The sequence below is a fragment of the Lepidochelys olivacea genome (assembly GCF_965140295.1).
Source record: "Lepidochelys olivacea isolate rLepOli2 genome assembly, chromosome: 12".
NCBI classification, from domain to species: domain Eukaryota; kingdom Metazoa; phylum Chordata; order Testudines; family Cheloniidae; genus Lepidochelys; species Lepidochelys olivacea.
The window spans coordinates 20,314,776-20,386,864 of NC_140422.1; the positions used below are offsets into that span (position 1 = coordinate 20,314,776).

Genomic DNA, 72,089 nt, shown 5'->3' on the forward strand with positions numbered 1-72,089 from the left:
TGTGCATTCGTATATAAGCACTTGAGATAACCTGTTGATCGCCCCTCATTCCCAGTATGAGGCAGGAGCCGTCCCCTCACAGACATTCCTGCCTGTGCTTCCTCCCGGTATCCCGCTTTCCCACTTACCTCAGGGCTTTGGTCTCCTTCCCCCGGTGAACCTAGTTTAAAGCCCTCCTCACTAGGTTAGCCAGCCTGCTGGCAAAGATGCTCTTCCCTCTCTTCGTAAGATGGAGCCCGTCTCTGCCCAGCACTCCTCCTTCATGGAACACCATCCCATGGTCAAAGAATCCAAAGCCTTCTCTCCGACACCACCTGCGTAGCCATTCGTTGACTTCGACGATTCGACGGTCCCTACCCAGGCCTTTTCCTTCCACGGGAAGGATGGACGAGAACACCACTTGCGCCTCCAACTCCTTTATCCTTCTTCCCAGAGCCACGTAGTCCGCAGTGATCCGCTCAAGGTCATTCTTGGCAGTATCATTGGTGCCCACATGGAGAAGCAGGAAGGAGTAGTGATCCGAGGGCTTGATGAGTCTCGGCAGTCTCTCCGTCACATCGCGAATCTTAGCCCCTGGCAAGCAGCAGACTTCTCGGTTTTCCCGGTCAGGGCGGCAGATAGATGACTCAGTCCCCCGGAGGAGAGAGTCCCCAACCACCACCACCCGCCTTCTCCTCTTGGGAGTGGTGGTCGTGGAACCCCCAGCCTCAGGACATTGCATCTCATGCCTTCCAACCAGCGGAGTCTCCTTCTGCTTTCTTGCCCCAGACATATCATCTGGTCCACTCTCCGCAACGATACCTGTGGAGAGAACATGAAAGCGGTTAGTTACCTGTGTCTGTGTTACTGGAACCCAGACATTCCGCTTTCCTCTTCTGGAGGTCACATGTTGCCAAGCTTCTTCACTGGCCTCTTGGCTCCTCTGTGCAACCTGCTCTATATCTTTAGAGCTTTGTGCCCCTAGAAGCATATCCTGAGTTTTGTCCAGAAAATCCTCAGTTTCTCGTATGCAACGCAGGGTTGTTGTCTGTTGCTCCAGACCTTCAATCTTCTCTTCCAATATGGAGACCAGCTTGCACTTTGTACAGACAAAGTCGCTTCTGTCCTGTGGAAGAAAGACAAACATGGCACATCCAGTGCAGGTCACAACAGCTGAACCCCCCCACTTCCATATCCCCTTCCTACTATGAGCTTCCTCAGAGCAGTTTGCAAGACGTAAGCCTCACTGGGCTCACTCCAGGCGAACTCCCAGGCAAACTCCTGCTGTGAGCTGCTCTGCTGTCCCCCGCCGCTCAGCTGGTTCGCGAAGCTCTGGCTATTTTTAAACAGCGAGGCTTCCCTGACACAAACAAACGGACACCCTAATGCCCGCCCCCTGCAGGCTAGCAGCCAATCAGACACTCACTCAGGCTCTCACACTGCCCTCCCAGCAAAAACACACTCTGATACTTCCTCAGCAAGCAAACACACACACACAAGGATACTTACCAGTCCCAGGCAAACTCCTGCTGTGAGCTGCTCTGCTGTCCCCCGCTGCTCAGCTGGTTCGCCGCTGCTCAGCTGGTTCGCGAAGCTCTGGCTATTTATTAATTTGAGGTTTGCTCAATCCTTTTTCCACTTTCCTCCAATCTTTCTGATTTTTTTTAAAATTATTTGCATATTATATGGAGGTCCCTCTGTTTTGAAACTCTGACAATTATTAGATCAAGGCAGGCTGAGAGGGAAGAGCATTTGAATACTAGTATTCTAGTATGGCAAACAAGAAGGCCTAGTCCGTGGCTGCTCCTGAGTGCCTTTTAAGGTTGTTCAAAGAATATTAAACAGAGGGGGGGAAAATGCTTTTAACACTCCTAAAAAGAATGCTCATATTAAGCTGTGTAGTGCAAAGGTTCTTTATCATTGCACCCTGCCTGTGTTGAGGAAATTAAGGGAATATCTTTTATAGAAACTGCAATTCTTGGGCAAAATGTGTTTCAAAAATTACTGTGCTGAAATAAAAAAAATTTCAAATGCAGGCTTATGTTGTAGTAAAAAGGAAGAAGGCATTAATTTGGTCAGGATTATAAAGGTAGCATGTCTGAAAACAGAAAATATCCTTGTAGGTAGAATTCTCAATGCATAAAATCTTTCCTTTCAGAATAAGTGTTATTTGGCTATGGGAACATAACAGAGAAAAGGGTTAAAACAACAAAAGCCTAAAAACATATTGGCTAAGCTAAACTTAGCCCTTCCTTGCCAGTTTGTCGGTCTGGAACGTAGGACATAGCACTGGCAGGGACTTCCTGGGTGCAGGAAACCCAGTCAGATAATCCCATTCATAAACTTTATCATGCTCCACTTTAAAACGAGTTAGGCGCTTTGTCCCCATTGCTCTTATTGGAAGACTGTTCCACAGCCTCAGTTCTCTGGTCATTAGAAGCCTAATTTCTAGCCTGAATTTATTCAGGGCCAGTTTTTACTCATTTCTTCTTCTGCCACATTGTCCTTTAGCTTAAATAGCTCTTCTGCCTCCCTAGTGCTTAACCCCTCATGTATTTATAGAGAGCAGTCATATCCACACTCAGCCTTCCTGGCTTGTTCAGCCTAGCAAAAGCTCTTCTAGTCTTCTCATAAAATAGGGTCTCCATTCCCCTGATCCATCATAGTAACCCTTCTCTGAACCTGTTCCAGTCTGACTGGGCTTTGGTGCCCCATTCCCCATCATTGGGCCTATGAGACAGGCTGCATCCTACAACTTCTGCCTCTTGGACAATCTGCTCCCACCCACCACTCTGAATCTGTTCCTCAGGTCATAGGCTTACTTATTTCAAAGTTCCTTTGTTTCAGAGTTCCTGTTTGCAGATATTGTTAGCCAGTACATATAGATTAGGCATAGGGCATACCATATTAATGTTGTATTATACCCAGCATGTGGGCAGTTATGTTAACTTTTCCACAGTTCTGCCACATTCCTCACTTATGTCGAGAGATTATATATCCCACAACCCTCTGCACAGCAAAACGTAGCTTTTGGCATTAACAAATATAAATTCTGACTAAAGAAAAGATACATTTGCTCTATGTCTAAGTACAGGTTCCTTCACAGTCAACTTATTTAAAATGTAGTAGCCAAAACAGATAAGAAAAGGTACAGAACAAGAAGTTAAGGAAATGGTAGGTTGCATCTTATAAAGTGCTTTCTAACTTATAAGCAACTGTGCTATAGAAGTGGGTTTGGGGGTGTATTTTGGGAAGCGCACTTGTGTGTGGCAAACTGACACACTGCTAGAAACAGGTTCCTGGAAGGATCAGTAGCATAATAACTCCTTCCTGTGCTATACTATTGATTTTCAGCAGTAAATTGGCTAGGTTTGGTTAATTGGTCTCTTGAACACGTTTCATAATGAACCACAAGTATAGTGAAACAACTAGATACATTTGTAGCAACACTCTCCTTAGGTTTCCAGCAGGGCTGCTGCATTGGTGAAAACTGATTTAAATGTTTCTTGAGAGGGGGTCAAAAGTAGTCTCCTAATAGTAGATTCACTGTATTGTTCACATGAGTGCTAGGCAATTGAATTCTAGTAATTGCTGGGTTCCTGAAGATCTGATCAGAGTCCAGCCACAATTTAAGCCGAGGATTCTATAGAGCCAGCCCCATCATAATACTCAAACAAGTAGAGAGATGCACAGCATTCATAAAATTATATTAATAGCTCCCACAGTCTTCACAAGCAGCTTTTTAACATTCACAACTAATGCATACCATAGGCTTCTTAAAAAATATACACAAGGTAATTGTTACTCCTCTGTCTGTGTTCTAAATTTGATTTGCGTACAAGCTGTAACCTATGAACTGTGTTTTCATGAAGCAAGACTACCTTGGGTTTTTACTAATAAACCACTTGAAGTTTAAACTGGTAATATCCTGATTTAAAAGTATCCCACAGCATAAATGTATTTATAAAATTAGTTAAGACTAATCGTGAAAATAAGTAAATAGTGTTTAAGCTGGTTTTGTTACTGGAAAACCAGACTGTGTTTGAAAGCTGGTCTGAAATATGCAAAGCTTAAGCTACTGTATATATAAAACTACTGCACTTTGAGTATCAATGGTAATTTTAATTCAGTATTTAATGCATGGGAGTGGAGCATGAATACCTACCAGGCCCTGTAAATTCTAATAGAACTGTTATCAAGAAGTTTGGACTACAGTGCTATCTGGTACTTTTTAATGAGCACAAAATTCACTTTAAGAATGTTGATTTAATATATTTATTCATAGTCTGCAGTAATATCATTGTAATAAATTGTACTTTCATGGACCGTTCTAGCCACCTTGACCCTACTTTATTTCCCTTTTCTCTCTCTGCCTTGGGTACAATTGACTAGTTTCAGAGAGGTGGGTTTGTTTTTTTTTGGTTTTTTTTTAAATGGCAGCTATCAGAAAAAATATTTTCTTTATACCCCAAATGATGAATTCTTCCCCTTTCCACCGCTTCTCTCCCCCCCCCCCCCCCACACACACAATAGAATACTCATAGTCCTCAACTTCTGCCAGTACCAATATAGCATCTAATGTAGATATTTCATCAGAAGGCAATAATCCCAGTTTTCCAATAAGGAACAGCCCTCAAACATTGGTGTATCTATCTAGTTTCTTATCTGATGCCCATCAGCATTGTCTCTTAGTCCTGTCTGTAAAGAATTAGCATAAGATGGGGCCTAATGAGATGACTTGATTTCTATTTCATGGCCCTGTGTGCTTCTTTTTAGGCAGGTAGTCAGATACTACAACAATAATTAGATACTTTTTCCACTTCTAAGGCCTGTACAATTGGAGTTATGTTATTAAGAGCCTCTGGCTTTGGAGGTAAAAGGTATGAAAAAATATCTATTTGTAAGCAATGTTTCTAAAAGTTTTGGTCAAAGTTTGTTGACATGCAGAAGTGGCATTGTTTAAAGCTTTGCTGGCCTTCAGTTTGGGAGGACCTTCAAAACTTGCTTGTGGTTTTGGTGGTATTACATTCCTGTCAATAAAAGTTTTTAGATTGTCTCAGTATCATGTTTGTGTCTTCTCTCCTGCATTTGTATATAATATGGCTAACAATGTATAACCCTTCTTTGCATTGCCCTGCCTTTATCTGAATATCCAGTATGTCCTAAAATAAATAAGATTTTAATGATAACTAATACCCTCTTTCATAGACGTAGAATAAAAATCTTTCATCCTACATTATTTGCAGTTTGCATTGCCTAATTGCTGTCTTTCATAGCCCTATGTCATTAAAACTTACACAATGTTAGGTAGCGTCCTTTTGTAAATAACCCTCAGATTACTAGCCTTTTATACCTGCACTGCTTTTTAAAAGGCTTCTACCATTCAAATCTTTTATAAATATTTGTTTTTGAGAGCAGTCCACGGCAACACTTGTAATGGAAAAGCCCAAGTCTACAATAATTTCCCATTTGAATGTAGTTGAATTTTCCGTGAGTTCACTTATAATTGTTGTCGTCCACTTGCAGCACAACTCAGGCCCCATTGTCACCTCTTCCCGCGACTCCTTTCTTCTTCCACTCGCTACTTGACCACCTAGACTCCAGTCTCTGCCTCTTCATATCTCTCTTCATATCATCCTTCTGTGAGGTAAGTTGGATTTTATTCTAGAGAGAGCTGGTGGTGACCCCTATACATAGGTTGCCTATCATTATCCTTTACAAAGATTCTTATGCCCCATCCCTACCCTTTTTCTTTCTTTTCTTTTTTTTTTTTAAGAAGCTTGTTGGCACCAGGCCTTTGAAATTTGTCAGGGAGAAAGTCGAAGGCTGGACCTTAGATGTCTTTCACTTGCAATTCCATTCACATTTAGCTGAGTTACAAACTGTTGAAAATCGCCGTTTCCCTTCTTTCACCTTTGTTCCTCAGGAAAATGGTGGCAGTATGTCAGTCATAACTAAAACAAATGTTCCCAGGAGCCGTGCCTGCTCCATTGCCGCAGCAGCGCACGCTGTACTGGGAACAGCTGGGAGTGGCTGCAGCAGATCTAGTGGAGGGGTCGAGGTGGGAGAGAGAACCGGAGTACATAGCCCCCATACGCAATCCACCTGCACTGAGGGCACCACAATGAGCAGAAAATCCTCTAAGGTGAAGGCTAGAGCTGTGCTGGGCATCATCCAGCCACCTCTCCAGACCCAGCACCTGGCCACAGCAGTTCATGGACTCACTGAATGCAACAGGAGCCCTTACCTCTTGGGATAGGAGTAAGGAGATTGAGCAGGCTCCTCCTGACCAAACCAGCTTCAGCCTCAATTATCCCCCTGATGCCCCCCTGGACTCAGTTACTGACAAGCACACCACCAGTGGCTCAATCATTTCTCAAGAGAATTAACTAGTTGTTTCGTTTCTTTTAAGGTGAGGCCATGTGGTATTAGCTTTCATCTCAATAAGTTAAAGTGCCACCATGGGGATGCCTCACCAGCAAGAGGGGAAATTTAAAGTGTGGTTTATGGGAAGAAAGGTACAGAAAAAAACAAGAATCACTTTAAAATAATGTCACTATTAGTGAGGTGTAAGTAATGGGAAAGATATTAAAACCAGAAAATGTTTTTAGAAAATAAAATACTGGAAGGTCTTTGATTTCATATAGAGCTGTGCCACAGGATGCGTGACTTGCTGTTAAAAGCCAACATGATAAAAAAGCAGGAAATGTCCTGTACTTCTCTCAAGGGTCTCTGGAAATGTAAATCATTTTGTTCCCTTCAAGATTGTAGAAAGAACAGTAAACAAAACTATATGAAAACATAAATCTCACACAAACTTTCAATGGCCTGATTTTAATGTAGCTCATATTCCTTGATGTAGTATATAATTAAGACATCTGTTAAATGTCTATAATATTAATTTAATGAGGGGAAGCTAATAGAACTTTATTGGCACAGTCCAGTTCATTAACATTAAGGGTCTCTAATGGATGTCTTAAATAGACATCATTAATGAGAATGCTGTACAAATTAGAATTAGGCCCAATCATGTTTCATTGTGCTGTGAAGGGCACATCCTCTATTGTATGTGCACACGCCACAGGAACAAAACACAATTTACTACCCGTAACACAGGCTCCATTTTGTTTCGAGCTATATTTCAGCACTCAAAAATGAAAAACACATAGCAGGCTCCTTTCGATAAATAATAGCCAGGTGTTTCATTATTTACAATGGTGTGTGCTGAAGAGATGTTCAAAGGACTCTTCAAGGTAATCACATGCTAGTAGCACATAAAGACAGATGACAAATGAAGCATAATAAGGGATCTGAGCAGCTAAAGCACTCAAGAAGCCTTTACTGCAGTTGGTAAATCACCTAAAGAGAGTCCTTTTTTAATGACTCTTTGAGGTGTTCCAAACAGCTTTCATAAATCACTTAAGCAACAACAAACTACTGTACAGTAGCAGCCATCCTTGTCTACCAATAAGCTCCTTGAACTGAACTCCTATCTGGGCTTCTATAGCAAAAGCAAAGTAAACGTCCCCCTACTGTTTGTGAAAGAGGAGACACTACGTACCATTGAAGAAAGACGTGATCACCCACTAATGCTTCTCTGCTGATTCATGACTACTCTCCTTCCCTTCATTAGGTGAGATATTTAAAACTTAATGGATTTAATACTATAATATAGGAAAATTAATCACAGCTGCCCTGGAGACACCTACCCTGTCATATGTGGAACGCAAACTTGCATGGGGCAGGAACACATTTTTCTTAAAGGTTTTTACACCTAGTCTCTCTTGAGGATGTGTTATCTGTCAGGCAATGAATGGGCTTGCTTAGCTGCAACCGATGGTTTTTTTCCAGATTGTTTATAAATTTCTACTTGCCCATTAATAATAATATATATACATTTCAAACCGGTTTCTTAATTATATACTCTGGAATCCCTTCAGCTACGGCTGTAACGTAACTACCTCTGAGGCAGAAGTTGGTAGCTGACCTGTGAACAACAGTTAAAGACAGTAAGGGAAGAAAAGAGCTATCTCTGTTTGAAATGCCAGGGTAATTTGAGGTAGGCCATACCCCAAATGAACCAGGTGGGACACAAGAGTTTTACTTGCTGGCACAAGATAGTTGATGACTAAAGTGGCTTTAAATTTCATCCAAAAGGAGACACCTCCAGCAACACTGTGCTTGTCCTGCTAGACTATTGGGACATTGATTTGGCAGGCAGAGTCACATACACTGAGTCATCAATGCTACTTTCTTCATCAACTCTTTTAGTAAGAGACTCACTGCGGGTGTTCTGCTGGGGCTTGAACAGTGGTTGTTGTAGTCATAAGACAGAAAATGACGGCACTAGGCCAGCTTCAGTGACATTGGAGGTCTTAAAATTGTGGGCCAATGGGCCTAACGTCTCTTGACCTGGGGAACTCAGTCTGGTTACATATAAGGGTATATACAACGGATTTTTTTAAAATTAAATTTCACTCCAATGTCAATCTGAGACATTTTGGTGCTCAGAAAGTCAGAAGAGCCGGCTGATTTCACACTGAAACATGTAGTGTATTTTTTGCATGTATTGTTGAGGAACATGTCTTTTTTGAAACAAAATTTCAGATTTGAAATGCTCTTATGTGCAAAGCTGGCATCATAAGGATGAAAATGGGAGGTTTGTTGAACCGGCCCATTCTTGCAAATTCAAAATAAGAAATTTGGATTTTGCTGCAAATATTTTATACAAACATGCAGGGAAATAGCAGATGAGATCTATGCTGTTTTCTAAAATATGCCACTCCTTGTTCTCACCTTTTGTCCCCGGAGATGTACAGCTCATATGACGCCTACCCATAATTCTTCTGCATTGCCCATTCACACTTTCATCTTGGTATAAAGTACTGGGTTACATAGAGAAGGAAGTTACGATGATGTGTTTATGGGTCTAAGTCAACCAACCTCACAGAAAGCTTGACAAAAGCATAAGCCAATCCTCCCGCCCAGCCCCAAACCCTTGGACATCTATCTTGATCAGACTTGTCTTTAAGAAGAAGGCTGCAGCATTGGAAAAGCTCATCCAATTTACATGCCTGTCACTGGGAACATTTTGTTCTCATGAGTTCTGGCCATCAGAGAATATTTGTGTCACAGCCTATAAGCAAGCTCTTCAATTACACTGGCTAAGAAAACGTTACACATGTTATAACTGCTAGTTGACTAGGTACTATATAGCCCTATATGTAGTCTGTTATTGCACATTGCTGGACAAAGTAGGAAGCCTACCATTTGCTTCCTATTGTAACAGGAGATCCTCTGTATAAAAGGAAGCAGACTGTTTTTAATTAGGTTTCTGTTGTGTTACAAAGGCAAAGGCGATGGTACATCCCGGGTTGGAGCAACAAAGAGTTAGGAATGGGGTGGCACATTAAAAAGGAGGTGTATGCACATGAGCTGGGCAAACCAGTTTTTGCCTAATGTCAAGCCCAGCTGACCGCTGTAGGTTGAAAAGTTTGACTTGTGCACACTACTGGGCTCAGCTGATTCAGCAAGGCTGAAAAAAAGGGTGTCATGGGGCAAAGAAAAAAGTGGAATAGAGTGATAAATAAAGAGTGAGGTGGTGGAGAGGAAGGCATAGCGAGGGCAAAGAGAGGGAAAAAACAGCAGAAGACCTAATATAGGACATCCACTTGTGTTAACCTAGATTTTGGGAGTTCATCTAGCTGTGAGCCACAGGCTTCTCTTTACTACAATGATATTGTCAAATCCCCATGTTGGTTTAAAGTACAGGAGAAGAGTTTTGTGGACACAAAGAAGTTTTGCAAACCTAACAAAAAGTTTTACCTGGGTTCACCCAGCCCTGGTATGTAGAAAAAGTCACTGCCTGCTCATCACAGCAAAGGTGTTGGGAGCATGATGGAAAAGCATCCTTGGCATATTAATGTGGTCTGGTAGCTGAAAACGTGGCATAGCTTAGCTTTTGTTCTGCCATTAGTGTCATTGCTCGGTCTCTCATGCAGAGAACCCCACAAGAAACGTCATATCTACCTGTGACAAAAACCCTGATTTGGGTAGAGACTTGCATCACATGTTTTTATTTGCATTTTTACTTCTCTTTTGTTTGTTTATATAAAAAACATAAAGCTAAACTTTAATCGTTGTAGGAATCACTACAAAATACTATAACATAGTCCTGGGGATGTGAATAAAATGAATAGCAGTGTTCACTTCCCACAGGAAATATGGTCTCTGAGTGCAATCGCTGACTGCTGCTAGACTAAGATATAACTCTTATAATAATCCAAGTAAAGGCAATACCTCATATGATGTGTGTGTTTGTGTCTGGGAAATATGCATTAGAGGAAGCTGTTAATACAGTTAACAATCAGTAGAAAGTATTTCTGTTCATAACTCCTCCCTTACATAGAGTATTTGCAATACGTGCAGCTTCCTAATCGCTCACATCTGGAGACGAGCTTTAGCAAATGCTGAAATCATAGAGCCTTAATACAAATGAGCTCACATATTTCTTCCCCTCTATTTTTAGTTTAACCAGTAACCTATAGCACAGGCAGCACTGAAGATGTGAGGCGAATGTCATTAAATCAGCTGCTCTGCATGTTCCTGTGGGCACTTGGGTCTGGAAGTAAAAGTAGGGAACACTTAGGTCCTAGCTACAGTAGGGGAAAAGGCCTTGCAGAAACATGATGGCTGAAATTCCTTGAGCTAGCAACATTCACACATCTTGCATAGCAGCTGTCCCAACTGTTTTACAAGTATTGGTTCCTTGATGTGGTTGGGACAAGCACTTTAACTCAGGTTCAACTAAATTAGTGCAACAAAGAACAATTCCACGCTACTGTAGCAATGACGCTAAAGCCCAGTAGACAGGCTAGTAGAAGTGGTTCAGTTAGCAACCAATACTGAGCTCAGAGAACACTACAGCTACAGGCAAGGCAGGCAACTGTCTAGGACAGCAGATCTGGCCCAGTCACTCCACTGTCATGAGTCTCCTTAGCCTTTTTTTCCTGCTTTCCACTCAGAGGCACCTACATACCATTGAGAAGCTGGCCCCAGGTTCCCTTATTCTACACTATATGCCCTGCCCTGAATTGCCAGGTCACCCCAGACACACTCGTTACCTTCTGGCATCACCATTCACCTCCAGCATCTGACAACTGGAGAAAAAAGACAGCCATCGCAAAGGTTGGAGGTAATGGGTTGACCGTGACTAGCTATACTGAAGCAAAATCTGCCTGTGCCTTGTCGCCATGAGGATTTTTCACTGCAAGAGCCCTATTGTGATGTAAAAGCCCCACCTAGCTTTTGGAGTGAAGCCAGAGCCAATGACACCCACGGTTATGCTTATCCCAGTTATCTTACCAGCTTGCTACCTGCAGCCATCTGTTTAACATTGGGAGAATGAAGGGCACTGAACAGCAATTATGATGAAACACACAACTCCAACCATATTTGTCAGCCCAAAAAAGCTGCCCCACACACTAGTCCAACACAGCATGCTGAGAACCTTTGTGCTGGGTTACATGGTATTACTATTTTAAAGGACTTACATAGAAACCACTGGTTTTATGGAACTTTGTGGAAGTTTTAGCCTCCCTATTTCATGGTGGGTAGCTACAATGACCCACCACCACACACAAAGGGTGACCAGATGTCCCAATTGTATAGCGACAATCCCAATATGCGGGGTGTGACGGTGCCCCCCCATAAGGCTTTATGGAAATATGCTTATGAATGTATATATGACATAACTAGAATATATTTTATGCTACATATGCCGTATAACGTATCTCTGTAAAGGTTATGATCTACTGAATCTATTAATCCTATTTGTATGCATATATCATTTTTGTATTCAAAGTTATGAATATTGGCTGTGTACTGGCTTGATTTTTAAGTAGCCTTTGTAAAGCATTTGGTCAGCTTCTTGAGAAAGGAATGTGCAAATTAAATGCCCAATCAAGAAGCACTTAAGGGACAATGGCTCTTGGAAGCCTCCATTCCACATAAGAAGTCTACATGAGGACATTCAAGGTAGCAGGTAAGCAATGGCTGCTGCCTGTAAAAACTGAGTCAAGCATGGACATGTGACTTGCCCGTGTGACTCCAAAACTCCATCTTGGAGCTGGACTTTGCATAGGAGAGAGGGGTCTCCACCCACAAGAGATAGTCTATTTAAGCCCATGGGAGACCCCTCTGTTTTGTCTTCAGCTGGCTAAAGAGAGAGCCTCTCCACCCCCAAGGATACCTGAAAGAAACTGGAACAAAGGACAGTAACTACAGGGGGTGTGAGTGATTGCTGGACTCAGACTAGAAGGAGACTAGTCTGTAAAATGAAGCTTATTGGATGAGGTTTTTCATCTGTATTCGGTTTTCTTAGACATAGACTTGCGTGTTCTATTTTATTTTGCTTGGTAACTCACTTTGTTCTGTCTGTTACTACTTGGAACCACTTAAATCCTACCTTCTGTATTTAATAAAATCACTTTTTACTTATTAACCCAGAATATGTATTAATACCTGGGGGGAGGGGACAAACAGCTGTGCATATCTGTCTATCAGTGTTCTAGAACAGTGTTTGTTATAGAACAATTTATGAGTTTACCCTGCAAGAGCTTTATACAGAGTAAAACAGATTTATTTGGGGTTTGGACCCCATTGGGAGTTGGGCATCTGAGTGTTAAAGATGGGAACACTTCTTAAGTTGCTTTTAGTTAAGTCTGCAGCTTTGGGGCACGTGGTTCAGGTCTGTGTTGGAGCAGATGGGCGTGTCTGGCTCAGCAAGACAGGGTGCTGGAGTCCCAAGCTGGCAGGGAAAGCAGGGGCAGTAGTAGTCTTGGCACATCAGTCGGCAGCCCCAAGGGGGTTTCTATGATCCAACCTATCAAACTGGGCAGCTGAACAAGCAAACAGTAGCTGGGGTCTATAGGTATTTCTAAATCACCTAGCGCTGAAGTGTCTGCATGCTGAGCATGGATTACAGAAAAGAATGGAGACCCAAGGCCCCTGTATCAAAGAAAAAATTAGTATTGGTGGTAAGTGCTCTCCCCTGAAAAGCCCTTTCATGAGCTGTCATTATATTAGTGTCTGGCTCTGGAGCTCCGTGGTATTTCACTTATGTAATGGTTGTAGGAACAGGTCCTTGATTGATCAGAGAGCTGTTCTGATTGGCCAACTGGGCCTTTCTAGTGTTGTCTCAGCTGTGCATCAACTCAACAGTACATAGGACATCATCATTAAGTTGGTCACAGAAGTCACAGATTCCGTGACTTTCCGGATCCTCCGGGACTTCTGCAGCAGTGCAGGGCCCGGGGGCAAACCGAGCAGCTTCGGCCGCCTCTGGGCCAACCGCACCGGCCACTGCTGGGGCAGTCTCAGGCCATTGCACCCCCCTCTCTGCCTCCTCAGCATCAGCAGGGATCCTGGACCACACAACACAGCCCAGACCCCACCACCTCAGCAGCAGTGGGGGGTACCAGGCAGCGTGCCGCTGCCTACCCCACTCCAGCAGCAGCCAGGGTTCCAGGCAGCACACTGCCCCTGCCCTCCCACCCCCCGAGCATCCGTGGTGCCCCCAGGCTGATCCCCCACACCGCACCTATGGCACCCCACTTGGCCCCCCCAGCACCCATGGTGCCCCCAGGTTCCCCTCCCCCAGAGTACCCCCCCTCCTGCTGTGGGGCAAGAGATACAGCTTGGGCAATGCCCTGTGCTCTCTTTCCATCTACTTTAAAAACAGCAGTAGACTCATCTGAACATATTCAGTAGAGGTGTGACGGGTTGGATCACAGAGACCCCCTTGGGGCTGCCAACTGATATGCGAAGGCTACTTCTGTCCCTGCTTTCCCTGCCAGCTTGGGACTCCAGAGCCCTGCCTGACTGTGCCAGACAAGCTTGCTGGCTACAAACACAGACCTAGGTCTGAACCAAACTGCAGGCTTAACTGAAAGCAGCGTAAGAAATGTTCCTGTCTTTAACACTCAGATGCCCAACTCCCAATGGGGTCCAAACCCCAAATAAATCCCTTTTACCCAGTATAAAGCTTACACGGGGTAAACTCATAAATTGTTCGCCCTCCATAACACTGATTGAGAGAGATGCACAGCTGTTTGCCCCCTACACCTCCAGGTATTAATACATACTCTGGGCTAAATAATAAGTAAAAAGTGATTTTATTAAATACAGAAGGTAGGATTTAAGTGGTTCCAAGTAGTAACAGACAGAACAAAGTGAATTACCAAGCAAAATAAAATAAAACACGCAAGTCTAAGCCTAGTACAGTGGGAAAACTGAATACAGATCAAATCTCACTGTCGGAGATGTTTCAATGTTTCTTTCACAGACTGGATGCCTTCCTAGTCTGGGCACAACCCTTTCCCTGGGGCCAGCCCTTGTTCTAGCTCAGGTGGTAGCTAGGGGATTTCTCATGACTGCAGCCCACTTTGTTCTGTTCCACTCCCTTATATAGCTTTGGCACAAGGCAGGAATCTTTTGTGTCTCTGGGTTCCCGCCCCACTTCTAAAAGCACCATGTTTAAGATGGATTTCAGTGACAGGTGACATGGTCACATGTCCTGTGAGACCCCCTGGCCAAAGTCATCATTCCTCCCAGCCTGACTCACAGGCAGGGCTGCAAGCGAACAGAGCCAGCCAAAGTCAAGTGTCCTGGCTGACAGGCGCCATCAAGATTCCAAACTACCATTAATGGTCCACACTTTGCAAAATTACAATAGGCCCTCAGAGTTATATTTCTAGTTTCCGATACAAGAATGATACATACATACAAATAGGATGACCACACTCAGTAGATTATAAGCTTGGTAATGATTCCTTACAAGAGACCTTTTGCTTGAACCATAGTCCAGTTACATTGTATTCACATTTATTACCATATTTTCATAAAATTATGTAGAATGTCGGGGGGGGGTCTTCTGTGCTTGATGAGATTAAGGCTATGTTTTAGTAACAGCATGGACAGATCATAGGCAGTAAACAAAAATTCACAGCCCCGTGACCTGTCCATAACTTGTACTATATATCCCTGACTAAATCTTGGGTGCCATGGGACAGGGAATGGCCTGGGACCCCAGATGCACGGGGGGGAGGGGGCGGCCCAAGACCCCTGTTGCTGCTGGAGAGTCTGGGGGGGGCCGTGGTGGCCTGAGTCCTCCCTGCTGCTGTTGAGAGGGTGGGGGGGGGCGTGGCAGCCTGAGGGACCCCCACCCCCCACAGCTACTGCGGAGCGGGAGAGCACAGCAGTCTGTGACTGCCCCAGCAGTGGCTGCTGAGGCTGGCCTGGGGACTACCCAAGCTGCTCAGGCCACCCCCCCCGTTCTGCCTCCCGGGCCAGCCACATCCACCTCTGCAGAAGTCACAGAGGTCCTGAAAAGTCACAGAATCCATGACTTCTCTGACTGACTCACAGCCTTACCAATTAATATAAATCTCATCATGTCTTTAGTGATGTAATGCACTCAGCCTTGTTTCCCTAAACTCTCAAAATGTGCTCCCAGCATCATTATATGCCGAATAAAGAATGACTTGAAGAACATTCTCAGTAGCAGGAATATGATTTTATTCATGCAGTCAGGCAGAAATCAATCGACACAGGAATACAAAGGAATTTCACCTTTTGCTTTGCCTCCTTGAGAGTCAGAAAGGCTGGCTGCTTTCCTTTCTTCTTTCTTCACCCTGTGATGTGCCTTCCTGGCCTAGTATTGCCTACAGTGAAAAAAAAAATTAAATCCCACTGACTATCACTCAGCACTACTTGGATAGTCAGCTTTAAGTCATTTTTACTCTGCATTTTGGTTGGGGTCTGTAGATATGGGGGAGGGGCTAACCGTAGGCATTAATGTCGGCTTTTAGAGTAACATTTTCTAAAGCACTTGATTGACTTAGCCCCCCATAGGTAACATTTTCTAAAGTGCCTATGGCCCAGATTTTTACAGCTATTTAGGCATTGATCTGCTCAGCCTTGCAACACCTAAGGTCTAGATCTTCAAAGGTATTTAGACACCTCACTCTCAGTGATTTCAATGTGAGCTTCAGTGTGAGCTAGAGACCTAAAACCCTCTGAGGAGCCAGGCTTATGTGCCTAAGCCACTTAACAGTTTTGAAAATTATACCCTTAGTACTTACTGCCCTCCCACGCCTTGACCTTCTGATCGCCACTCTCTAATCCTAGTGTGACTCAAACCTGGTAATGATCGCTGATCTCTGACCCCAGCCTGGCTCTGACCCTGCCTCTTCCCTCTGATTCCTGCCTGGTAACTGTCTCTGATGTCTCGGCTCTGGCCTCTTGCCTACTGAGCCTAGCGCTAGTGATTTCACTGATCCCAGCTCGCTGACTACTGCCTCATGGCCACCCTCGACTTGTGGACCCCAGCCCAGCCATGACCATTAGGCCAGATTGCCTATGCCCTGGTCTGTTACACTAGGTTTACTCCTCCAACTAGTGTCTATCTTACCTATGCTACATCACTTGACATTTTGGACTGTCTATGCCCGACTCCTACAATTCTTACCTCCATGCAATCCCATTGACCTCAGTGAAATTATTAGTCAAATGACAGTATTGCCAACCCCAAGCATTTAAAGTCAGCCCACCCTCCTGTTATACCAATAAAATAAAAACCAGCAGGATCTTATTAAAGGGGAAAAGGCAAAATACCACATTTATTGTGAATACAGAAAGAATCATAGTAAGCAGTTACTTATAGCTATAACATTCCATTCAATCTCATATTTATTCACACATTCATTCATTCATACACACACACACACACGTTCTGCAAGGTTGTCATCATAGTTACCAGCCTAGAAGTTGCTCGTGACAGAGTACTGGCCAGGTAGCCTGTACACGAGAGTGGAGCCGAGTCCGGGTCAGATGCACATCTGATGCTCCTGGAAGTTGGTTTGCAGAATCAGACCCCAAAGTTCTCACTTTCCAGAGTCCATTTTTATAGGAATTTCTTCCTATGCCAGTCTATGGGAATTGCTTCATCATGCTGTTGCTGAATCAATCAGCAGATGGCACATTCCTGATGGCTCCGTGCTGCTAGATGTTATCTTGTTCTTTGGTTCTCCCATTCTTGAGGCTGTTGGGTGGATTCCAGTCTGCCCTCTGGGGGTCTTCTGGTTATTTCCACTTGACGCCTTCCTTAGCCGATGGACATTGGATTCCTAGGCTGGCACCTCCCTGATCATTCAGTTATTATCCACACCAAGCATCCATCCACATACATCCTCTATCTCTATTTTAATCACAATTGTTAACAAAGGAAGATGAATACACCAAAAGGGCGGGGAATCTCTGGGTGCTGTTTCTGTTGTTACAGAGTATTGCTTTGAGTTTCTCTCTTTGTGAGTAGTTGTTATTACAAAGAATTGCTTTGAGAACAGACTCTGTCTTAGAATGTACTAACACAATTAGCAGCTTGCAAGTTTCACACATAGAGGGAGAGAAACAGCACCAAAAACCAAGAGACCTCTTAATTAGTAATACCCTGGAAATTAAACTACGGGGAATCAAACTCATTTGTGATTTTAATACAAAACTTCTTTAATATGATCCAACACTCCCCTGCCCCCCCCCCCAAGCCCCAAATAACTGGCTTTAAAAAATCATGAGAGTTTTAAGAAAACTAATAAAATGTGGGTTTGTTTTATTTGCCTGCTGCTGGAGCCTCTAAAAGACACTTGGGTCATGTTTCTGAGATTGTTTCCCCAACCGTGCGGTCTAAAAACATACTTTTTTTAAAACATGGAAGTGGAGATTTTCACAAGCTCTGTTCATTGCAGCAGCTGGGACTGTAAGACAGTCAGCAAGCACCAGGAAATGCTATAAGCAACACTTTGTGAGTAAAGAATACGCCTTTGAATTGCGTCTCCAGATCCAGGCCCAGGCCTTAAATCCTGCAACAGGATGCACGTGGGCAGACACCCTTATGGTTGGATGGATCCAACTGCAGGTTCAGGACCTTAGCCTGTGAGCTTCTTGGGGTAGGCATAATACTTTCTTTTAAGGTGTGTAAAATGCCAAGACCATTGACAATGTTCATTAAATAGCATTGTTCGTCGGGCGGGGGAGTGTCGGGGAAGGGATTACCGTGTCTTGGGTGTCAAAACTGCCACATAAATCTGTATGAATGGTGAGTTTCTTTCAGTAAGATTATCTGCAACATTCTCTGCTAAGTGAGTTCTGTGTCAAACGGATTATTTTAAAATTATGGGCTTGCAAACGTTCAGCTGGATAGTTCTTGGGTGGTTGAGGTGTCCATTGAAGAATTTAAATGATGTAATAGCTATTGAACACCCCATTATATGGCTGCTTAATTAATGTAAATGATAGTTATGCCTCACTCACAGAGGATTATTTTACACAGAGGAAAATCTACTCACTGCCACAGTAGCCATTTCAATAGGTTTTATAGGAGCAGTTGCATTATGGCTTCATTGAGTAAAAGGTAAGTAGCCATCCTAAATAATGAAGATGGAAGGTTTAATAGTGCCAATAAAGGATTCTACAGTTTTTTTATTTCAAAAATTAGAGTTTGATTGCAACACTATGATAATGAGCGGGGAAAGCAGCATTGGCACATGGAGTCCTTCTGGAGGCTGGGGAGCTCGGGAACGGATTTTCATTTATTCTGTATGGAAATGAAGAAGGAGAGGAAAAATAGAAAACCAAATTAAATTGTTCTTTATCGTGCACAATATTGGGCCCCATCCTGCCTTGCTGGGGAAAAACTCCCATTGAACTGAATGAGTAAGGAGTGCTGGATCTCACCCATTATATTCAGCCGCAAAAAAAATCACTTGTTGCTTTGAAGCTAGCGTGCACACACGCGCACCCCCACACACACTCTCTCTCTCTCTCAAGTTCTGGCCTAACCCCAATAAAGTGATGAAATTGAGAGTTAAGTCGGCCTTGCAATCATCTGTCCTCATTCTATTTTGTCTTGGTATTGCAGCTCATTAGTGCGACATTTTTTGCAAGGCTATAGTCAAGGGACTCGACATTTCTGTTCTAAAACCCTGTTTTCAGGTTTATCTATCACAGGTTATAGCAGCTATAAAAATTCAGATGAGATTAAAACGTGGCATATGAATGCTCAGCCCACGAGCTAACATTCTTAAAACAAATCCTTGCTTGAAAATATACAAGTTTACTTATTTTAGATACTTTTTTGATCTCTATTACTAAATAATAGTGTCTCTCTGTTTAGTGTCTTATGCAGCACCCACTACTGTAATAGTTGAGCACTTTATTTTTAAGGGTGGTATTTTTAGACCACTAGGGCTAGCTCAGGTATGAAAATTTCTTTGATATTTGCATCTCAAAACAGCAAATGTTCAATGAGGGTTTATTTTTAAAAGCGCGACCGTGCATGAGCAGCCAGTTTGGGGGCCACAGAGCACCACACGTACACCATTACCAAAGACACTTTGTGCTCATACATAGCTGCTCAGTGGAGCCGGAACATGCCAGAACAGTGTTCTGATCTGCTGGAGCAACGTCCATGAGACAATATGGTCAGTGGTTTGCAAATTAAAACCTCCTCAATTAAAATCTCCAGGTGATGTTTGATTTTATCGAACACACTCTAGCTCACGTGTGTAGAGTCCGCCCCCATCCCAAATGATTTTTGAGGGTTGGCGAAAGATGCCAGCTTATTTGAATTCTGGGCTAGGGTTGATGAAGCCCACAAGCACTAAAGACCTCCATAGGCCCAGAAATCAAGTAATTGCTTCCCACAACAAATGGCTAAATGGAGCTGGGGGAAAGGTTGGAGGTTGAAAATGAGGGACCTGGAAGGGGCCATTGAGCAGAGAATACCCAGCACTTTGCGAAGGAGTTCAGGGAGACATTGGACACCACCCAGAAGAACTCTGCCTGAATGTATTAAACAGAGTAGGGAGCGAAAGGTGCCAGAATGAAAGACCTAGAGACTGTCGTCCTCTGTTTATCCCCACAGAACAATAACAGCACAGGCAAACCAAGCTTCTGCCCCACTAATGAGCCTCAGCCTTGATTTAGAAGGGGTGCCACAAGTACTCCTTTTCTTTTTGCGAATACAGACTAACACGGCTGTTACTCTGAAACCTGTCACTAAAGGGTAAGAAGGTCATTCACTCTCCATTCTCATTCAGTCCATGGCCACTCTGCTGAGACTGTGAACAAAGGTACCACTTGGAGCCTGCTGTGAAGGAGATTTTTGTGATATGGATGCCTGGCCCCCTGGCAACTGAGCTGAACTAAACATACTTTTTTCACATTGGCCTCCAAACAGCCACCCTAATAGAAAAGCTCCGCATTTTAACAGCTCATTATCTTGGTCAATGGGCGGTTTGCCCAAGTAAGGACAGCAGTATTGGAGCCATAAAATTTATGTTCCTTCACCTCCTTTCGCATAGTTCTTTTACTTTTCTGTATATATCCCATATATCCTAGAATTAATAGGTCCCATATATCCTAAAACTAATCTCCAGCGAAAACACAGACAAGATGTCTTTTAAAAAAAACCCAGTAAGTAAAGCAGACGCTCTACATTTTTCATCACATAGTTTGCAGTGTGATATTTCTTGTTGGTAATCACTTGCAAATAGGATTAGAACCACATATTTTCCACAATATTGTGTATAAAATACAGCTAGTTTTGTTTCCACTGTTATAATTGTACTAAAGGCCAATTGTTTATGATCTTAGGGATCCTACTGAAAACCTAGAGCTTTGATTAGAGATGATAAACGTAATGCTCCACTTAATGAAATGAGGAGGCTACTGCATCAGAGACAGATTTAAGCTCTTCATGCGTGTGTGATAGAATTTCCTTACTCTTAATGTAAAATAAATGACTAAGGTGAACAAAATTATCAAGCATATTGATTAATCGCTACTAACAAGAGTGATACACACTGGATTGACATTTATTATCTGGTGAAGGGAAACAGTGCTCAAATATTTTGTAAGGGAATACCGCTATTTATTTTTTCTTTGGGGTCTGGCAGCTGCATTGCTGCCAGTCTGCCTCACAGAGTCATCCACATCTTCCACTACTACAATTTCCCACTGATGTTCTTGTGATGACATAATAAATTTGTAAGTCTCTAAGGTGCCTCAAGTACTCCTGTTTTTTTTGCAGATATAGACTAACATGGCTGCTACTCTGAAACCTGATACAATAAACTGAAGACACCTAGAAAAGGACATGAGGGGCGGAGCAGGACCAAGGTATTTGAGAAGTCTGTGGCTACATTACAGACACAATATGAGCCCCTGAACTGGGATTAGGTTTGGAGGTAGTACTCTATTGAAGGTGGCCAAAGAAATGATTTTGTAGACTATTGGGGTTTTTTTTTCAGCTATCTAGTGGGTCCAGCGCTTTATGCTTGTCTTCCCAAAGCCATTTTTCCCTACATGCAGCAGACTGGGCTGCAGCATCAAGAAACCCAAATATCAAAACTTGGGTCTTGGTTTTGCATAGCGGAAATGGGAAGCTAGTGGAGCTGTGTAATAATGATGTACATGACATCGGAATCAGCCAGCTTCCTGGGCCAACATTTTCAAACTCAAGTGACTAATGTTAGGTGCCCAACTTTAGGTACCCAAATTTGAAATTTTCAGCCCTAGTCTTTTAAACTAAGGTATTAGGACAGACTCAGTCAGCAATAAGCCCCTCATCCTGCACTGGTTCATCTTGTGTTGCCATTTGTACATGTGCAAAGAGTATGTATAACACTATCATTCTGATTTGCACTCACCTTGCAGTTGTGTAAATGATGACACAAGCTGCAAGGCTGTGAATATCTGTGTATAATCATCTCACACTAACAGTTTTATAACCATGTTTTCTATCGTATGGGTTTCTCAGTGGCGTCCCATTTTTAACTTTTTGCTAACAGAAAAATACATTATAACTATTACCTCTCTGCTTATTCTGATCTATATTTTAACAAGTATGGTACATTCTTGCATTAGTACCAGAAGGTGGCGCAAGATCCTCACAAAGTGATTTGCTCTAGCAATAACCACACATAATCTACAGGCCAGATTTAAAAAGGGGTCTTATTAATGAGTTAGGGTAACCCACTAGGTAGAAAACAGTTCCTTGTTACCACAGTAGACACACATCTGATGGTCAAGCCCAGCGTGAAGGTAGCTGCTGGATGTGGTGCAGGTTTTCTACATCACATAATATTTAAACATTATTGGGCATCCAATCTGAAAAAAGTCATTAAAAAAAATCACCAAAAAGGCCATAACTCAAAGAACCATAGTCTAATTTTGACCAGAAAGCTTCTAAATACAATTGATAATGCAACTATGTATTCAAAATGGCAGGGTTTGGGAATGCTTGGGAAATATTTAGGCCCAGGTGATATGGTTTATGTATTTACCCAGTGCTTTTTTTGCCTTTGGTTAAAGCAAATGTCTGTAGTCACATGACAGGATAAGCTTGATAGTCAGGGAGCAGTATACCGGACTGCCAGACACATCAGTGGTATATGGCATGATATGGCCATCTCGAGCAAGCTCTCAACAAAGACTGTGAGAAGACAAAAGATAAGGCTCTGACCAAGTATTACCTGACTATACATTTTAAGGCAGCTGTATCAGCAACAACAAAGGGCCTGACTGCAGCTGAAATTGCTGTCCAGCTAGTATAAAAGTTGTGACTGAAAGAATGCTAAAGCCTTTTATCATTGAACCTGGAAGAAGTCCAGACAACAGACACTTGTGAACATTGCAACATCTACTGTGGGCCCACCTGAAATTGCAGAAAGTTGCAGAAATGCATCATGGACTGTGAAATCTGGTCTTTTGTGTGCTTTTACACTATACTATACAGATTTTTAGGGGGAGACCAGTGTTTCTCAAATTGTGGGTCCTGATCCAAAAGGGAGTTGCAGGGGGTCACAAGGTTATTTTAGGGGGGTTATGGTATTGCCACCCTTACTTCTGCGCTGGCTTCAGAGCTGGGTGTCCAGGAGAGGGGCAGCTGTTGGCTGGGTGCCCAGCTCTGAGTGCAGCACCCCGCCAGCAGCAGGGTAGAAGTAAGGGTGGCAAAACCGTACCAGGCCACCTTCATTTCTGCGCTGCTGCGTTCAGAGCTGGGCGGACAGACAGTGGCAGCTGCTGACTGAGGGCCCAGCTCTGCAGGTAGCAGCACAGAAGTAAGGGTGGCGATACAATGCCAGGCCATCCTGACTTCTGCGCTGCTGCTGGCGGTGGCTCTGCTTTCAGAGCTGGGTTCCTGGCCAGCAGCCGCCGCTCTCCAGCTGCCCAGCTCTGAAGACAGCGCAGCCGCCAGCAGCAGCGCAGAAGTAAGGGTAGCTGTACTGCAACCCCCCCAATAACCTTGCGACCCCCCCCCCCGACTCCTTTTTGGGCCAGGACCCCGACAATTACAACACCATGAAATTTCAGATTTAAATAACTGAACTCATTAAATTTACTATTTTAAAAATCCTATGATCATGACATTTACCAAACTGGACTGTGAAGTTGGTAGGACAATACGCATTGCATTGCATTTACTGTACATTGCCCCACATGTTTGGGGATTGGTTTGGTTACTTTGCAGGAATCAATCCCTGTACAGCATACTCTGTCCACGCATTGTTCATGTACAACTTACTTTTTATGCCATCTTTGCATTCCTGATTTCTCTTAGCCATTGTATTTTGTCCATTGTAAATGGTTCCCTGAGGGTTCCCCATTATTTTAGCTAGTGCAGACATTCTGTTTCCAGCTTGCTGATCCATTTACTTCCCTAATCCTGTCTCCCTAGAAATGAGGCCTCATCCATGTCCAATTACTCATGTCAAACCAGGCCTACCGTGAGAAGCAAACATCTCTGGCTAATGTGCGTTATGAGTTGTTTGCTAAGAAGAGCAAAAGAAGTGAGAAACTGCCACCAACAATGGTGTCCTTCAGGCACCACCTGAAACATGCCCATTATCAGTCATACATATGGAATTATGCAACCGATCAGTAGCGTCAAGTGTCATGGATCAATAACAGATGAGTGTCAAATAGCACAGGATGTCTTGTTCCTAAAATGACGTTGCTGTCACAGGCTCCAGAAGCCGTTCGCCCCTTGGTGCGGTGTAGCTGTGAGAGAACCTGTGCAACAGGGAGATGCAAATAGTGCAGGGAAGAGGGGGTGTGCTCCCATACTTGCAACTGTGACACTGGCATGTGTAGCAACAGGGTGTTGAGCACATTAGACACAGATTCTGAGGGGGGAGAAGAAATGTTTCAAATATCTGCAAATTACGCGGACTGTTTTTAAGAGTACATATAGCTGAAAGATGTGTTGCATTAGATATTCAGTAGCTCACAGTTATATGCAGGGTTACATAACAATACATAGCTCTACTTTGTTATTCACACTACATATTCATACAAGACATTCTACAGCCCTTCTGCTAAAAGTCATGACTGTTATATAAGTCGGTTACAGGTATTGTCATTGTATTCAGTGATAGTAAGAAGATAATTACAGTTGTGCTGTATGTGATTTCGACCTATGTATCCGGTGGAGCAGATAACATCAAACTATATGTTTTATAATTAGGGGTAGGGGTCTTATTAGCTGCACAATTTCATAAAAATAGTAGACAGAAAAACCTCTCAAATCATTCCATTCTACAAATAATAGCAAATATTTCAATGTATTACAGACTCATAGTATCATGTGATTACATCTTTTGCTTTAACTGAAGGCAAAAATGTGGGAACATGCATAAAATATATCACCCGGGGCTATATATTTCCCAAACTTTCCTATTATCCTATTTTGAGTATACAAATTGCATTATCAATTGTATTTAGAAGATTTGTGCTAACTTTGGTCAAAATTAAACCACATTTCTGTAAATTATGGCCCCTTCTGTGATTTTATGATTTTTTCAAATTAGTTAAACATTACATGATATTAAAAAAAAACCCTGCACCACTTTCAGCATCTACATCCACCTTGGGGATGATCACCAGATATGTGTCATGTGGTAGCAATGAAATTTTTCCAGCTGATGGGTTACCCTTTAGTGTCCCAAATGGGTCCCAGCTGGTAGACTAACAGAGGAAGAGAGACACTGCTGCAGTGTAGGAAAAATGTTCCATCATCTTACATGGACTTACTTAGCTACTTTACTGCACTTACATCTATGGCCAGTCTGCTGAATGTTATATCCTACTGCCAGTTGCTTTTCTTTACTGTTTCTATCACAATTGAGTTTTTCTTATTGCAAATATGTTTTCTAAATCAATGGTTCTCATCCAGGGGTCCGAAGCCCCCTGGAGGGCCATGAGTAGGTTTCAGGGGATCACCAAGCAGGACCAACGTTAGACTCGCTGCAGCCCAGGAAAGAAACCCAAAGCCCTGCTGCATGGGGTTGAAGCCCAAGCCCTGCCACCTAGGGCTGAAGCTGAAGTCTGAGCAATGTAGCTTCGAGGGGGCTCCTGTGGCATGAGGCCCCCGGCAAGTGTCCTGCTTTCTAGCCCCTAACTCTGCTCCTGGCTTTTGTATGCAGAAAGTCAGTTATTGTGGCCCAGGTGGGCCGCAGAGTTTTTATAGCATGTTGGGGGGGCCTCAGAAAGAAAAAGGTTGAGAACCCCCATTCTACATCACTGTCCTCATCAATATGAAAATTGGATACAGAGCCAAACCAAGTCAAGCATTTTCAGTTACATGCAGGCTCTTTGCCTAGTCACGGCACGAACCAACAGTCGAAAGGCTAAAGCCAAGATAACTCTCAGCTCCCCAGACAGGCACCCCCCACCCCCGAAGCATAAACCCAAAATTGTACCGTCTTGCACTGCATAGGGAATTGTACAGCACAAGCTCATACAGTTCGTCTCCTCATACAGTGGAGAGGAATATGCAACAGCCTCTCTGACCTAATATTCCCAAGCACTTCACGCCAACTCACTGGTTTAGATGAAGCAAAAACAAGTTTATTCATTACAAAAGATAGATTATAAGTGATAGCAAACAGATCAAAGCAGATTACCTAATAAATAAACAAAAATGCAAACTAAGTCTAAGATACTAGAAAGATAGGATATGAATTAGCAAATTCTCAACCTGGCTGATGATACAAGCAGGCTGCAGATTCTTAAGGGACAAGCTGCACTGGCTTTCCAGCTTGGAATCCCCAGGTCTTTCAGACACAGACTAGAAATCCCTTTAGCCTGGATCCAGCACTTCCCCTCCTAGTTCAGTCTTTGTTCCTTAGGTGTTTCCAGAAGTCTTCTTGTGTGGGGAGTGAAGAACAACAGTTGACTGATATCACTCCTTACCTTATATAGCTTTAGCATATGGCCGGTACCCTTTGTTTCAAAACTTGATTGCCAGACCAGTTTGTGGAAAAATACTGACATCCCAAGATGGAGTCCAGAATCCTGTGGCCTGGTCACATGTCCTTGTAGAGTCATAGCAGCCATTACTTACAGGCTGTCTGGAGTGTTCTCAGGAAGGCTCACCAGGTGGGAGATAAACTTCTTCTAAGGCCTATTGTTTCCCCAATGGCTCATTGCCCTGAATAGGCCCTTCCCAACTAGCTATCTATACTGAAAGCATCTTGTCTAGTGCTGTTACCCAGGTATAACTACAATTGAAGTACAGATACATTGCCAATATTTTTAACTTCAGATACAAAAATGGTACATGCATACAAATAGGATAAACATATTCAGCAAATCATAACTTTTCCAATGACACCTTACATGACCCATCTTGCATAAAATATATCATAATTATGTTATAATCATATAATAATATCACTATGAAGAATATGGGGTAAAGTGTCACAATAATATTGTGCTTACTCTTTGTTTTCAGGCTTAAAAATACAAACAAAATCAGAAAACTCATAAACCAAGGAATTTATTCTTTTGTCAGTGCTTGGGAGGTTTATGTTCTGAACAACTATTGGCATTAGAGCAATAATTTCATTCATAATGAGGAGTGTTTTGGTATGACATTGATACATGGAATGGATACAAGAGCCTTTAACCACCCAGGACATGCACCAACAGTGCACTATTGCCCATCTCAGCAGGGCTTGTTGTTCCTAGAGTAGGACCCCATCATTTGACTGTACTGTAGGCCAATAGACCCACTGCTCTGTTTCAAAACCTGGTCCCCAACTGGACCAAGAGAAAGTTTTCTACTAGGGCAGTCTCAGTCCCCTTCCTCCTGCTGCCTCCCCATTATGTTCCAATTCTGATGAGGCAGGACTGCTTCTAGTGGGGAGAGAGAAATACAGTCTTCAAGCCCATCCAGTCCTTGGACTCTTTTGAGACTACAAACAAAGGGCCCAATTAGTATCAGCTGAGATGATGGGTTTTACATTTATCTACTAGGAATAGGTCTGAGAGCCATCAAGTCATTTAACAAATGCCATTAAGCAGCCATCAAATACATTTAGTTTTCAAGTTTCCAATGGCAGTTCTTACATAGAAAGAGCAGGCAAAGAGCACCATCAAACTGGAGCCAAACAAAGTCTCTCTCCTGAATCCTACACCATGATGACTCCAGAACCCTGGGGGCCTGATTTAAAGCTCACTGCAGTCAACTGAAAGACTCCCCCTGACCTCTATGAGCTTCGGCTCAGTCTCCTAACTCACCATTCTATGATTTTTTAGATGAAAGCATGTTACTGTGCTGAAGCGGTCAGGGAGCATTTATGGTGAGCTGACCTGTGTCCCCTCATAAAAACTTCTCCCTGATGTGTGATAGTCCTAGACAAGTTTAGTTTTGAAATGGTGTGTATTTAATCCCTCTCCACTACCTGATAGAGTATTTTCTCAGCTTTCTTTTTACCTCATGTGGTCATCATTGTAGTAGATCAAGATAAATTAATACAGGATCTTGTAAAATGTCATAACATGCCTGAAATATTGTGAGAGAAGGGAAAGGAAATCATTTAACTGATTTATTAAAACATCTTCTTTAAAATCTGCCTACTAAAACTTTCATTTATTGGATACTCAACTTTGAATTTTATGTGTAGCCTGTCTCAATGAGTTAGATGAAAGCTAGATTAATATGAGTCCTGATAAAGCTGGTACATATTTGTCAGTCACAAACACTTATTTGAAAAGGACACTATCTAAAGTCATTTTTCTATGAATACGTATTCTCACCTAAATAATTCCCTCGATAATTACATTTAAAGAATTTTTAAAAATCATTTTTAGTAATTCTTTTTGTTTATATTTCACTCAGTTTGGACAATTAAAATAGACTGGTCAGTTTCACCTTTCCTTACTACTCACTCTCACTTTCTGGTTCTCATTCATTAGCCCAATGAGGGGACTTTTTAGGTGGCAAATGCTACCCAGCAATATTCAAATCTGTCCAACATTTTAATTTTAATTAGATTTTTAAAAATTAAGTCAGGAAACATTCTATCATTATGATGTGTACAGCTGGTCAGAACATTTATGACCAAATGTGTTTTCATCGAAATATGCTATTTGTTAGAAGCTGAAACATTTCATGGAGACTTACTGATTTCAGGGATGTTTTTATGGAAAGTTTTCTTAGGTACAGGCACTCTGGTCATTGATCTGATGAAAGAGAATGAGAGAGAGAGAGAGAAACAAAAAATCTAACTTTTTCACTTGAAAAAGGATGTTTTGACACAATTCTGTTTCATGAAAACATTGGAAAGGTTTTGGCTTTGTTCCAGTGAGGAATGAAAACAAATTTCAAACCTTCAAAGTTGCCATGAAACAGAATTATCAGTCTCTGGCCTGGTGTAGTGGCTTATAAAACTTAGAAAGATTTTTTTGAAGAAATCTAAATTTGTGACTGAAACTGTCTGACCCTTTAGACTGAGCATCATTAACCATTTTGATTTTCTCTTTTCCTCAGCAACACTTGCCTTCATATTGTCATATAACCACATCCCTATCTCCTTCGCAATGGACTTCATTTTCTTGTGGACAACATCTTCTTGAGGAACAAGCATTTAATCCATGAAAATGTCAATGTGTGTGCAACATTGCCCTGACCGGTTAGCTTTTGTCACAATGTCTTTCTTTATCCAGAAATCATTGATGCCCTGGTAGTTCTAGGTTTTGGTAGGTGGAAACCACAGGTTAAAAGTTGCTGATTCTGGATTCTCATGCCAATAAACTGTCAGGGAGCAGTTAAAGAGTGGTGCTTCATCATTTTCGGCAGCATCTCTATCAACTAGTTTAGGAGCAGCACTGACAAATTTTCAAGTCAGTTTCATCTTGTCCTTTTCCCTTAATAGAGTGGTATTTCTAGTCATCTAATTATAGATTTGGTAGTTGAGAATCCTGGATTGTAATCCCAGCTCTCACACAAATCCCTTCTGAGGTTTAAGGGAAGTCACTTAAAATCTTTGACTCATTTTCTCCTTCTGTAAAACAGGGATAATAATTGCCATTCTCACAGGGTTGTTGTGAGAGTTAGCTAAGGTTTGTAAATCACTGCGGGGTGGTGGTGGTGGTAAAGCACCGAATAAAAGGATGGTAGTTACAGTGGGGTGTCTTAAGGGACATGGGTGAAAACAGATGGGAAACCCTCAGGATAACGAAGGAAGCACATAGACTTTGTGTGTCTGTAATGTCTGTAACATAAATCGCTGGGTTAGGAGACCAAACATATCATTTAATAAAAACAAGGCATCCTACAATGAACCTCACTTTCCCATATTTATTCCTCTCTAAACACAGCAGCACACAGATTATAGGAAATGGTTTTACATTTAACTTCAACCGCAAGTGGTGAAGAAATGGATTGTATCTCACAATATAAATTTGCATCTACCATCATTTAGTGGACGTTTTATACATGCTATGTACTACTGTGTTTTTATGGAAGGCAAAAAAAATGAATTACTTGGGAATTTGTTTTTAATTAAGCAATAAGGCTCAATGGGGTACTGCTATCATGCAATAAAACCACTCCTGGGGTGTTGTGAGGCATTTGGTCCAGCTGAGTGCCTCAAATCACCCCCAGATTGTGATTAGATGATTACTCCCTGGAGTTAATATTACATGGTTCTCTCTAGAGTTGTCTTATTGCTATTATAAAAAAAGGCTTTGATGTGGGGGAACTAAGTAGCTTTTGTGCTTGAAGAAGATGAAGTTGGCAGTTTAGACTGTTGAGCAGCATGTCTGAGTTCTATGGCTTCCATAGATCAATTCACCTATTTAATATGCTTGAAAGACAATCACAATGCATTCCCTTGATCCAAGCAGATTTACAATTAAGTGACTTTTTTTCCCCAGAAGGTGGAAGGATGCAAAGAGATAAACATCTCCAAAATAAAGCTATCCCAAAACAAGGGTCTGAGGTATTTGATCCTGAGATATGTATTACTGGCTTTACTCCCTTGCAAAGAATAAATGAATCCTAATCAGTATTATGCTAATTGTATTAATGAAGGCTAATGCATGCAGTAGTAGCAAGAAATTCTCCCAAGCTGGGTGCATTATGAGGTATGGAGCCTAAGGCATTAAAGGAAGCTCCTGTTAAAGAAATTCAACAGCCAAAAATGTGTACAGGCAAACTAATGGGAGTGCCCTTTACAAATATTAGCAAGGTGGGTGAGGTGGGGAGGCTTGAAAAGGAAACATCTTATTTTGAATCAAAAGTGATGTCTCTCGCGGACATCTCAATACACCAGAATTAGAAATATCTGAAAACATGAACTCACACAGACCCCATTCCTCTCCTGCAAGGGGGTGGGCAGGATACTAAAGCATGCACAGAGCATGCAGCATGTCTTTTGGAACTGGAATGCAGGGAAGATGTCCCACCAGCTCTTGGGACATATGCACAGTCACAGGATAATGCTCTCTGTCCCATCTTTGGTCTCAAAAAATACCCTCTTACCCAGTGAGAGGATGCCATGGGAACTCGCTGAGCTCCCTAGAAAACCTTTTCCCTTCCACATGCTTTTCTAGGAGAGGGGGTGATTTGGCCCTGGGTCAAAGAATACTCACTTTGCTGATAGAACAGGTCTGTCTGCCTGGAAGAGGGGGATGAATGGGATAGTTCATTGTAGTCTTTCCTATTGAATCTAGCTGAACAGAACAGCCAGTATACAGGGGCTTCCTTCTGAGCAGGAAATTCTCAAGGAGCTACGCCCAAATTTATAAAAATAATATAAAGGCACCAGTACATTAAGGGCCTTAGTCTCATTTACACTAAGGCCCCTTGGCTGTCAGAAGTTGAAACTGGACAACATGAGACAGCTCACTCGATAAACTGCCCTGTTCTGTTCATTCCCTCTGAAGTACCAGACACTGGCCACGGTCAGAAGACAGGATACTGGGCTAGGTGGATCAGTGGTCTGACCCAATATGGCCATTCTTATGTACATCACTCTAGCAGCATGAATGGGTCTTAAACTGGGCATAAATGTAACTAACACTCACTTTATGGCCCCTTTACACTGCCAAAGTGGTGTAAAGGGTCCTTAGTGTAATTGAGAAGCAGGCCCCAAGGGTCCACTATGCCTAGTTACCTTACTGCACCTACTCACCTTTCCCCAGCAGATTACAATGGGCTCTGCATATAGTAACGTTGGTGGTTTAAGGAAGGAGTCAGGGGACTCTTTTGGGTACATAGGGTTATTTTTGCACTAAAAATCAGTTGCAGTTCTTGTAAACATACGAAGCCCTGAAAATTCAAACATTTCCATTACCGCTGTTCTAATATTACACCAGACTTTTAATTCTAGGTGTAAAGATTGGTGCTGAGGTTCTCTTGTACGGCTTGGAATTTCAGTTCAATCCAGATACACACCCACAAGTTTGCTTCTTCAAACCTTAACCAACCTTCCCTGCCTATAGAAATCCCTTTTCCCTCTCTCACAGGCAGCTCTTTTACTCCTCGAGACTAAGATGTGATCCTCTATAGCTTTCCTCCTCACTCAGATCGGCATAACACTCCCATAGCCGGCATAACCTACCACCCCCTCACCTCCTCAGCCAGGCTGACAGAGATTCCATTTGTCCAGGAGTCCACAAATCTCCTCCTACCTTTAAAGATGTATCGTGGGGTGCTCCTTGACCTTGGCAGTGCCACATTTTATACCGGCGGCATCACACCCAACTAGAGCTTTGCTCTTAGGGTTACCAAGATGTCAGCAGGGCACCTTGAGCGTGTGGTCACTTTTCCTGTGTTGTACTCTCTGGACCTGTCAGAGCTCTTTGCACATATGCTGTGTGCACAAAACTCAGTTGAGTGCTGTGGGAATGTGCAGCCCTCCCCTCACCTTAACACAGAAAAGTGGGCGTTGTGTGGGCCCTCTTCCTGAGATGAATTTTACCTTCAACGTGTGAGTTTCTTACTCAGTGCTGTCCCTGGGAGGGTGCAGGGCCTTAGACACCCCCTACTCTTTCCTAGGCCTCACCACCGCTCCACAACTTCCCCCAAGCCCCAGCCTCTTCCAGCCCCTGCCCCACCCTACCTCTTCCCACCCCTGCTCTGCCCCATCTCTGCCCCCATTCCACCCCTTTTCCCAAGCCCCCGCCCCTTTCCTGCTTCTGTCCCCTCCCCTGAGCGATGCCCAGAGCCGGCAGGACGGGCTGGGGCCAGGTCACTCTCTACTGCCGGCGCCAGAGCCCCTGCTAACCCCCCAGACTGCTCTGGACCCCGCGTCCCAAAGCACAGGGCCTGGGGCGGTTGCCCCGATCTGTCCTATGGATGGCACAATTCTGCTCTTACTCTAACTCTCTTCTAACTTCTACACTGCTGCCATTAAAAACCTGTGGCTGACCTGTGCCAGCTGACTCAGGCTCACAGGGCTTGGGTTAAGGGCTGTTTAATTGCGGTGTAGACAGTTGGGATTAGGCTGGAACTCTGTGAAGAGGGAGGGTCCCAGAGCTTGTGCTTCAGCACAGGCCCTAATGGCTACCCTGTAATTAAACAGCCCCTTCACCTAAGCCCTGCGAGCCTGAGTCAGCTGGCATGGGCCAGCCATGGGTATCTAATTGTAGTGTAGACGTAAACTGAGGTAAAGAGAGACTAGAAATACATTCACCACATAAGTAAAAGGCATATCAACAGGCAAAGTGAGGTTTTTGAATGAAACTTTTTATGTGTCTCTGAATAATCAGTCAATCACAGGTGAACACATTTAGAAGTTTTTAAATTAAGTGATTATTATCGCACTCTTGTACCCTGTTCTGGGTTGTGGGGTTTTTTCAGTTTTAATATTTGAATGCCTAATCTACCCAAGTTTTAGTGTTTGAAATACCTAATCGTTCATCATGATTTACCTTGTGCAATAAAAGCACACACTGAATATGAGATCACTGTTTAAATAAAATAGCAACACCGAGGGAAAAGAATTCAGAACAGGAACATGCACAGAATTACACTAGCTAAGCTTGGCGACTAAAGCCAGAAGATATATACTTGCAGACAGTCCAGCTAAATTGTATCAACCTTTTTTATACACTAGTCTTTTCCTCACACCTATTTTACATGCTGAGTTTATTTAGCACTGAACACAGTGATCATATCTCACAGTTCTAGCAAATTCATCACTCTTTTTCTCTTCTATACCCTTTCATCTCAGTGTTTCTGCAGAGGCTGGTCATGGGAAAGGGTCATTACTGGGCAGAAGCATCAACAAAAAGGCAGCCCTGGCATTCGGAGCTGGATACTGTCAGTCTAGGGCTCAGTCTCAGCAGTGGGCTCACACAATTAAGGGCATTCTTCCCCAAACACCTGACAGTTTTATCCTGGGATTTCCTAGTTACCTTGGCACAGATCCTCAGAGGTATTTTGGCTCCTAACTTCCACTGAAACCAATAGGAGTTAGGCACCTATATACTTTTGAGAGTCTCTGAGGCATTGTCCCTGTGGAGCTCAGCTCTCTCAGCGGATTACGGGATATTTGAGATAACCAGCTTCAAGCCTGTTTAGGCCCTTCTAGATTAAATCAATAACTTTGATTCCAGTCAGAAAATGAACAAGAAGCCTCTGACCTGCAGCTATGTTTACATCTGCCTTTGCTGCTCAAAGAGCAATCTGCTTCCTGCTGTAAATGTAGCTTCTCTGTGGCATAAAATAAATGAAGTTCCCATAATCTAAGCTGGAGATGGTGAGGGTGAGGCAGAGTGTGTTGATGCTCAGCAGAGAAGGGCAGGCATAGTTTCCCAGTCAGTAGAAGTCCTCACCACTGTTGAAATCAATGGGCCAGATCCTCTCCTGGTGTAAACTGGTATAGCTCCACTGACTTCAAGCTAGTCGCAGTCTCTCTGTACCTCAGATCCTCATCTGCAGAATGGGGATAAATATATTTCCCCATCTCATAGAAGTGTGGTAAGGAGAAATTAATTACAGCATTGAAAAGCCTGTGAACAAAACCATGTATAAACTCATAAGGGGTTCCCAAATAGGGATACAATCTAAATGTCCGGAAAGTGGGAGTAAACAGAGAACCTAGGCAAATACTCACTTCTGAACTGCTGGTTACTCTGAAATGGACACAAGTTGGAGGCTTCTTGTTTATCTTTATGGTGTTTATGCAGTGATGTCAATGTTACTAGAGCTTCAGCAATCACTCCACATTTGCTATAATGTAAATCATTGGGGAGGCTTTGGACATACACTCATTTCCTTAGACGGAAAGTACACTAGACATCCTGAAGCTGGCTAGTTCGTAAGAAAATGACCAGATCCCAGGTCACCACCACTTGAACACTTTGCCTTCAGAGTTTTGAAGGGAAGGGTAGGAAATCTAGTTCAGGATGTCAGGAGCAGTCTGGAGGCAGGGCGAGTCCAAAATCTCGAAAGGAGCAAGTTCTGTCTCAGCTACGTTCCCTGCACTTCTGCATGCATTCTTGCATGTTCTTCCGACACTACTCACCCTTCTGCTACTGATTCTCAACTTGACCAGAGAAATATAAATAAGGGGATTTTACTTGTTCATGCCTTTAAATTGTAAGCTGTTTTGAGTCTGTTATTTATTTGTGACTCATTCCTTTCATATAGTACTATACATATTTATGGCATTGTATAAAGTACAGTTCATTGAGAATGTTCAACCTCCGTATTTTAGGGTCAAAAAGATAGATACACACAGAGCTTAAACTATATATTATGTCTTGGATCCGAAACCCCTTGATGTCAATAGTAAAACCCCCTTTGATTTCAATGGGCTTGGATCAGGCCTCATATAATTGTTGAGGTTAAGTGTATCATCTGCTGTGAATAGAACAAGCTGTTAAAGCTGCTATTTACTTCCTAGGGAAACCCCTAAAAAGCCTCTCTCCATCTAGCTGCCTCATTATTGCTATTCGTCATCCAAAACTGGCAAGGGACAAATGAAGCACATGGTTCCTAGACTTTTCCAAGTATGGAAGTGCACAAAACACTGCCAATGCTAAGCGCAAACGTTAGCAAAAGCAAAACACTTCTTCAGAGCCTAACAATAAAAGTGTTTTGAAACCTTGCCAAAAATGCTGCTAAATACAAATGGTTTTATGATAGTTTAACACTTTGCTTTCCTATTTTTTCTTAGAATTCAACCCTCGGTAAGAACAGAATTTGTTATTTCTCTATATAACATAGGAATATCCTGTGTAATTTAAATATTAATGAATAATAATTAAGAATAAATATGTAAGTTGCAGCAACACCTAAAGACCAACCAGGTCAGATCCCCATTGTGCCAACACTGTATAAACATACAGCAAATGACAGTTTTTAAGATACTGATTTATCCGGGTGTGGATAGGGATGAATCACAACAAATTGTAATACTAGGATGATCCAAATGTGCAACCCTAGAAAGCTGCAGATTTCTTTTTAATGAATGTAGGGTGATCCCACATATTTGATATAGCTTCCATAATTTCAACTTCAAGCAATGGAATATGGTCAAGTAGTTAGGAGCATGGAACTTGAGCCATGGATGGGGAATTAGCTCAAATGGTAGAGCACTCGCTGAGCATGTGAGAGGTGGCGGGATTGATACCTGCATTTTCCATGAAAATTTTTAAGTGGTTTCTGTAGCGTAGTGGTTATCACGTTTGCCTCACATGCGAAAGGTCCCCGGTTCGAAACCAGGCAGAAACAGTGTCTTGTGGGGTGGGAAGGGATAGCTCAGTGGTTTGAGCATTGGCCTGCTAAACCCAGGATTGCAAGTTCAATCCTTGAGGAGGACATTTAGGGATCTGGGGCAAAATTGGGGATTGGTCCTGCTTTGAGCAGGGGGTTGGACTAGATGACCTCCTGAGGTCCCTTCCAACCCTGATATTCTATGATTCTATGGGTTCTGGGGTTCTATTCCTGAATCTGCCTGTGATTCATTGAATCAGACTCTACTCCCCACTGAAATCAATGGCAAAGCTCCCATTATTCCCATCTTCAGTGGAAGTGTGATCAAAAGCTCTGCATGACCTTGACTATGTCACTCTGCTTCTCTGTGGCTCAGTTTACCTATTTGTAAAAAAGGGTATAAAATATCTACCTTCTTCACAGGCTTACGCTTAATTACGGTTTATAAAACACTTTTAAGATCCTTACAATAAAGCTCAGTACATGAGCAAAATACAATAGTAATGTTTTTAAGAGGAAGAATGTATTGTTGATTCGTCAGCCAGAGCTACTCGGACAATAGCACCAGGAAAGATGGGACAATGAGAGGCTAACTTCAAAGTCAACCTGTGTCAAAATTTACTTCCAGCAAATGGACTAGATGTGTCTGACAGAACATCAAGACTTCTCTATTTGAATTAATAATCTGTTGGAAACTGACATTTTTAAATGTAGAAATGCTATTTTAGGTCATTTTGCAGGTGATTTAAACATTTATTAGCTCTATTATTTCTGTGAGCTCTGCACAATTGGACTCAAAGGCTTTTTTAGCAAAGGGGGTACAATAAATATTCCTAACACAAATTCTGTAAACTCTAAAATATATTGATTCAGCTCTCATCATAGGAGTCTTTCTACTGAGTCCAGTGGGAGCCAGATCAGGCTCATGCAAGAGATAGGATGGTATGATATAAAGGTTTTAATGGCAGTTGTTCGTGATATGTGCATAACTTACACATTGGCTGTGCCACTCATAAGTAGTATGATCATCCCAAACTCATGCTAATAAACCTTTATAATCACACTACACACTGCAGAATTCCTGATTGACAGATCGCTATATGGCATTGTTTTTAAAGCTCGTTTTGTCTAACATCACGTTTCATGAAGATTAAAAAATAGTGCCCACTGGAGTTCTTAAGACCCTATGGGCTCTGAACTCCTAAGTATGTTAGTTGAGTCTTTCCACTGAATTGTGTTCAGAATAGTTTTATACAATGCCTGATGTTTTTAAAATGCTCAGTTAAACATACACTTAGCTCAGGATTTAACAGATGTTTTTGTTAACATTATAGACTAATCCTTTTCCTGCAGGCTGTTGTAATAACTTTGCCACTAGAAGATAATAAAGAGCCCTTTTCTCCCCTACAGAGTTTACCTTTGGCTGACTCAGCCTGAACAGCTGCAATTTCCTTTATTTGCTTTGAAATAATTGCAACTCACTTGGGCTGAAGATATTTATGCTCTTGAGAAACCAGTTGTTTTTGGAGAAAAAATGCAATGGGCAGCAGATTAGATAGCTACAACTACAAACAGGTAAATGGACTTTAAAAGCTGGTACTTCAAGTTTTAGCTTTTCTGACTGGTCTCACAAATGCTTAATTTTTAGGACTTGAAAAAGTCCTAGCTCCATAGACCTTTAACAAGTGGTCGTTAGGATTCTTTGTAAAACTGTGAGTTTATTTTTCCACTTGAGGCACTCGGGCCAAGTTGAACTAAGGAAAGGAAGCCAATTTTCAAGTGTGACTGGCTAACAGACTAGGAATGATATACACTTTCAGAGACAGCAGCCTCCCTAGCATTGTACAGCAGTTGGTTGAACTGTTCCACTTTGACTGGGGATGGAGAAAATAAAGATAATCATAAGTCACAGAATGTTCAGCCAAGCCAGGTGCTAGATCTGCTCAACAGTCCAGTGCTTAAAAATATTAACAAAACAGAAATGATTAGGGGTATGGAGCAGCTTCCGTATGAGGAGAGATTAATAAGACTGGGACTTTTCAGCTTGGAAAAGAGGTGACTAAGGGGAGATACAATAGAGATCTATAAAATCATGACTGGTATGGAGAAAGTAATTAAGGAAGTATAATTTACTCCTTTCCATAATACAAGAACTAGGGGTCACCAAATGAAATTAATAGGCAGCAGGTTTAAAACAAACAAAAGGAAGTATTTCTTCACACAACACACAGTCAACCTGTGGAACTCTTTGCCAGAGGATGTTGTGAAGGCCAAGACTATAACAGGGTTCAAAAAGAACTAGATAAATTCAAGGAAGATGGGTCCATCAATGGCTATTAGCCAGGATGGGCAGGGAGGGTGTCCCTAGCCTCTGCATTCCAGAAGCTGGGAATGGGCGACAGGGGATGGATCATTTGATGATTACCTGTTCTGTTCATTCCCTCTGGGGCACCTGGCATTGGCCACTGTTGGAAGACAGGATACTGGGCTAGATGGGCCTTTGGTCTGACCCAACATGGCCGTTCTTAATCACACTTCAGAAAAGTCAAAAGGGTTGAACATATTACAATTATTACGAGAAATCCCAGAGAAAACGCATTCAAAACATTGAGTCATTGGGATAAAGGATATGAATAGGAGAAGTTAACAATGGATTCAAAGTGAGCTTAACACCTGGAAAAAGAAAGGCTTAAGCATTATGAAAGATTACTGGCTAGACCTGAATTACACAGAGTCCTAGGACAGCTTTTGATATATTTGTCAGTGCACCGATTTCTGCCTGCTGCAACCTTTGCATATCTGACTGCAAGTATTAAGCAAACAGCACTGAGCTAAGTATTACATTGTAAGACATGGAGATCTATCCAATTCTGTGGTATCATTCTGAAGGCAGTTAAACTTGGAGATAGTTTTTAAACACCCATTTCCAGTCAAAAGGCTGGGGAGGGAGGAATATATCAGTTTCCTACAAACTGTGGTTTAGAGAAGTCTGCCTTTTCAGTGCTTCTCTTTCTCTAGTGTATTTGGACAGCACCCTTAACGTTCTTCACCAGCAGCACAGAAAAACGAAACTCAGAATAAAACTCTAAGAGTGAAAACCTGAGCTCAACAACATCGCCTACTCTGTGCTGCTGTAAACTGAGCCCGCTTCCCTCTCCCAATTTTTCAAAAATATATTTGCCCTTCAAAGGCCCATTCCAGCCACACTTACTCACAAAACGTCAGTGGGCTATGTGCATGAGTAAAGATGGCAGGAATGGCATACCATTTATACCCGCAATTAGTCAGTCCACTTTCAGCAGTCAGAAACAACTATGAAGTATGAAGAACAGTATCAAGAAGTAAGGGCTGACAGACAAAAATTGACCTTGTAAGTTCCCATGATTACACAGATGTTTTAGCTTTAAAATATACAGAGCTACTTCCATATTCTTCTTACCAAAGAAAACTAAAACTTGGACAAGAAACATTTAATATCTTGAGAGATCCATCAGTTCTCATTAAAAATTGGGAAAGCGAGCCAGTCTCTAAATTATAGACCAGTGCAGGCTCACTAATCTAATGCGGGTTATGCAGCGTTACCACAGTAAATCTCAATTTTCAAATGCTTCCATTAACTTTGGGTGCCTCCATTTTTGAGTGCCCAACTTGAGACACCTGAAAGGGGGATGATTTTCAGAGGTGCTGAACATGCACAATTCTCATTGACTTTAACTGAAATTGTGGGTGCTCAAACATCTCTGAAAATCAGGCTTTGGGTGTCCAAATAAGGCACTGAAAATGTGCATCCATTTTTGGTCTAATCTGAGTGGCCATCTGCCAACCCTCATCAAAGGAGTGTTGCTAATGGCTCTGAAGAAGCCCATCTCAGCTTCGTTGGCCGGAACTGTAGCTGCAAGATGGATGCTTGTTCAAGAACCGTAAAGTGCTACATATACATGGAAAATAAGTGTATGTTTTCCGTGCTGTGCTTATTACAGGTTTCTGATGTCCTCTCCATCTTGAGCAGCCTGTTTATTACAGGTACTGTGTCTGTGGTGGTTAGAGCATGTAAAGGGAGGAGAATAGCATGTGGCAGGAGAAATATGCTTAGGGCTCTGACATGGACATCCCTGGGCTTACAGAACACAGAAGGAATTAAAAAATATGTTCAGGGCAGAGGGGATGCCAGTGTATTGCCATCAGTATATGAGCACGGACATTACACTATTGTGAGAATCGAGGTTTTAATAGTCACACTGAACCAACTGCATTGTGCACCCCAACCACAGCACTCACACGGACTCAGAAAATCACGGCTGTTATGTAGAGTTTAAGGCTAGGTGCTAAAGGAAGGTGGGAAGAGAACTCCTTCTGCTTCCCTGGGCAGGCTTTTGGAGCAGGGTCTTGGCTCCGACTTGTCAAGTACCCTCCTCTGTCCTCTCCTCAGTCTTCTTCATCTGGAACATAAATTAGTGAACTGTCAATGTTTCAAAGAGCTTTAAGTTGGGGTTTATATGTGAGCACACGTGTCCTAAAATAGAGAAGCCGGTGTTTGTTAAAAAAACAACAACAACACAGCACTCAGAGATTAGTGACTTAGGGATGTCAGGCTATAGACAGTTTAGATTTTACTGTGGTCGTTATACACAAGATAGTCATAAGGCAGCACATACTCAATACAGTCACATTTCTTTAATAAGGACGCTGCTGGGATAGATCAATGATCCCATGAAATGAATGGCCCTAATAACCAATGTGGGGTTTTCACCCAGTAATGGCCTCAGAGAGCATAAATGGACATAAGATTACAAGGCATCATGTAGAGACAAGGCGGGTGAGCTCAGGGACGGCCTTAGGGGTGAGTCACCCGGGAGACTGCCCAGGGGAGCCACAGTCAGACAGACGACATGCAGCAGCACAAAGGTGCGCTGTGTAGCGTAGTGTAGTGTCAGAAGCTGCTCCCGGCTGGCAGGGGAGCGCTGGTGGGGGAGGGAGGTGTCCAGATTTCTCCCTGCTTCCTCCCAGTGGAGGAACATGGTGGGGAGTGAGCAGTGACCCACAGATACTGCTCCCCGCAATGTTCCTCCGCGCCCCCATCGGAGCTGTGAGTGGGGAGCGGCATCAGGGCTCCCTGCATCCAGGTCGCTTTCCCCACCTGGGCATTGCTCTTCACTCCTCCCCGTCCCAGCCCCTAGGGGGACGTGGAGGAGCAGCATTTGGGAGCCGGGGGGGGGGGGGGGAGAAGCAGCAATACCAGCTGCTCCATGCATCCAGGTCACTTTCCCCACAGTAGAGGTGCAGGGGTTAGAGACACAGGGGGACACACTGCAGGGGTTAGGGGTGAAGGGGGTGGAGAGCCCACAGGGGCCAGGGGCAATGGGGAGCACCCATGAGGGCCAAGGACAATGGGGGGGCAGGGACACCTAAAAACAAGTGCGCACAGGGCACCATTTTCCCTAAGGCCAGCCCAGGGTGATGTAATATCTTTTATTGGACCAATTTCTGTTGGGGAAAGCTTGTCTCTCTCACCAGCAGAAGTTGGTCCAATAAAAGCTATTACCTCACCTATCTTGCCTCTCTAATATCCTGGGACCAACATGGCTACAACAATGCTGCATACAAGAAATCATGCAGTAATTTACCAATATTGCATTCATGAGCACTTTCAGTGCATGTCTGTGTAAATATTAAGAATCAAGCTGCATTGTACAAAATAATTCATGTGTCTCAAAATTTTAACAGTAATAAATAGTTTCATAACATCTCTTATGTAAGAGACTTTAAAAACCGCAATTGCAATTCCATCTCAGGAGCACACAATGAAGTTAAATTATCTTGCACAAGATTTTAGAAGTGTCCCAATAAAATAGCTCTTAAAGCCTGTTAAATGCATTACTTGAAATCTGCTCCTGGTCATGTGTTAAAATTAAGTGGATGTCCCTATTGACTATGGACCAATGACACGTTGCCTATTGTACTTCAATAACCTCTGGTTAATACATTGTTTTACAATGAATCCATCCTGAAAGCCTATTTTTGTGCATTATAATGCGTCTTGTTTGCAGTCTGGGCCACCCTTCAGCGAGACACACCCTAAAATGCAAGACTTGAGAAGTGACACCAGGGCACTCTGAGGGAAGAGGAGCAAGTTTTGTGTTTGTAAAATTCCAAAGCCTGCACTTCTCCAGCTCTGTCTCACAGTTTAGGAGAAAATCATGTGGGATAGCCCTGCAACAAAGCAAGCTGTCACTGCGGCAGTGCTGCTCACGAGGATCCTGCCCAGAGGTTCCACTTATATAGCACCCCCCAGATGCACGCTGTTCTCAGGGCCAGACCTAGGAGTTTTGCTGCCCTGGAGAAACTGGCAAATGTCGACCTCTACCACCTCCGAGTCACTCAGCCCTTACTGTTTTGCTGTATTAGATCATTGTCGGTATGGGAGAACTTCCTGTACCTAAAACCACAAGCTCCATTCAGAGGAGCATTGCCTGAAAACTCTCTCATGGGGAGTGGCCTTTTGAACAACACTCAGCTGCCATCACTGCGGCCCTTTGTGCTTCAGGAGAGTAAGCAGGAGCGCAGTACGAAGTGCACCATCCACAAAAGCACTCCTGAGGCTGGTGGTGCGCTGGAGAAAGACAGCGGCGAGGGGCATCATTGAAACAAGGAGAAACAAAGAGGGTGAGAGTCTTGTCCCCTGGCAAAATTCCCATGGACTGTAATGGGTTCCGGATTTCATCCATGAGGTTGAAAGCAAAACAGAAGAGAGATACAACAACAAGACATGATTTTCACTGCATCCAGAAACTAAAACAGCGCCCAACCCCACAACAGGCAAACTTCTACAAGCCTTTGGAATGCATGAAGTTCCAGATCCTCTACATACTTCAGGCACGGAACCACTTATCATCCCCTCTGAACCTCTCAGCAAGTCAGGCCATGATTTGCCCCATCTCTCACACAGCCCGTGGCACAGAGAAAGGCTCCGGCAGGGTCTGGGCTGACACAGAAAACTTCCCACGAACTGCTTCTATTCCTAGTCCCACTGGACAGCTGGAGGTCCCAACGTCCCTCTTCTCCGCGGCTAGGTGGCTCCCTTGCTCCCCAGCCAGTACCGTGATGATTCCTCCTGCCCGCCCTACTCATAGCAGCTGGGTGCCCTGCCCTGCCTCACCGCCAGCAGCCGGATCCTTCCCTCACCCCCTGCTGGCTACCCCAAGCCTCGCTCCCCTCTCACCTCCCCATACTCTGCGGGGGCCCGACCTCCGCGGCTGGGGACCCTACGCCCCTCCGTGCCCCTGCAATCTGCCCCACCCGCTTCCATTCAGCCCCCTGGCCGGGCTCTCACTCTGGCGTTGCGACTGGGCGCGATCCAACAGAGGGGCGTGGTCAGAGCGGAATGTTGAGTCGGAGCGTTCCAGAACCGGATGGTCTTGTTCCGGCTGCCGCGCGCTGATTGGCTGAGGGGCAGCGAGGAATGCTGCGGTGCGTTCCAGGGCTGGGGGGGTGCGGGCCGCGGGAAGCCGGAGCGCAGTCGCCCCGGCCGCGCCCGGGAGCGGGGATCTGCGAAGCCCCTGGCGGCGGCGGCGGCGGCTGGACGGGTCGCGTCGCGTCGCGAGGCAGGGGATCCGGCTGGGAAAGGCACAAGGTAAAGCGCGCAGGGGCGGGGCGGGTTGCTCCAGCCCGTGTGCAGGGGGAGAGGCGTTCGCTGCCCGCGGCAGGACCCCAGCCCGCCTCAGCTCCCCCCGTGGCCCCCTCCAGCGCGTCCCCCGCAGCTGGCGCTGAGTCAGGAACAGCAGGAACTTTACCGCACCCCAGCTGACTTTCACGTGTCACTGGCAGAGCCACGCCGGGGATCGCGCCTTGGCTGCATTTCACATGGGAGCGCCCAGCGCTTAGCTATTGCGAGTAAATAGGTAGCAGGTGTTAAGTCCCTGCAACCGCGTTGGTGACATGGTTGTACTCACTGGCTCCCACGAGGAGTGGGATCGGGTCTATTTATATAGGTACTTCTCTACTCCTAGTCACGCGAGAATCTGAGCACCTTGTAAACTTTAATACATTTTTTTTCTCACAACCTTGTGAGGTAGGTAAGTATTATTATCCCCAGCTAGGGAATTGAATCACAGCGAGGGTGAGCCAGACCCTGCCAGTGTTACACCTTGCACCACAAAAAAGTTCAGCTGAAATCAGTGGGACTTTTTGCATGGTAAGGTACTACGCACTGTGAGTGAGGGTGACAGGACTGGGCCCTTAGAGTTTGGTACAAGGCCATGCAGAAATCTTCCCAGTCCAGTGTCATCCTTCCCCCGAGTCAGTTTAGAAATATTTGCATTGAGCAACATGTTTGGAAATCTCTGTCCTATAAACAAGATCCAGTAATATGAAGCACAGAGTGCATTTTAAACAGTGTTAAGCAGAGAAAATTCATAACAGTAAATGCTCAAGAATCCTTCAGGGTATGATTTAGTCCAGCATAGCTCCTGGGACTTCCTTTGTTTTTCTGCTCACTATCCTTTAGACAGTAAACTCTTTGTATTTTTGTCTTCTACAACACTGAGCATGTTGTTGGTGCTTTACAAATACTGAATCATAACAGTAATAATAATCCTTCTATAACTCCTCTGTAATGTGATTGCACTGTTTCTAATCTCTTTTCTTAATGTATATGATTAGCAGTGATGTACTCATCTGTTAAATGGTATAGTAATACTCACCTAATTTACATGTTTGTAAGGCACTTTAAGATCCCTGATTAACAAGAGCTATATATATGCTAAGTATTTACTATCTTTTTTTTTTTTCCCTTCTGGAAAAATAGGCTTAGTCCCGCTAAAATACATGACCATGTTTCAATATCAATTGCAAATTTTGTAACTTTTTGCCATCTAAGGAATTATGCATCATGCATTTTATGTGGCATTGTGATATGCACAGACAGCTTTCAGGTGCTGGGAGACCAGGGTCTGTGTGGAACTCAGGAAATCAGTATTATAACTGAACCAGTATAGTTTGAAATGCTTTGAGGTGAAACCAGGAAACTGTTTAATTGCAACATCTACAGTTATATTTTGATTTTTTTTTTCCTTCAAAACAGCTTTATGCTTGATTGGCCTGCACAGTTGCTGGGTTTACCCAAGCAAACTGTGTATTTGTTCATGCAAATGGACTCCAGCTTTCTGTTTGTATTCATGAACAACTGATCTGTGTCAGCAATTAACATTACTTTTTCACTTGCAGTTATGGCCTTCCATCTCTCTACTCTTGCAGAGTGTGCATCTCTAGCAACTTAGCGGTTTGTAATACCATCCTGGGGCATATGTTTAATACCAAGATAAAAAAGAAGAGTGCTAACTACTGATTACTAGCAACACTTCCTGCAGCCTTGGTGTTACATACAGAAGATTAGAACCTTGGTGTTACATACAGAAGATTAGATCTGATTAGATTTTTAAGGCCAGAAGAGACCATTAGGTTGTCTAGTGTGATCTGTATACCACAGGCCATAGAACTTTACCCAGTTACTCCTGTAGTGAGCCCAATAACTTGTGTCTGACTAAAGCGTATCTCCTGGAAACGGATCCAGGCTTGATCTGAAGATTTCAAGAAATGGAGAGAGTCTGCACCCCTTCCCTTCGTGCTTTGTTCTAGCGGTTGATCACCTCACTGTTAAAAACGTGTGCCTTATTTCTTATTTGAACTTGTCTGGCTTTAAGTTCCAGCCATTCATGCCTTTCTCCACTAAGTTAGGAGTCCTTTAGTCCCAAGTATTTTCTCCCCATGAAGGTACTTACACCTTCATCAGCTGCAGTCACATTAGCTAGTGACAAGATCACACGCCAAGGTAGCCTGATTCCAGCTGGTGCTCTGTTGAAGGGTTCCAGAGGGAGACATGCCCAGGTCTCTTTACTGGAAGGATATCAGTGATGACATGGAGGTCTCTGAGTGGGCAGTGGATGTGTGGTAACTCTCATGGACTCCCCAGGGCACTTGGAGTATCCCCTGCCTGCACTCACAGCTGATTACAGCACCTGGGGGGAGGTGCCATTGCTGAGGCTTCTACTTCTCCATAGGAAACCCACCAGGCCCCTGTGGTTAACACTTAAAGGTTGCGTAAGTCATTGTGTATAGATAGGCTTGAAAACTGTGCTCAACATTTTTAATCAGGGTGAAAAATACCTGTGCTGCACTCAGAGGTGAAAGAAAGCCGGTACAGTGTACCGGCAAGAGCCAGTGCGCCGGGCCGTGCCGGGCCGTGCCGGGCCGCACCGGCTTCCCCAGGCTGGCGCTTTAAAGGGTCCTGGGCTCCCTGCAGCGGCCGGAGCCCCAGGGTAGCAGCGGCAGGGCTCTGGCTGTGCTTTAAAGAGCCCAGGGCTCCGGCCGCTGCGGGGAGCCCCAGGCCCTTCAAAGCGGCCATCCGAGCCCCGCTGCTGGAGCCCTGGGGTAGCAGCGGCAGGGCTCCGGCGGTGATTTAAGGGGCCTGGAGCTCTGCTGCGGTAGTGGCGGCCAGAGCCTGGGGCTCTTTAAATTGCCCCGGGGCTCCCAGCTGCCTGTACAGCTGGTAGCTCTGGGGGTGATTTAAAGGTCCCAGGGCTCCTAGCCGCAGCCGGAGCCCTTGGGCTTTTAATTCTTGATTTAAAGGGTCTGGGTATTTAAAGGCCCCGCCTCTTCCAGTCGAGAGCCACGCCCCCTGCTCAGGACTCCAGAGTACCGGTAAGTTCTTTAAGTTATTTTCACCCCTGGCTGCACTGTTCCTGAGGCAGCATTCGCCAAAGCCATGCTCCCTTTCAGTTTAAAGGACTGAAACAGCTGTGCACTGTGTTTAATTGTCATGTTAATCAACTACAGTATTTAATTTTTTAATATATAATTTACTACTCCAAATGATCGAATTGTGGAAACAAAGAGTTCAGTGTATTTCACCAGTATTCATTAGCTAATATATATTAACTAGCTATAGAGCAAGTTGAATACCAAAAAAAAAAGGTGTTTGTCAAATGCCAGGGAAATTAGTCTAGTATGCAACCATCCCACACCGTTTTTGCTTTGGCTGTGCCTTCGTTCCGTTTCTTTCCTTTCCTTCCTCCTACAAATCTGTATGTACACAATACTTCTCTCACATGGCTATTCCCACCAGTTGGGGCTTGTTCTGTAATGAGAGAAAGTTTTTACCGTTTGATGGCTATTTGTAATGAGTTGATGGACCGGTGACCACATTACACAAACCCACCATCACGACTGGCACCTGTGTGTATGTATGTATATGCATGCCCACATTTTACTGTTTATTGGTAAATATACTGTAGTGATTTAATTAGCTCCATAGCATTTCCTTTAATAACTAATGTGATGTCTCTGAGCAGACTTCGATACGAGCAGAACAAAAATGACATATTTTCCCAAATTAATAGGCTGGATCAGAAATTACATCCTGACTTTTTAATTTGCTTGTTACTTTATTATTCCTAAATTATGGTGTCTCACTTCATGGGTGGGGGGGGGGGAGGGAATACAATATTGCATATTCCCAGAAGTCTGTTTTATTTACCAGTAAGAAAAGCCCTAAATTCATGCAGTGCCTTCCATTTGTACAGAAAACTAAATAACATTTTAAATTAATCACAATGTTATTAAAGAAAAATTGGTTTTGCAACCTGATGCATAATCCATAAACAAATGGTAATTTACAGTTTATCTGAGAAGTATACACTCACTTTAATAAACCATTTATTCCTTGGGGAGTAAGGTGGGAAGTGAACTTCTCATATTTTTGAACTGATTAAATCAGAGCAAATTTTACTGTAGAGGCAGAAATCCATGGGTGAGATCATGGGACACCAGGGATATGTAATAAAACTGTTTTGCCCATCTGACCCCATACTGGCAACACACTAACAAGCAGTGGTTTGGAGGATTCCCCCCCGTTGGGTAATTAATAGTTCTTCTTTCAAAAAGTAACAGGTTAGGGTACTGGGGTACAAGAATATAATCTCCAGATCCAAGCCACTAGACAGGTAGTTCCTTTAGTTTTTCTCTCATTTGGGAGTGGAAAGGGTGTTTACACGCAGTCTGTTGTCCCATTGTTCTGGTGTAACAAAATTTGCAAGTGTTCTGTGCTGTGTAAGAGCCAAAATAAGCATGATAGTTAAAAAATTTCCTAAATGATTTAGGAGCCTAAGTCCCACTGACTTGCAGTAAGGTGTTTATGAAAATTTACCCTATGTCTTCTGGCGGCATATCCTTAATCTGGGATTACATTGTCAGTTTATTTAGAAGTTTAGGAAGTATATAGAATTCTCCCTGTGTCTCTTTCCTGACCATCCATGCACTCCCACTCACTACAAAACTTTACCATTCTTCTAAAATAGAGGATTGACCTAAAAGTCACAGACTAATATGGAAGATTGGGGTTCCACTGTCCAGGACCAATGCCTAATGAGAAGCCAGCCAACCCCACAACATCTGGGAAAGAATGGGGCGTGGTGGGATTCTCACCAGAGCATTGTCCTGAACCCTGCTCCACCTTTCGAATTAGCTACTAAACACACTACACATACTCAACCCTTTTAAAATCACTTTATACCCTAATAGTCTCACAGAGTCCCTCTGAGAGATCTAAGGCTTATTTTACCTATTGTACAGATAAGTAACATGGGAAAGAGAGGAGGTGATCACATGGTGAGTCAGTTGTAGAGCTGGGAATAGAATCCAGGAGTCAAGCTCTTATATTACCATGCAGTGAGATTGCCATAAACAGGATTAAGAATCTCTGTAAAACCTATCCAATTCTGCATTGATAATCCCAAAATTCCTGAATTCCCCCACACCAATCTGCCCTTGTTTCAGTCTCTCCTCTATTACTTCTATTTCTCTTTTGGCTGGGTATCATTGTGTCTTTCTTATCTCCTTTGTGCTCAAAGCTCCTCTCCTAAGGTTTTGTTTGTACGTGTCCAAAAGCAGGCGAGACTCCAGATCTGGAAAATCAGTGTACATGGCATTTATCCGAGGGCCATGCTGTGCCTTCTGTGTGCAATCATTCTTCTGTTTAAACCTTTCATCCATTTATTGTGCAATGTCTGTGTAGGCAGGAGGGAGAAAAATGATTGTAGACTCGCTGTAATGGGAAGTGCAGAAGTTAAATCCTGGCATTGTTATGCCTGCAGGATAACCACCTAGGCTGGAGGAGTCTCATCTGCTCCAACCAGCTAAGTGGTGACACTGAGACTGTCTTTCCACTCTCCCCAACACAAGGGGAAGACAGTTTTCCCATAATGCAACATTCAAAATTCCTTTATTTAAAGGAAAATGTCTCTAGAACATTACTTAAGAAAATGTTGCTCCTTTAGGCCTTCTGGCATAAGGTGCTTGTAAGTCCCATTCTAATATCGCTCATGAGCACCACCATGAAATAACTAGGAAAGGCTGCCTCCAACAACACTCTTATATGGAAATGGATGCACAACTGTGTTATGTGGGAGTGGAGTAGATGGGTGCGGAGTTTCAGCTGTGTTCTTAGTGGGATGGGCCTGGTGGCATTTGTATCCCATTAAACATCCCTGACACAATTATTGCTCTTTCTTTTTCCTTGGTTTAAACTTCACAGAGCAGAAGTCATGGTCTGCTAATATTTTATTTTTCAGAGAAACTTTCCAATGACAGACAGATATTTTCCTGTGTAACCTTTAGAGGAAGAGTGAATAAAATCTCTGCTATTTTTGTGCTACTTTCCCTCATTCATCAGTGTATGGTAGAGGTTGCAGTTGGATTTAGACTACACTACACATTGATGAATAGATGTGCTTAATGCAGTCTGAATCCATCAAATCTATTGTCTCATAGCCTTGAAGAAATACTGTACATCCTGACAGAAGTGAGTCAGAGGGTCATTAGGGCCTTCCCTGAATTCAAGGGAGGTCAGGGCTTTGTCCTTTTTTTGGTTGCTCATAGCTTGCATTCGCCTCATTATGCCTGTGTGGGACATAATCCCAACAACACGCAAAAAGTAGCTGTTGTGGTTCCATCATTTATTAGGAAGAAAGATTGCCAAGGAAAACACAGGTGCTCCAGAAGAAATGTTGGCTTTCCCTCTAAATTCATACAGAAGCCAATGCCTTGGGCACCTTGCTGCTAAAGGCACTGTATTTACATGTCTGCTAAAGACATGGCCCTGATCATTTGTGGTCAGGCAGATTCAGCACCCAAGGATGCCCATTTTACTCAATGACAACTGATGGGTGCTTGGAAAATACAGCCACTTCATCTAGGTTCCTAAGTGGGAGCTGAGCTCTTTTGAAAACTTGGCCCTAAGCTTCCTGTAAATTATATGGTTATTAATAGCAGTCTTCTGGCCACATTCTAAATTCATTGTCTCCAGTAATTTTGATTGGCTGCTGCTGTTTTTAGAAACTGCTTAGTGTCACTATATGATGTTTAAGCTACTACTCTGGAGGTGGTTGTGTTTTCCCTATCACTACCCCGAAAGGGTGTGTTGAGATGAAGAATGCCCTATGAATGTAAATTGTCTAGAATTTTCTCCATGTAGTCTCCATCACTGACGCTAAGAAGTCTAAGCACTGTGTGGCTTTTAGATCTTTTGAAAGCTAAGTTTTTGAGATAACAAGTAGTTTTGTATTAGCCATTATAAGAAATGCTAACAAACAAAGACCTATGCACATCCCCTGTGAACTCTGAGCTACTGCTGTCTAAAAGGAAGTGATTCAGTTTCTTATGAGGTTTCTTGTGGATTATTACACCTAGACCCAGAGTCTTGGGGCTAATACCAGTAACACAGCATTTTAAATGTGTAAGTGGAGGAAGATTTTACGTCATGAGCATGAAGGTATTTAATTGACCCCAAATTAGGGACTTAAAGGAGTTACTTTCACATCATGTAACCTGGTACTTTTAAAATAAAAAAATGTTGAACAGGGGAGTAGCGTTGTGGAGATGAGAGGGAGGAATGAGTATGCTATGATCTAGTTCCTTTAGTACTATTCAGAAAGTTTTCAGAATGACGTGTCTTTAACTGGAAACACAAATAACAAAAGGAACACTTGGTGTGATAAATGCAGGGATTGGGTTGTGTGGGCTGGCTTGTTTGGGGTTTTTTTTTTTTTCAGTCTTGTCAGTCCAATAAGAGGAGGCTCACAGGGGATAGCTCAGAGAATTGATAATAGAGCATGCAGCCTTCCACTTCTGGAATTCTGCTTCGGTTCCAGCCTGGGTTTGCAGTGATCAAAGCTGTTACCATCTGGGTGGTGAGTGGTATCCTTGAATTCAATTAATTGTTTCATTCCAGTGCCTAGAGGAAAGTTTGTCTATGCAGCCTTAGTTGGTAGTCTCATCAGAGAGGCTAAGAATTGAGTGGGTGTGGAGACTGCACTTAGATCGCTGCACTAGCAGACTTTCCACCTATTAGCAGCAGGGAGTGCAGCTGCACTGGTGTTAGCAATAAATGCGAGTGTAGATGGTGGTAAAAACAATTGCACTCTGTTTACACGAGCACTTAGTACAACTGAACCAGTTGCTAATAACAGGTTTAAAAAAAAAGCGCTAGTGTGGACACACCTGCAAAGGCAACCCCTTTTAGGGTAGGGGTGCAGTGATGAGCGGGTTGCCAGAGCCAGCCCTGCTGTACAGACAGAGCTCTAGTTTTTATGCCTGTCTATCAAGCACCTTTCAGGAGTGACATTTAAAAAGGCATTGTAAGATTGTATTGACTTCTACGGACTGATCTGCACACAGTTTTTTGTATCAATATAATTGTTGGTTAGGGGTGTAGTTTTTCTGTTTTTAACACCGATATAGTTATCCTGGTACGACTCCTAACATGGATGCAGTTTTGCCAGTATAAAGGTGCCTTAGAGCAGTTTAGCTAATTCCCCTTCTTCAGTAAAAAGAACAGGAGGACTTGTGGCACCTTAGAGACTAATGCATTTATTCAAGCATAAGCTTTCATGAGCTACAGCTCACTTCATTGGATGCATGCAGTAGAAAATACAGTGGGGAGATTTTATTTACACAGAGAACATGAAACAATGGGTGTTACCATACACATGTATGCTCATGCTCAAATAAATTGGTTAGTCTCTAAGGTGCCACAAGTACTCCTTTTCTTTTTACTGTAAGGAGAGTGATCAGGTAAGGTGACAGGTTTCAGAGTAACAGCCGTGTTAGTCTGTATTCGCAAAAAGTATATATAAAGTCTGCTGCAGTTTCCACGATATGCATCTGATGAAGTGAGCTGTAGCTCACGAAAGCTTATGCTCTAATAAATTGGTTAGTCTCTAAGGTGCCACAAGTACTCCTTTTCTTTTTTCAGGTAAGGTGAGCTATTACCAGCAGGAGAGAGAGAAAAACAAAAAGCCTTTTGTAGTGATAATCAAGGTGGGCTATTTCCAGCAGTTCACAAGAATGTGTGAGGAACAGTAGGGGGGAAAAAAAAACATGGGGAAATAGTTTCTTTGTTTAATGACACATCCGCTCCCAGTCTTTATTCAAGACCAGAGAGATTGAAGTGTTCTGTAGAGACTGTCCGGTTTGGCCAATGTACATGGCAGAGTGGCCAGCAACGTAAAAGAATAAATGGACACAAATCAAATGTTAAGAATTATAACATTCAAAACCAGTTGGAGAACACTTCAATCTCTCTGGTCACTCGATTAGACCTAAAAGTGGCAATTCTTCAACAAAAAAACTTCAAAAACAGACTCCAACGAGAGACTGCTGAATTGGAATTAATTTGCAAACTGGACACCATTAAATTAGGCTCGAATAAAGGCTGGGAGTGGATGGGTCATTACACAAAGTAAAACTATTTCCCCATGTTTATTTCCCCCCCCTACTGTTCCTCACACATTCTTGTCAACTGCTGGAAATGGCCCACCTTGATTAACACTACAAAAGGCTTTGGGTTTTTTTCTCTCTCTCTCCTGCTGGTAATAGCTCACCTTACCTGATCACTCTCCTTACAGTGTGTATGGTAACACCCATTGTTTCATGTTCTCTGTGTGTATAAAATCTCCCCGCTATATTTTCCACTACATGCATCCAATGAAGTGAGCTGCAGCTCACAAAAGCTTATGCTCAAATAAATTTGTTAGTCTCTAAGGTGCCACAAGTACTCTTTTTGTCGCTACAGACTAATATGGCTGCTACTCTAAAACCCTTCTTCAGTAAATATTTCTGTTACGTATTTTGGGGGAAAAGCTTGATGCAGTCTCATCGTATAGTGATAACACTTTCCATTCCTCTAGAATCTCTGGAGGATGCTCATCAGAAGCTACCGAAGTTAGACATAGTTTTAAATCAACCAGTCCAGAAAACTTGTATCCAAGAGTTTTAAAAGAACTGTCTGAGCTCAGTGGACAATTAATGTTGATTTTTCAATAAGTCAGAGCATTGGGGAAATTAGAAAAACTATTATTGTGCCAATTTTTAAAAAGGATAAAAACGGTAATTATAGGTTTATCAGTCTGACATCAGTGCCAGGCAAGATAATGGAACAGCTTGATATGGGACTCTATTAATAAGGAATTGAAGGACAGTAATGCAATTAATTCAAATCAATCTGGGTTTATGGAAAATAGATCTAGTCAAACTAATTTTATCTTATTTTGATGAGATTACAAGTTTGGTTGGTAAAGATAATAGTGCTGATGTACTGTACTTAGAACTCTGTAAGGTATTTTTGACTTGGTACTATATGACATTTTGATTTAAAAAACAACAACAAACAACACTAAACATGATGCACATTAAATGGATTAAAGCCTGACCAACTACTTGGTCTCAACATGTAATTTTAAGTGAATGGGGACTCATCCTCGAGCTGGTGTGTTTCCAGTGGGGTCCCGCAGTGATGGGTTCTTGGCCCTATGCTATTTAACATTTTTATCAATGACCTGGAAGAAAATATAAAATCATCACAGATAAAGTTTGAACAGGACGCACAAATTGGGGGATGTGGTAACTAATGACGAGGAAAGATCACTAATTAGAGCGATCTGGAGCTCTTGGAAAACTAGGTGCAAATAATATGCATTTTAATAGGATCAAACGTAAACTTATACATCCAGGAACAAACAATGCAGTTCATACTTCCAGGATGGGGGGACTCTATCCTGGGAAGCGGTGACTCTGAAAAAGGTTTGGGGGTTGTGGTGGATAATAAGCTGAACATGAGCACCCCCTATGATGCTTTAGCCAAAAGAACTAATGCAATGCGGGGGTGCATAAACTGAAGGATCTTGAGAAGGAATAGAGAGGTTATTTTACTTCGGTATTTGGCACGGGTGCAACTGCTGCTGGAATAGTGTGTCCAGTTCTGGTGCCCACAATTCAAGCAGGATGTTGATCAATTGGAAAGGGTTCAGAGAAGAGCCATGAGAATGATCAGAGGATTAGAAAACATGCTTTATAGTAATAGACTCAAGCAGCTCAGTGTATTTAGCTTAACAAAGACAAGGTTAAAAGGTGACTTGATTACAGTCCATTCGCACCTACATGAGGAACAAATATTTAATAATTGGCTCTTCAATCTAGCAGAGAAAGATAACAATCCAGTGGCTGAAAGTTGAAGCTAGACAAATTCAGACTGCAATTAAGCGGTACATTTTTATTTTTTTTAACAGAGTAATAAACCATTGGAACAATATACCAAGGGTCATGGTGGATTCTCCATCATTGACCATTTTTAAATGAAGATTGGATGTTTAGAAAAGAAGGCTTTGTTGGTGCTAAACTGTGTGACAGCTCCCAGCCAGCCAAGCGAACTCCTTAGGACTCTCCCTACCCTTACTTTGCCTTGCAGGGAGCACTTGGTGTCCCCAGTTCCCGAACCCCCTTTGCAGTATCCTGTCCCTGGACACTAACAGAAATTACCACGTCTGCTGTCTCAAAGAGCCTGAATGCACTGTTGGCTCCGCTGATGTTGCACACAAGGTATGCAGTTTACATTAGAGAAGGGAGCCAGGAGGGAAGATAATTATCTGGAAGAAAACCTGTTTTTTTCCCTTTGTTTTGTTATTGATTTTATGGTTTTAAAGTCTGTAAGTATCCATGATTTGCTATGGAGTGTTAACACATATGTTGCACAATGATATTAATGACCAGTGTGTCACTGGATTTCCTTTGATATCTTACTAATCTATAAAGAACATTGTGTATCATGAGAGCAATGAGTTAAGTGAGGTGAGTTTCAGGCTTGATACAAGTCGCTGTTGCATGGGCAGTGAACCCTTTGCCAGTGGGCATGGAGGGGGCTCTGATGGTCACAGGTCCCTTTGGAATATATATGAATGGGAATAAACTACACTGGCATAAGTACTTTTATCCTGGTATAACTGTAGCCACAATACAGAGTTTTATACCTTATCCAGTATGCGATAGAAGGTAACTGAAGTATGGGTAACTGAATTCTGATTCCTGAGAATAGTCAGTATCAGCCTGCTACAAAATATATCAGACGCTTCAGTGGGTTTTCCTTTTCATTTTGAAGAGTGCTTTAATAAGTCATTGCTGGGTAGTACCACCTGGAAAACTTAAACTCATCTCCTGGCTCTTTGAAAAGCTACTTACTGCTGTTTAAATTTGCTGTTCATTTTGGAAGCTAGGATTGATTCAGTTGTTTGCTGAACACAGTTATTACTTTATTTCCTCCTCCCCCCCACCTCTCCCCCCTCTAGGGTGAATGAAGGAGATGGACCATCTGGTTAACACTGAAATTAACAGCCAACGCATTGCTTCCGTGGAAAACTGCTTTGGGGCATCTGGACAACCCTTAGCTGTGCCAGGAAGGGTCCTTTTGGGTGAAGGAATTTTGACCAAAGAATGCCGCAAGAAGCCTAAGCCTCGGGTATTCTTTCTTTTCAATGATATCCTTGTGTATGGGAGCATAGTGATAAACAAAAGGAAGTACAATTCCCAACACATCATACCTCTTGAAGATGTCACCTTAGAGACACTGCCGGATACCTTACAAATGAAGAATCGATGGATGATTAAAACTTTGAAGAAGTCCTTTGTCGTTTCTGCAGCCTCCCTCACAGAAAGGAAAGAATGGCTTAGTCACCTTGAGGAATGCATTAGGCATCTGCTGACAAAGACAGGCAGGCAGCCCTCCATGGAGCATGCTGCCCCCTGGATACCCGACAAGGCCACAGATATCTGTATGCGCTGCACACAGACCAAGTTCTCCACGCTCACTCGCAGGCATCACTGTCGGAAGTGTGGCTTCGTTGTGTGCGGGGACTGCTCCAAACAGAGATTTCTGATGCCACGCTTGTCCCCCAAGCCGCTGAGGGTCTGTAGCCTATGCTACAGGCAGTTGATGGCAGAAAAGAAGAAGGAAGCAGAAGGTGACCAGAAGCAGCCGGAGCAGATTGACTCTTCCATGACTGGTTATGAACCATCTAGTGGTGATGACAGTGATAAATCCGATGATGACAAAGTGGAACGGTGGCCGGCAGACGCAGAATTTTATGCCTCAGAAGTATCTTGGTCATCTTTCCATAGCTGACCTTCTTACCCTTGGCTTAAAGCTTGAGGAGCCAAATTCTGACCCGCGCATAGCCCTCAGTATTTTCAGTGGTGAGCGTACATTGGAGGGTGAAATTTAGCCCCTCTTTATCTTGTTTCCTTTCATGTGTTTTCCTGATTACTAGTTCTCTTAAATCACTAGAGACTGATTTATTGTCATATTACACTCGCAGGGCATGGCCTACATCAAGGTAGGGTGGTCTAGTGGGCAGAGCACTGGACTGGGAACCAGTAAACCAAGGTTTTGTTACCTGCTCTGCCAATGGCCTGCTGGGTGACCATGGGCAAGTCACTTCCCCTCTCTGTGCCCGTTTCCCTATTTGTAAAACGGGGCTGCTAATAACCTCTTTTGCTAAGAGCTTTGAGATCTACTGATCTCTGTACAAGAGCTAAGTATTATTGTTGTCTCCAATATACTACTCACCTGGGGTGGACCTTTGTGTTGGTATTAGAGGCCCATTGATGCGGCAGCTTGTGCTGCTACTGCCTGTGGTGTACCTCCTCTGTAGGGGAGAGAGAACTTCCGCCTCCAAGGATAGGATTTCTCATGAGCACTGAATACATATAAAATGATAGAACTAAAATCCAAAGTACATGGAAGCCTGGGCTGGTGCCCTTTGACCTCAGTACAGTAAGATACTGAAAAATAACCAGCAGGAGACCTGGGTTAGACTTTTAGACTGCCTTTTGCTCCCCAAGTTGCCTGAAGCTGGGAGCCCTGGGGAAATGGTGATCTCAGGAACGGGGAAGTCTTGTGTGGCTCTGGAGCAAACCCTGCTGACTTCTCAGGAGCATCATTAGTACAGCACTGGAGAAGTCATCCCTCTCAGCCAGCGAACAGCCTTTGTGATGACAGAAGGTAATGGGGGAGTTAAGGTTTATCTTAGGGGTGAGGTGAGAAAGAGGAGGCTGGCTCAACTCAGCAGACTCACCCCATGCATATATATTTACAGGTCTCAAAATCAGTAACCCAGCCAGATTTCTATTCCACAGCCCCAGGGATGGAAGAACCCCAGCCTGGTGGGTGATGTAGCACACAGCGGTAGAGCTACGGCAAGAGGTGGTGAAGGGATGGGTGGATGGTCAAAACTAAGGTCAGATTCTGAGGTGCTGAACATACTCAATGCCCAGTGACTCACTTGCTCGTTAAGGCCCCAAGCCTTTGCTGCAAACATACTTGCATAACTTCAAGCGTGAGCAGTCCTGCTGGCTTCAGAGTTAACATGTGAGTGTTTTCAGGTTCAGGGCATAAAAGTATGTGCTTAATTTGAATTGAACTTTGACATTAAAGTTAATCTCAAGTGAGAGACTGTCTATTCAAATAGTCTTTCATCGTCTCATGTGTAACTAAAACCATTTACTATCAGCAAAAATTAGACAACAGCAATTGTATTGCAGCAAATAACTGTACAACAAAAGGTCAGTTGCTACCTTTTTTGCGTATTTTATATTGTGTATTTTATAGTCTCGAGCAAGAATTTAGTTAAAAGTAATTTTCAACATAATTTTTTCCTTACCATAGTCCAGTCTATCTAAACACTGAATTGCATGCCAAATGACCAGGTCGGGGTGTTTGGTTTTTTTTAAATTAGTTCAAAGTAATTATTCTCATGGATTTAATTTTTTCCTTTTTTTAATATACTACCAATGTCCAGGCAGTTTGTAGTATTCAACTGATTGTGAATAAAGATATGGCCAAGGAGGGGGAAAAATTGACCCAGTCAATGTGCTGTTATTTAAGAAAAAAACAAGTATTAGGTCGTATGCTTTGATCCAAACACATCCAGTCTAGGGTGAATTCAGCAGCAACTCTTCAGTCATGAACTGAACATCCGGGTTTTCTATTTACTACTTGAAAGTGAATATTACTGAAAAATATCCAAGTCTGCAGCTTCCTTTCTGTTTATTTCATTCTTTCTCAGCAGACTGTTTCTCCAAGACTCTTGCTGTCCCTTGCAGTAATTGAAGTGGTATTTTCTGGGGCGGGGAGAGGAGATGGTGCAGGAAAGGCCAACAAACCTCATGACCAAAACAAACGTTTCTGGTTTTTAGAGTAATAAAGAACATTGAGTCCTATTTTTTCCCATCCCTCTTCAAATTCTAGTTCATAATTGTGAACAGTGGCATGTGCATTTATAAAGCCTCTCTCCCATAAGTGAGTATAGGGTCAAACAAACCAAACTAAGTAATTAATTACGTATATCAAATACAAAAGCCCAGAACAGAAGCCCCAGACTTCCCTAATACAAGGCCTGATGTTGTATGCCCTGGTCAGACAAAGCTCTCAGTGCCTTCAGCTGAGTCCTTAATAATTTTTTTTTTCCCTTCTGAGATCAGCTTTCCCTCCTCCCATGTATAGACATGTGCTGCAGTTCATGGGACCTAATCACTGTATGGACTGATTGAGTCTGTAGTGAAAGGGGCTTATACTTAACAGACGTCTTTGATTCAGAAAAGTTCCCCCTCTAAACTGCGGCAGCCAACTGACATGGAACCCAAACTGCTTGTAAAATGTGTACTGCAGTGCATGCCCTTTCCTGGACTGCTGAAACAATCCACCTATTCTGCCCTCCTCCCCCTTCCCCGAGACTGGCGAGAATAAAAGTTAGTGGGCAAAAAAATAAACTGTAAGACACTAAGGAAAGGGCTGATGATTTAGTGTCTCAGTCACTAATATTTCTGTGAATCTAAACAAGATACTGGGGTTGAAATATACTTTACATTTGAGAGCTCTATGGAAATTCAATGCTACATGTGCTACGAGTGCTTATCTACACTAGGCCTTTTTGGGCTGTTTTCTATAAAATTTCTCACCGCTGCTAACTCCGATTCAGCACCATTGGTAGGCACATTAGTGTAGACAGGAGTTTGATACACAGCGCACAAAACACTAGGAGCCGTGCTCACAACAGGTCTCCTGTGCTCACGACCACGTGTGGATCTAAACTCGTGGCAGCAAGGAGGAGACTGTTCAGAGAGAGGCTGAGTAGCCCTGGCAACACACTTATTTGGGTAAGTATTACACGCAGAGCAGATTGCAGCCATTGCTGGGCAGGAAATTTCAGAAAACTCGTGTTTCTTTTAATTGTCTGACCAGCGAGTTGTGACTTGGCTAAGACCACAGAAAGGGAGGGTGTTCAGAGCCTGGGGATCCCTGGCTCCCAGCCCTGTGAACACACAGGCTTTACAGCAGGGTTCGTACTAATACAATATCACCCGTATTTTTCACATGACTAGTTTTCTGTTAATTTTTGTTTTTGTTTTGGCCTGATCCTATGTTTGCTCCATTTAGAAATGGCTTGCTGTTTTGGAATTAAACAAATCCTACTGCTGGCTTGATTACAGAATTTTAAAGAGGGACGAGAAGCAGTGTGCAGGTTCTGTGTGTTAATTGCATGGCAACTGAACATAACTAGGGCCTACGTTAATCACAAATACTGACCTTGAGGGAGAAAGTATCCAGGTTTGTTTTTTGGGGGAGATCTTCCTGCAGCACTTGCTGGTGGCTCCTATGCAATGACACTGCTCTTGCTGAGGGGGTTACCTGCCCATCCAACTCCAGTGCAAATGCCCCATTTTGCAGCAGTTTTGGGGAAGTATTGCCAGATGTTGAACTAGGCAGCTGACCCACTGCAGTGCTTTCAGAAGAGCACTGGAAGGGGTACATAATGTTACAATGGTGACAGCCAGATCCGCACACAAACTATGAGCTAAAGCAGGGAGGACTAGAGCCAGCTGACTACACCTGGACTAAAGTGGGTGCAAGAGCTGTAAGACCAGAAATACAAGCTATAGGAGAGCTGCAGGTAGAAGAGTTGTCAGGCCGGGAAGGTACCAGGGCCAGGAAGTAAAGTCTGGGCACTCAGAGAAGTTTATGCCTGTTTCAATGGACCCTGGAGCAAGGGGGGTGACAAGCCAAGTGAAGTGGAGACTGAATGACTAATTGGCATCCAGCCATTGAGAGAGTTGGGAGACATTTTTGGCACTTATGTAAAAAGACTCCGAGGCATGAAAATGAGCTGCTTTTCTGGTTGATGTGGAGGGGGGGGGTAACCTTTCTTTTTTCTGCCGCAGTGTGAGGGGTGGCCCTGAAGCTTTTGAGAGCGAAGAGAAACATTCCATTTGTTGAGCAATGCAAAGACATGCAAGCTCTGGGGCATGTGACTTGCTGAATGTGTTGGAGGCTTTCCAAGCAAAATGACAGGAAAACAGAGCTAAAGTTCATGGAATGTTGAAAACCACAGCTTCAGCTCTCCCAAGTCAATAGCCATATAATGAAGTGAACAAAACTAGTACTGTAGCAGCTTGCTACAAAGGCAAAAGAATGAAAGGTAAGAGTGACTCATCTGAGGTGTGAGTAAAGTGCAATGAAAGGCTCTAGAGAGCTGCAGTCAATTAAAGACGTACTAAGCTTCTAGATTCTAGAGGGTACTGCCTGGACAACACACAGTGTACGCCACAGTGATCATACTGCGGACCGGACGCAGCTTACAAGCGTGTGAGGGCACCCCAGTAAGATCAACCCTGGAGAATGGGTATTTGAGTAGCCAAGTGGGAAATCTGGCTGCCACTCAGACATAGGCTCTGCAGCAGCAAAGAACCCATCTTTCATTTAATGGGGGATATTTAAAAAAAAAAAAAAAAAAAACACAAAAACACAAAGGAACAGAGAAGGCAACTATAGCACGGAGGGCCAATCTCTACTGAGCCTTGAGGCTCATCCTAAAAATATTGGTTCTGCATGTTTGACTCTTTGGTTTAAGTTTTGGTTTTTTAACTATGTAAAGAAGAACAAACTTACTAAAGCTAAATTTGCTCTCTTATTCACTAGAAGATCTCGTATATTTTCTACATGAACCCACAGGGAATTCCCTTGCAACTGGGACCTGAGTGCTGAATACGTATTATGATTCCTCAATGCCTGTTGCTGTAAAAATAATATTCTGCTCATGATCTAGAGTGGCTCTGTACTAACTCCTGCCTCACAATTGTCCTGCAGCACCCCAGCTATTCAATGCCTGGGGCTTTCCTCAGCAAAGATACAGAGGACTTGCTTGCACTGCACTGGGTGGGGCTTTCTGATGTGGATGACAAGGGCAACATTTCCTCAGTAAACAGCCTGCTTGGAATACTATTTAAGGGAACAGTGCAAATCATTTCACATTATAGTCAGCACCAGCAATAACTAAAAAGCAGCTATCCTTAACAGCTTGGTTTCAGATGGAAGAAACATCTCCACTCAATTAGAGCAGCTGACCTTGCAAGGACTTCCTAGGCATGTGGGGGGGGGCTCAGATGGCAAATCCATGCTCTACCCTTCTCTCCTCCCACAGCAGCTAGGTAACCCAGCGATCCCTGGCTCCTACTGGCAGCTGGCACAAGCTAAAGCAGCCTTCAGAAGGGCTTATTAACACTGGGGAATATTTTGTCCATAAGCAAGAGGCCATCCTTTCAGCAGCAGATGCTCGGATCCTTACATACTATTCATTCTGCAGCACCCAGCCCAAGCAACCCACTGGTAAAACCACAGTGATTCCCCAAAACCACCACAGTCGGTTCAGCAAGAGCAAGAGGTGTGTTTGCTTAAGCCCAATCACAGGCTGCAGTTTTCAGTTGTTAGATGGGTGTGGAAGGAATTAAGCAAGGCTGCAGCAGGTCAGATTATACCAAACCACTGGGAACTGAGTTACCTGGAGACCTCGCAAGAGCTCCCACCTTCACACTGCCACTGAACCACTTTGAGTACAAGCAGCATGGTCAAATATGCTCTTGTTGTGCACACAGCTTGGTGATATCTCTGAGGTGACACTGCAAGTAGAGGAGCATGAAAAGGAAAGTGTCTCTGGTTTGTATGCTGTGTGTTTTTGTTTTCCTCCCCCCCAGAAGCTGCCACTACTTTCACAGGGAATCAAGAGTAACAAATGCAACACCTTAGGACAGGAAGTTAAGGGATATAAATAGTGCTCTGTTTTTTGCTAATGCAAAACATCAAAAAATGTATGCCGCAGAGCCGGGTCCTGCTCCCAGCATGATGGAGGGGTGGCTGGGCCAACCCTGGGCCAGCACTGCTCCCCTATGCACCAGGTCACAGTGCCCAGAGCAGGCAGCCAAGCTCCACTGGACAAAAGCTGCAGCTGTAAGGTGAGTGCAGGACAGGCTTGCTCTGCAACCAGTGCTTAATTTGTGCCAGGACTGAGCCCTGGCACTTGTAGGCTTGGCAGTTCCTAGCCTCAGCACCTCTGGGCTTGCCGCATCAATTATAAAAGTAAATCATTGCTTGAGCCCTAGCACCACTTTCATTACAAATTAAGCAAGCTCTGCAACCCCCACACCCAAGGGCTTCCACCCCGCAGGGGGCAGGACAAAAACAAAACAACAAATTCCCATAAAGGAAAATGAAGAATTATAAAAAATAAAAAGAATGTCACAGGGCTCTAAAAATAAGGTCTCCAGTAGAAACTGCTTGAACAACAATGAGCAGCTGCAACGCCCATTAAACTCAGCAGTAAGTGGGGGTGTTCAGCTGCTCTTGCAATGTGGAAATAGTTAACCCTTGTGAGCAGGTTGTCCTAGCCAGCTTCTGTCTATTTCCACAAGTTCAAAGAACTTCTTTACTTTCCAAATTTTAGTCAAAATGAATTATGTTCCTCTTTCTCAAGAGTACTAAGATTTTCCATCCAATACGAATTTCTAGGGGAGGGCAAAAACAGGACCAAACAGACTTTTGTTGTTTCAAAGACTATTCCAATGTAGTGCCTTCTCTTAGGCTCATGAATAAACTGCACTCTCTGCAGTATACTAATTATTCAGCACTAGGCTTCACCCCCCTGCCAAAGATCACTTTGTAACTCACCCCGGGGGGGGGGGGGGATCAAAAGCACACATCCTCCAAAGCAGCCAAATCCTTTTTTTCCTCTTAACTATAATAACAGGAGTTAAAATATAGTTATTTCATCACACCACATGTTTTGCTTTTATATTTTTACCCAGAAAAAACGATTTCAAAATGTTTTGGTGTGACCACTTACACAAACAGGCTTTGAAAAAGGAAAATGTTAGCTCAGGGGTGGGCAGGCGTCTCTTTTTCCTGACAGCGTAACAGGAAAGAACTACTCACATCGCTGTTATCAGAAGAGTTACATCCAAGGTAGAACAAATGCGCCTATGTATTTTTCATATACTATGCATCTTCCAGTAGCAGCTGAAGATTCTTTGGTCTTGTGGTAAAGCATTGGATTGGGTGTTAGATCTGGGTTCTGCTCCAAGCTTGCCACGTAAATAAATGGACTGAAGTAATGAAATCAAGCTCCTTAACTCCTTGAGCACCACCACACTCAGGTGGTGGTGCCCATGGCAGATCTGCGTCCCCTGGTGCCAGGTCAGTCTGGTAGCAGCTCAAGGAGCAGCTGGTAATTGGCCTCTATAGTATTTTCAAATGCAAAGCCCTTCATTGGGTAGTATTATGTGATGCATCCAGACAAAACAAAATACAAGCATGTGCAACATACACAATATACCACAGGCATTAAATACTGCTCCAGAGAGCTGTACCAGGCACTGTGAAACTTACGCAGCGAGTGCTGTGGGCAGAAGCAGCATGCTGTCCTAGCTTGCACTGACTTGGCTGCAGCAGTGCCAGTGGAAGTGACAGAGTTTTCTGCTGTAGATGCAGGCTGGCAGGCCCAGGATCATGCTGGAACAATAAATACCCCAGACACAGCCATTCTGAATAATCAGTCATTCTGCAGCAAATTCCAGATGGCCCACACAGTCTCCAAGGCCACACTTCACTCCAATGGCACGTAAGTTTATAGCCAGTTCAAAACAATGGGACTTAAGTAGAACATCCTCCCGGGGCAGGTAGGCAGCAAAGGAAGCCTTTATCATGTGTGGCCTTATCTGCAGAAGGCCTTTTTCTGGAGTAAATTCCCACAGTGCTACTCTGCTGGCAGTCAGTTGTAAGACGGGGAGCAATTGTGCAGCCACAACACCAGCTTTGCAATGGAGCTACGGAGATACGCTGTCATCAAGGCTTTGCACAAGAGCAGGAGTCCACCAGCATAGGTCAGATTGCAGACCCAGGGCCTATATGAGGCGTTACAATCTGTGTGGAAAAAGTATTTATCAAGGGTGGTGCCTGACTAAAGCTGCCCTGCCCACTCATCTACTATTTGAAGTGTAATCTGTGATGTCACTGATGTTCATATAACACTGTAGGTTTCAGAGTAACAGCCGTGTTAGTCTGTATTCGCAAAAAGAAAAGGAGGACTTGTGGCACCTTAGAGACTAACCAATTTATTTGAGCATGAGCTTTTGTGAGCTACAGCTCACTTCATCGGATGCATACCGTGGAAACTGCAGAAGACATTATATACACACAGAGACCATGAAACAATACCTCCTCCCACCCCACTGTCCTGCTGGTAATAGCTTATCTAAAGTGATCATCAAGTTGTGCCGTTTCCAGCACAAATCCAGGTTTTCTCACCCTCCGCCCCCCACACACAAACTCACTCTCCTGCTGGTGATAGCCCATCCAAAGTGACCACTCTCTTCACAATGTGTATGATAATCAAGGTGGGCCATTTCCTGCACAAATCCAGGTTTTCCCACCCCCCCACCCCCATACACACACAAACTCACTCTCCTGCTGGTAATAGCTCATCCAAAGTGACCACTCTCCCTACAATGTGCATGGTAATCAAGGTGGGCCATTTCCTGCACAAATCCAGACTCTCTCACCCCTGGAACCCCGACCTGGGATATTCTATCTACTACCCAAGATCCATAAACCTGGAAATCCTGGGCACCCCATCATCTCAGGCATTGGCACCCTGACAGCAGGATTGTCTGGCTGTGTAGACTCCCTCCTCAGGCCCTACGCTACCAGCACTCCCAGCTACCTTCGAGACACCACTGGCTTCCTGAGGAAACTACAATCCATCGGTGATCTTCCTGATAACACCATCTTGGCCACTATGGATGTAGAAGCCCTCTACACCAACATTCCACACAAAGATGGACTACAAGCCGTCAAGAACACTATCCCCGATAATGTCACGGCGAACCTGGTGGCTGAACTTTGTGACTTTGTCCTTACCCATAACTATTTTACATTTGGGGACAATGTATACCTTCAGATCAGCGGCACTGCTATGGGTACCCGCATGGCCCCACAGTATGCCAACATTTTTATGGCTGACTTAGAACAACGCTTCCTCAGCTCTCGTCCCCTAACGTCCCTACTCTACTTGCGCTATATTGATGACATCTTCATCATCTGGACCCATGGAAAAGAAGCCCTTGAGTAATTCCACCATGATTTCAACAATTTCCATCCCACCATCAACCTCAGCCTGGTCCAGTCCACACAAGAGATCCACTTCCTGGACACTACAGTGCTAATAAACAATGGTCACATAAACACCATCCTATACCAGAAACCTACTGACCGCTATTCCTACCTACATGCCTCCAGCTTTCACCCTGACCACACCACACGATCCATCGTCTACAGCCAAGCTCTGCGATACAACCGCATTTGCTCCAACCCCTCAGACAGAGACCTACAAGATCTCTATCAAGCATTCTTACAACTACAATACCCACCTGCGGAAGTGAAGAAACTTTGATAGAGCCAGAAGAGTTCCCAGAAGTCACCTACTACAGGACAGGCCTAACAAAGAAAATAACAGAACGCCACTGGCCGTCACCTTCAGCCCCCAACTAAAACCCCTCCAACGCATTATTAAGGATCTACAACCTATCCTGAAGGATGACCCAACACTCTCACAAATCTTGGGAGACAGGCCAGTCCTTGCCTACAGACAGCCCCCCAACCTGAAGCAAATACTCACCAGCAACCACATACCACACAACAGAACCACTAACCCAGGAACCTATCCTTGCAACAAAGCCCGTTGCCAACTGTGCCCATATATCTATTCAGGGGACACCATCACAGGGCCTAATAACATCAGCCACACTATCAGAGGCTCATTCACCTGCACATCCACCAATGTGATATATGCCATCATGTGCCAGCAATGCCCCTCTGCCATGTACATTGGTCAAACTGGACAATCTCTATGTAAAAGAATAAATGGACACAAATCAGATGTCAAGAATTATAACATTCATAAACCAGTCGGAGAACACTTCAATCTCTCTGGTCACACAATCACAGACATGAAGGTCGCTATCTTACAACAAAAAAACTTGATATCCAGTCACTAAAAGAAGCCATTCGAAGTGGAGCGACATCATAGCTTTGGTTTACTTGGATTTTTATTCCATTGTGGCACAATGTGTCAAAGTGAAAAACCCAACAGAAATGCTTAGTGCTGGCTGCTTCAGAGAGCAGGGGGCTTCATTTTTTCCTGTCATTCATGTAATGCTAATGAGGAAGTAGAAAGTGACCTAGCCCTGCTTAAAAATCTACTACCTTCTATTGCATTGTTTTAGCACACTGGGTCTCATTGCTGTCCCATCCTGTTCCTTATCTCTATAAAAGTGTAACGGGGTAAAACAGGCATGGTCACTCCTGTTATGTCTTCAGACAAAACTGCTATTCTTGTTTCAGCCCAAAATCTTAAAGAAACATACCATGATGCCCCAATAATTTTATATTTTATAAAACTTTAGTGATACTCACACACTGAATATTAAACAGAGAAGCGCTCCCTTCCCAGATCCATTGCTGAGTTCTAGGACTTAAATCGGAGGCCAAGATTTTCAAAGGTAATTCATGATTTTAGGTGTCCAACTCCAGACACATTCAAGGGGTTGATTTTCAGACAGCTTAACTCTTTCTGAAAATCAAGCCCATTTAAGGTTTTTCAAACTGGGAGTCTAAAATCAGGACACCTGAAATCAATAGTCTCTTCTGGAAATCTTGACTGTAGTCCTGTCAGGCTGTTTCTCCCTCCTGCAATATTTGAATTTTCCCTTTCTCCCCCCCATTACCACCCCAAATCTCTCTGCCTCTAGTTTTTAAAGGCTGTATTTTCCTGGAGCTGGGCATCCACAACTCTTTCCATTTATGCTGGAGTGTGGAATATTTGTAACTTCCTAAAGAACCGTGTGAATGGCAGAACACATCTACCTTAAAACTGATTGAATCTTGCATTGTAAACATTTGTGTGATCTGAGGGTTCACTAGCGCTGTCCATTCATGGAGAGGTAACAAGCGGAGTTTGGTAAAAGTAGATATTTAGGGCACTGTAGATATCAGTACTTAGATCTCATACATTGTGAAAAGATTTAAAGATGCTGATTTACTCAAAGAATACACAAAGAACATATCAACAATCACATGACCCAGGGAGCATCTCACTTTAAGACAAACCTCTCCTTTGACTTGCGTAAGCAATGAGTCATACAGTGATGGCTTCTCAATGTAATGTTCATTGTATCTGAGCTTGAGACAGTCATATGAGCTTTGTAGTCACAACTGAATTATTTGGATTCAGATGGCATGGAAACATTAGGGTAAAGGACTTGTCTACTTAAAACAAGCCAAAAAGGTGTTGAATGTAATTCTTCTTCGTACGCTGACTCTGAGATCCAGCTGGAGGACATTTATATTAGAGGTCTCAGATGACTGACATACTGAGGTCAATTTTTCCTATCATTTATTTAATTACACGCTTGTACAATGGAAAAAACTTTCAGGGAGGAAGAGCAGGCACAAAAGCAATGGGTGGGTTTTCCTTTCTTACAGGAAAGACATTTCCCATAACATCAAATGTGTTGCAATGTTCATGTAATTTGATTGTTTTGGACAGGGTGTGTCACATTTTACATACAGTAGTAGATGTGCTGGAATATTAACACCCCAGAAGTGACATGTATGCAAGTTTCAGAGTAACAGCCGTGTTAGTCTGTATCCACAAAAAGAAAAGGAGTACTTGTGGCACCTTAGAGACTAACCAATTTATTTGAGCATAAGCTTTCGTGAGCTGCAGCTCACTTCATCGGATGCATACTGTGGAAAATACAGAAGATGTTTTTATACACACAAATCATGACATGCCAGTCTGCCCAGAAGAGGAAGGAAAGATTGTGGAGAATGTAGTTTCAGGGATAAGGAGGCTTGGCGGGGCTGAAAAGGTTTGAAGTCATGCAGTCAAAACAAAAAAAAGTGTTCCCACACCTCCCTAAAGTGTCAGTTTACTTGTACAGAGGTTTATGAGTCTGCTATAGTGTTCGAACTCTAGAACCCAGGTTGTTTAGCTCAGGCACTAGAGGTTCATAGTTTTAGATCCAAAGGTCACTGGTTCAACCCTCTCCACTGACACCCTATCTGGATGCCTTGAGTCATACCTGCAGTTAGATCTGAGCCTGGTAAATGGTGCTATATAACTGTGAGGATGGGAGTGGGAGGAAAAGAATATGCACACAGAAGCTGGGCTGTCATAAAAACCTGGAAGAGACTAGGAATGCTAGATTTACTCTGTGCTGTTTCACATACATACCTGAGGTTTATAAAGACATGCCAAAACCAACCAAAACAACCGTGACAGTTGGTTCAGTTGCCCTGGTATGATGAACACAGGCAACCCGTGATAGAAATCAGGGAATGAATTAACCTATGTAAAGGTCCAGTCTGATTTTATTTCCAAAACAAAGCTAAAATTATGCATAATAGAAACACATACTTACCTTCCTCACAGGGCTGCTTTGCGGATTAATTAGCTAATATCAGTACAACACTTTGAAGATGGAAGGCAGTACAAAAGTACCCGTTATCCTGGTTACTGTCTAGTCGTAGGATTAGAACAAAACGTCTAATCTTCACGGGGATGTGCCACAGCCATTGGCAACATGCAGAGTTCCACAGGGCCCGGACTGTGGACATGAAAGGCCTGAACCGGGATTAGGCTCAGCAGCACCACAGAGCCAAACTTCAGAAGGGGAAAAAACCCTCAAATATGCAAACAGCTGCTATGCAATGGAAGGATGGTCACCACAGTTATGGCACAAGCTTCCCAGACTGAATGGTCTCAAGCTAGAGAACAAGAAAGCGAACTCCTTTTATGGGACTACCAATGGGACCCAGCCAAAACAGGTTACTGAAGGGCCCAGTCCTCCACTATCCTGCTCATTGAGCAATCATTGACACGAGTGCAAAGGGGATGTACAATATTACCAGAGCCGATGGGAAACATTTTATACCCACTTTGCACTGACGTGACTACACAAGGCTGCAGGGCTACAGAGAATCAGGCCCCTGCTGAACACAATGTTTAATGAACAGACAAGATTGGAGTGGGATGCTAGAGAGGACTTTGGAAAGGTGATTCATGGCAGTTTGCCTACCTGAACTGGTCCTGAGTGCATGTAAGAAATTGCTGGATTCTCTTAAGCCAGCCTAGCAAGTCTCATTCATGCTAGGAAGAGCAAGGTTGTGTCTTTTTATAACTTGAAGGACTGGATTATATGGGGCTGAAGGACAGAGATAGTTGTAACGGTGAGGAAGGAAGTTTGGGAGAGACTCCTAAATTTTGGCCTTAGGGTAGAATGTTTAGATGAAGGGAGAAGTTGGCTAGAACGGTGGTGGACATGAGTTAAAAGTTGGGCCTGGGGCAGAAGCCATGGGCTGCCCTATCCACGCAGGAGGATTAAACAAAAATTGCAAGCTGGATTGAGGGCAATAAAATGTTAAATATACATTGGCCTTTGGCATTTTCAGCTGGGTGAAAATGAAAACTCAGCTGAACATACACACACACACGTAAGGGAAAATTACCTACAGTGCTGCTTTTCTGAAGATATCCTTTAGACAGAATCCACACTCCTCTCTGTGAGCTCTATAGCATAAGACTGGCAAAACTTCAGCTCTTAAAAAATGTTGTCATCTGAGGGAAGCAGTATCAGGGTTGTGAGCCAGGCGCCCTTATTGGCCAGCTGCAGCAAAGGTCACCTTCAATATCCTTGTTCTTTAAACCTATAAGTGTTCATCAGGTTGACTCAGCTCAATTTGCATGATTAATTTGCCGTAACTTCTTTCAAGACATTGAACTTCTGTGTGAAATACACTAGAGCTGAGATAAAAATATAAATCCCTTAAGGACAGTTTTATTAGATCAGTTTTGAGCCAGAATTACAATGATTATTCACTCCCATCATTTCATACAATAGCAGGTCATGATATGCTGTCATCAAACTATATAGCAGGGAGTATCTGACATATGCGTATTCAGAAGAAACACATTAACTTAAGATACCGGTTGCACTTTTTACCTCTTTCATACAGACTGTGGAGAAAAAAAGGTTAACTGAAAGGACCTAAAAATGTTCAAATTCCATTATATAGATTCCTTGAGGCTTAAGTATAGAGGGCCCCAAACTAGCTTAGATCAAGTATAATATCAGTTTAAGATTGGATATAGTCTCTCAGGAAACAATAACCAGCCTTTGCAAGTATCTGGACTCATGGTCTAATAGTTTTTACCCCTTTCACTAGTACGAACCTACGCTAACATTTATAATATTCTTCCGTGTCTTGACATCTTCATTGTAGAACTGGAGGGAGGCAAATAGCAAAAGAACAAGAAGTTCTTACGTAGCAATCTTCATCAAGAGATCTTGAAGTGCCTTCCAGAGGTCAGGAGCATAATCCCCATTTCACAGATGGGGAAACTAAAGCAAAGTACACAAAGAAGGGAAGTCACTTGGCAAACTATCAACAAAGGCAGGAATTGAACCCAGGTCTTTCAAGTCCAATACCTGTGCCTTAGGCAATGCTATCTCCTTTGATGATGCCCAAAATGTGGAGAGAGAGATCCCTATTGAAACGGAAACCACACTATTCATTAATAATCACACAGGCACAGAAGTTCAAATACAGGGTAAAATATGTTTTCACCAAATTTTGAGACTTTTTCTAACCTTTGTATAAACTCTTCACATACAGCAGCATGGTTCTGGTGACATCTTTGAGCCATCAAATTAAACTGGAATGTTGGAATTTTTGCCAACTTAGGAAGAGACATGAATTCCATTCCAATTATGCTTTTGTAGAATTAATAAATCATATTTAATGGGAAGTATTAGCACATAGTTACTGCAATTATGTGATGAATGTTTGATTTCTGGCTCACAGCTTGAGAAATGTATTGGATTTCTGTGATCTCTAGAAAGGTAAAGAAGAAACCTCCTATTCTAATTAAAGGCTAATAGCTTTAGTTCACTGCAATGCAAAGACATTAGTTTAAAAAAAAAAATCATCAAGCTGAAAGTCTGCTGTTAAATTAGACTTGAGCTATACCCCAAATCTGCATTCTACTTTATTATCAAGCAGTGTCAGTCTTCCCAGCCAGCTAGTGCTACCACCAGGAGTGCACCTACAGTAGAAAAAAAAATTACTACAACAGCCAGCAATGGGACAGCGGCACTGGTGCTAAGCTGTTAGTGTAGACAGAGCTCAGGGGTTACCACTGCTCTGTCAGGACAACCTATTCAAAGCAATAATGATACCATTGCTACCACTAGTGCAGGGGTTCTCACAACAAAA

General features: G+C 43.2%; 1 protein-coding gene and 1 long non-coding RNA gene across 4 annotated transcripts; both read left to right on the forward strand.

Annotated features, from left to right (window-relative positions):
* Positions 1-630: 630 nt before the first annotated feature.
* Positions 631-29,667, forward strand: LOC311528791. The gene is made up of 4 exons (XR_014713699.1): positions 631-1,596; positions 5,506-5,626; positions 21,128-21,216; positions 28,874-29,667. It is a non-coding gene; the product is annotated as an uncharacterized lncRNA (long non-coding RNA).
* Positions 29,668-42,815: 13,148 nt separating this feature from the next.
* On the forward strand, positions 42,816-57,879 carry PLEKHF1 (pleckstrin homology and FYVE domain containing 1). Of its 3 annotated transcripts, XM_084644767.1 has the most exons (3): positions 42,816-43,682; positions 54,846-54,976; positions 55,720-57,879. In XM_084644767.1, exon 3 carries the CDS (start codon positions 55,725-55,727, stop codon positions 56,550-56,552), a length of 828 nt encoding a protein of 275 aa, XP_084500893.1. In that variant the 5' UTR covers positions 42,816-43,682; positions 54,846-54,976; positions 55,720-55,724; the 3' UTR covers positions 56,553-57,879. The 3 variants fall into 3 exon arrangements, with proteins under 3 accessions (XP_084500893.1, XP_084500892.1, XP_084500894.1); XM_084644766.1 differs by lacking the exon at positions 54,846-54,976 and having other exon boundaries at positions 43,249-43,682; XM_084644768.1 differs by lacking the exon at positions 42,816-43,682 and having other exon boundaries at positions 53,697-54,976.
* Positions 57,880-72,089: the final 14,210 nt, after the last annotated feature.

Coding starts and splice junctions, on each gene's coding strand:
- PLEKHF1 (XM_084644767.1), top strand. CDS start 55,725: ATGAAGGAGATGGACCATCTGGTTAACACTGAAATTAACAGCCAACGC.